General features: G+C 35.3%; 5 protein-coding genes across 6 annotated transcripts; 3 read left to right on the top strand and 2 right to left on the bottom strand.

Annotated features, from left to right (window-relative positions):
- The first annotated feature begins 28,411 nt into the window (after window positions 1-28,411).
- LOC136232618 (protein REDUCED WALL ACETYLATION 3-like) lies at window positions 28,412-35,426 on the top strand. The gene is made up of 17 exons (XM_066021853.1): window positions 28,412-28,689; window positions 28,791-28,840; window positions 30,120-30,211; window positions 30,692-30,829; window positions 30,927-30,983; window positions 31,066-31,138; window positions 31,695-31,853; window positions 32,423-32,572; window positions 32,707-32,962; window positions 33,292-33,407; window positions 33,494-33,580; window positions 33,679-33,767; window positions 33,872-33,934; window positions 34,047-34,103; window positions 34,634-34,730; window positions 34,830-34,985; window positions 35,141-35,426. The coding sequence occupies exons 2-17, from the start codon at window positions 28,808-28,810 to the stop codon at window positions 35,144-35,146; spliced, it is 1,629 nt and encodes a 542-aa protein (XP_065877925.1). The 5' UTR covers window positions 28,412-28,689; window positions 28,791-28,807; the 3' UTR covers window positions 35,147-35,426.
- Window positions 35,427-38,103: 2,677 nt separating this feature from the next.
- LOC136233691 (probable purine permease 10) lies at window positions 38,104-40,563 on the top strand. Its single transcript, XM_066023402.1, has 2 exons — window positions 38,104-38,237; window positions 39,494-40,563. The coding sequence occupies exons 1-2, from the start codon at window positions 38,189-38,191 to the stop codon at window positions 40,561-40,563; spliced, it is 1,119 nt and encodes a 372-aa protein (XP_065879474.1). The 5' UTR covers window positions 38,104-38,188.
- Window positions 40,564-46,309: 5,746 nt separating this feature from the next.
- Window positions 46,310-48,630, top strand: LOC136232620 (probable purine permease 10). The gene is made up of 2 exons (XM_066021854.1): window positions 46,310-46,458; window positions 47,537-48,630. The coding sequence occupies exons 1-2, from the start codon at window positions 46,419-46,421 to the stop codon at window positions 48,628-48,630; spliced, it is 1,134 nt and encodes a 377-aa protein (XP_065877926.1). The 5' UTR covers window positions 46,310-46,418.
- On the bottom strand, window positions 48,573-53,737 carry LOC136232621 (UDP-N-acetylglucosamine transferase subunit ALG14). Of its 2 annotated transcripts, none has more exons than XM_066021855.1 (6): window positions 53,597-53,737; window positions 49,736-49,923; window positions 49,501-49,640; window positions 49,253-49,396; window positions 49,105-49,164; window positions 48,573-49,025 (listed from the first exon to the last, which is right to left on the bottom strand). In XM_066021855.1, exons 2-6 carry the CDS (start codon window positions 49,896-49,898, stop codon window positions 48,849-48,851), a joined length of 684 nt encoding a protein of 227 aa, XP_065877927.1. In that variant the 5' UTR covers window positions 49,899-49,923; window positions 53,597-53,737; the 3' UTR covers window positions 48,573-48,848. The 2 variants fall into 2 exon arrangements, with proteins under 2 accessions (XP_065877927.1, XP_065877928.1); XM_066021856.1 differs by lacking the exon at window positions 53,597-53,737 and adding an exon at window positions 50,435-50,573.
- Window positions 50,541-53,737, bottom strand: LOC136232617 (pentatricopeptide repeat-containing protein At3g14730). The gene is made up of 3 exons (XM_066021852.1): window positions 53,597-53,737; window positions 50,768-52,817; window positions 50,541-50,674 (listed from the first exon to the last, which is right to left on the bottom strand). The coding sequence occupies exon 2, from the start codon at window positions 52,671-52,673 to the stop codon at window positions 50,772-50,774; it is 1,902 nt and encodes a 633-aa protein (XP_065877924.1). The 5' UTR covers window positions 52,674-52,817; window positions 53,597-53,737; the 3' UTR covers window positions 50,541-50,674; window positions 50,768-50,771.
- Window positions 53,738-72,089: the final 18,352 nt, after the last annotated feature.

The following is a 72,089-nucleotide window of genomic DNA, read 5'->3' as shown; positions in this document are numbered from 1 at the left end:
AATGAGAAATATTACAAATGTCATCATTGATAAACCTGTGGCAAAAAGCAGGAGCTGAAGGCCACCAATTGATCACGGAGGAAGAGACTCCAAACTTTGCCAATGCGTCAGCAACTCTATTACCTTCCCTAAAGATGTGAGTAAAAAGAATGTTCATCCTAGAGCAAATGTTAAGACAATGCAACCACTCTTATCGAATACTCCAAGGAACATCCATGGAACGATGTCGAAGCAGATTAACAACGTACATGGAGTCTGACTCAACCCAAAGCTGATGCCAATTTTTCTCCCAAGCAAGTTCGATTGCGAAAATAGCGGCTCTCAATTCAGCCATATAAGCAAAAGAAGGAGGGGTAGAAAAAGCAAAACAACCTTTGGAAAAGCCACGATAGTTGCAAAAAATGCCTCCCGCTCCCGCCTCGCCAGGAGTGCCAAAAGCAGAGCCGTCCATATTGACTTTAACCCAGCCCGGAGGAGGTTTAAGCCAATGGACCGGAATAATGTTGGGAGCAGGAGGCGGCCTAGGAGAAACCAAAAGGCGGGATAAGATAGCAGCATCTCTCCGAGAAGAGCAAAAACCTTTAGAAGTGGCCAAGGACTCTCGAATCATTCGAAAGAGTGTGATCTTCGAGTGCTGAATAGAAGGAGAAACTTCCTTAAAGATTGCTTCATTCCTGCAATAACAGATTAACCAGATGCAAGTGACAGCGGCAACACGCCAGATCATCAACACTTGTGAGCTAAAATGAATGTTGCGAAGAGAGCTGAAGAAGTAGATGAATTGGGAATGACGAAGCAAAGAGCAGTCAAAATGAATCTCAAGGGCCCTCCAAAGAGAATCTGCAAAAGAACAGCTAATGAATAAGTGGTTAATGGACTCAGCATCCCTACCACATAGAGCACAACGAGAGGCAATGGAGAATCCAAGACGCTGCAGGAGATCATGAGTTAGGACCCGTCCATGCAAAACTCGCCAGAAAGTGAAGGAACGAGAAGGGGGAGTGTGAGCATTCCATACAAATTTATACCAGTCCACCGATGAGGAACTAGGACTGAGAACCGAATAGTACTCTTTGGCAGAGAAAATACCCTTCGTAGAAGGCTGCCAAGCGCAAAAGTCAATATCATCTCTACCCTGGTGAATAGAGCGAATACTGTCTTGAACAACTGAAGGAAGAGTGCCTAAGTCAAGCCACTCAGAATTTACCAAAAAATCATCAACAGAATTATAGCGAGAACGCTTATCCTGATTGTCAAAACCCAATCTGTCCGCCACCGAAGGTAGGATCCACCTATCAGTCCAGAAATTAAGCGATGAAGATTGGCCAATCCACCAAAAAGTCTGGTCCCAAATGGAAGAATAAACAAACTTACAAGAAGACCAGATCGAGGAAGGAGCAATGGTAGCTTTAGGCAATCTAGAGACAGCCATAAATCTAGACTTCATCAGAGAAAGAGCAAGATTGGTACCTTGAATCAATTCCCAACACATCTTACCCAAAAGAGCCTAGTTAAAGATCCTAAAGTCCTTAATGCCCAAACCACCCCCTTCCAAACTTTTGCAACAAGTCTTCCAGGGGACCGTGATTAGCTTCCTCTGGTCAATACAACCCGACCAAAGGAAGTTCCTAACACTTCTATTGAGCTTTTTCAACAATCCCACTGGCCACTTATAGATCAAGAATGAGTGAACCAGAGAACCAGTAATAGCAGACTTAATTAGAGTTAAGCGCCCTGCAAAGGAGAGAGAGCTACCTTTCCACTTGCTAAATTGAGAGAGAAATTTATCAGTAAGACTGCTGAGATGACGAGCCTTTGGAGCTCCTTTGAATAGAGGGACGCCTAAGTAACTAAAAGGGAGAGACTCCAAACGGATGCCAAGACAGTGAGCAAGACGAACCCTCCTTGGAGGACTCACCTGAGAACCAAAAAAGATAGCAGATTTGTCCCAACTAACCTACTGACCGGAGATCTGTCCATAGAGCAGGAAGAAATCCTTGAGAGCATGCAAGTTGCTCAGGGATGCCACTCCAAAAATGAGCATGTCATCAGCAAAAAGAAGATGAGAGGGAAAAGCATTTCCTCCAGAATAATACATGGGAGAATAAGTGCCCTCCCTCACCATCTTAGCAAGCCAACGAAAGAAAAAATCCTCAGCAATGTCAAATAAAAGAGGAGAGAGGGGGTCCCCTTGTCTAACCCCTCTAGAGCAAGAAAAGTAACCCTTTAGTTTTGAGATCATTTACGTGTTGTTTGATGAAAAGAGAAAAAACTCCAAAAATAATGATTTTGAAAAATAGAAAAAAATGGTTATATAAAAAAAATGTGATACTAAACAACTTTAATTCTTGAAATTTTTCATTTTGAGACGTTAACGACCTAATTTGGCAATGTCAATCCAAAAGTCCTCGATTTGCAAATGTTGACAAGCACAATCCTCGTTTTGACAAAAAGAAATGTCACAGTCCTCTATCTACAAAATAGTGTAACCACATGGGTTTCTTTTGGAATTAATTCTAATATTTAACACTAAAAATTTAGTACTTAATTTTCAATTTTATCAAATATAGGGTTATAGTCGAGCCGAGCTTTGGCTTGCTCATCCTCGGCTCAATAGAAAATGGACGAGCTCCATATCATGTTCGAACTCCATATACTCGCGATCATCTTTTTTATTTATATACGAGATTTGCTCACGAGCAGCTCGTTAGTTCTGTTCTTGATTTTACTCGTAAATATCTCATTAATTATGTTCACAAGCAAAACTCATAAACAAATAAATGAGTTGGTGGCGAGGATGGTGAGCTCAAACATGTGATATCATCAATGAAGAAGACGGAGGACTCAGAGACAAGGATTTAGAATATGGTCTGAGGAGCGACTCGAGTGAGGACGAGGAAGGTAGGAAGCTCTGTGGTGGCGGCCCCTGAAAATTGATGAATAAAAAATTGAATTTGAAAATAGGTTTTTAATTTTATTTGAAATTTTCTTAATAAAAAATTACGTAGTTTTACATTTTCATTTTTGTGGAAACACTATTATGAAAAAAATAATCCAAAGAGCTTGCTCAAGAGCCTGTTCATGAATATTATGGCCAAGTTTGTTCATGAACCTATAGTCGAACCTGCTCACGAGCTTTCAAACCGACTTTTATTGTACTCAAGCTCAACTCACTTAGGAATCGCACTTCAAAATCATACTCAAACTCATCATTTCGGTAGGTATTCTACTTAATAAGTGTAAATATGCAGTTGAGTTGACTTCAGATAATATATGCATGTTATAATTTGAGTGGTTAAGAACCAATTTTTAAGTATTAATGTACAATTTCTCAAAATTAAGATAGATTTTGTTTAAGATTCCTAACATGTACAAAAAATTGGAGTTAGGGACGGCCGAACAGGTAAAAAAAATTAAAAATTTTGATTTGAGAGGGCTTACCAAGCCAAAAAAAAAATTTGGATTTAAGGAGGGTCTAACAGAAAAAAAAATAGAAATTTGGATTTAGGAACACCTAACATGCAAAAAAAATAAATTAGAAATTTGGATTTAGAGAGGTCTAACAGCCTCAAAAAAATTAGAAATTTGGATTTATGGAGTACCTAATAGGCCCAAAATATTAAAATTTTGAATTTTGGATAAGCCTAACACTTAATGGGCCATCTTCGGAGGCTAATTCAACATCTCGAAAATAAAAAATCGAGACAAATGGGCCGAAACTACCTGGGATCAAGATGATTCCAGCGAACGGAGGGTCCCGAACCCCAGCCCCCTGTCTACGCCCCAGCCAGTATCTGTTCATTTGGATCGTACCACATGGTGTTCAAAGAAACAAGCCCTTTATTACCAGATAAAACTACCTACATCATAGACTAGTTGGTCATTTAATATATCTCACTACTACTTGACAAAGGTAAAGGCTATGCTTACTTTGTTTTTTACAAAGTAAGCCACAACAAAGTAAGCCTTACTTTGTGTGTTTTCATCATTGGATTAATTTTATGCTCCATCATCCAATGACGATAACACACCAAGTAATGGTACTTTGTCAAAAACAAAGTAACCATAGAAGACACCCTTGACAAAACATTAACTTATACAACTAGTTGATATTTTAACCTGTGAATTAATGCAACTAATCTGGCCTTTGCGGTCTAATTGTTTGGAGAAATGGTTAAAATGATTGGACTTCTTGATCTTCACGGTCTAGATTGAAAGTAATTAGAGTTAGTTATATTTTCTTTTATTCACTCATTATGTAACGATACGGTCAGGAGTGGGTGGCGTCGGGGTAGAAGGTCTGAGCAAGGAGTGGCGCTCAAGGATGGTGATGGGGGCAGGAATGAACTGAATCCCACATCGGAAATAGAGAATGAGTGATTGGGGCTTAGTAGTAAAATGAGAATCCAATACATGCAGACGCGTTTTAAAGCCTTGAGGCCCAATGTGTTGGATTTGAGTCAAAGCGGACAATATCTGCATGGTATTGGGACAGAGTGTTACACATTAATTAGGGTATGTTTGTGAATTGAGAAAAGGTAACTAATGTTACCGTTATACTTTGTTCTTATATATAACTTGTATTCTTTTTTTCTTTTTTTTGAAGAAAAAAGAGCTTATATTCTTAATTATGGTTACAAAATGAGTATACTTAATTTTTATGTGGTATCCTAACACAAATAGGCATTAATATATTTGTGAAGTTAGAAATTAATTAGGTAGAATGGTACAAAATAATGATTTATGCAAGTAATTCATTAGGTCATTTCTTGCTTTGCACTCTACATTATTTTTCCTACCCTCTTGAGTCCTCACCAAGCAGCCTAATTTTAGATTAATCAACCAATTATTGTTTATATTTCTACCAATTAATCAACCAATTTTATATTTTCTACCAATTAATCAACTAATTTTATATTAAACAGCCAATTATATATTTCTACCCTCCCGGACTTTTAAAGCTTCTCGTAGGCCTTTTAATTTACTAATATCATGGCTAAGAGCAAATCTAATGGTTAGAGGGTTGTATACCCTCCAACCGTATCACCTCACTCATTTTTTATAACTCCCTTTTCAAAATACGCATCTAACAAAAATCATCTTTAATTATTAGTCACGCCACTATTTAATAAGTCTCGCATGACATATATTTGTTCTTAACTTTTAATCAATTAATCTATTTTGTATTAATAATATAATCAGAACCGGCCTAAGTGATCGTCTATGGCCTCTGATTCAAGGGAGCGTCCAATGTAGAATATATTTCCATTAGTTAGGACATCAAATTTAAAGAGCCTCTACTTCTAAATATATTTCAATTTAGATCTCAATTGTTAAAAATTATGTACATAAATAATCGTTATCCTATATTCGAATTTAGTAATCATATATATATATATATATATATATATATATATATATAATTAGAATGTTTTTTCAAAAAAAAAAAAAGAATGTAGACAATTAAAATGAAATAAAAAAATCAACAACAATCGCGAACATTATCCTTTTTCAATCACTAACTCTCAACAAGAATAATATAATAGGAGCTCTCCTAAATTTATTTAACAACTTCTCTCTTAACGGCAATGTGAAAGTATAAAAAGACTTGGTTTATCCGATTCGCAAACACAATCCCATGATTAAAAAATTGCAAATAGGGATTATGATTTGTGAAGTTTGCAATTATACATGATTTGTAAGTCAACTTCTGTTAAAAAAATACTTTTGGTTTAGTTTATTTTAGAAAATCGAGTCTTATATATGGGGTAATTTACAAAACCACAATTTTTAATTTCTCCAAATCGATCTATTTTGGATAAATAGACAGAATAACAAATTTTGATGGAATGTCTGAATTTGCAAACTGCACAAACCACAGACCTCTGTTTGTAATTTTTTAAACCATGAGGTTTGCAAAAAAAGTCAACACACATGTTTTTTATACTTTAGTCTAACAATAATACTTGTTGTGGAACAAATTAGATCTACTTAAAATATTAAGCTTGTTGTTTGACCTAACAACACCGAAATAACCATGCCATATCCAACTATCTACTAAAGCGACTGCTTCAAGTATGATTGTCGGATAACGATAATCTCCTCGAGAGAATTTCCCTTCCCACGCAATTGGACAATTCTTTCATGCTCAATTCATGCAATCAAGACTTTCAAGCATCCCAGAAAACTCATGGTGCTACTCGTGCATCTGAATAAAACGTTGTACACAACATTAGGCCTCCTCATATACACTACAAGAATTCAAGCTTGTTGCGACAATTTAATTTGTCAAAATAAGTTATATTTTTGTCATAAGAAACTTCTTGTTACAAAGTGTTTTGTCACCATCCTAGTCACAATAAGCCCGTCTTAATAAGTTTTTAGTGACAATATTTTATTACCTCATAATTAGTTTTTAATTATTGTTACAACTATAATTTGTCATTAATCTAGCTATTATGACAAAATTTAAATAACCGTGAAATATGATTTATTGTGACTACATAATGTAGTAAGAAAAATGTTATATACACAAATGCTCATTGGGCTTGCAGCGTGTACAACACATGCCCAACCCGCTAAATCATATAATTTATGAGGTTGCCAGGACTCGAACCCTCGACCGTTTGGTCCAAGCAACTCTAATACCATGTCATGGAACCGTTTGAACTAAAAGCTCAAGATGATTAAGGCTTAATCGCATATCTTATATAAATCTCTAACATATTCTAATCCCCAAATAAATATGAAAATTTATAAATTGATTTTCGAAATAATAGATTAGTCTAATTTGATAAATATTACTGTCATAATTTGGTTTTGTTTTTTTTATTTTTTTACTAATTGTAATTGTGTCATAATAAGTACATTAATTGCGAAAACAGTTATTTTATCGTATGAATGTTTCGTTACATTTTTATATCTTTATGACAAAAATGACGTGGCAATTTGTTTTTATCATAATACGTATTAAGTTCTACTTTCTTGTGATAAATATTTCGACAAAATATTTTTTTCTCACGATTTCTTTTGGTTTTTTTACCTTTTCTTACTAATTATTATTTGATCACAATAAATACATTAGTTGTGATAAAAAAATTATTTTTACGTATGAATTTTTTGTCACAGCCTTATGTATTTATGACAAAAATGTGTGACAATTTTTTTTGTCATAATATTGATTGACTGGTGCTTTATTGTGATAAATATTTGGACGAAACATTATTTTGTCACAATTTTGTTTGGAATTTTCACATTTTTTTACTAATTATTTTTTTGTTACAATAAGTACATTAACTGTGACAAAATTATTTTGTCAGACGAATTTTCGTCACAATATTAGATATTTGTTGTAGTGATAGGCTCATTCATCTCGATAGCAACACGATTTTTTTACACACGTTCTAATGTCGTGCACTCAATAATTTTGATGTACTAATCAAAAGCATTAGTGGGGAGACGTACTGTTTCTCTTTGTAGCATCAACCCTTTGTTGAAAATATGTTGTGTGATTTTCTAAGTCATCCACTATATGTTAGAACAAATTTCTACTCATTCGAAACCATTTGCAAAATATTTCATCTGAATCAAATGGTTTAGCTAAAAGTAGTCATTACATAGACGTTCTGTAAAAACTTCACTATCACATTTTATATATTTTCTTCACTGAGGTTCATAAGTTTGGGATGCTTATTCAAGGAGATAGAGATCCAGTTGTTCATCCTCTTGAATCATTTAGATCATCCTCTGCTTATGTTCCTCGAATTTTGCAATACCATTTGAAGACATTTTGATTTTAGATTGTGAGATTGTGTTGCTTGTGAAAATTGTGAGGTTCTGTTGCTTTGAAGATTGTGAGGTTATTTGAAGAAATTTAAAATACATATATTGTCAACTCATATCAATAATGTTAACTTTTACAGCTTGAAGACAACTCATATTAATAATATTAACTTTTACAATATGAATACAACTTATAGCATGAAAACAACTCATATCAATAATGTTAATTTTTACGACCTATACAGATAACTCGTATCAATAATGTTAATTTTTATATCTTGGATACAACTCTTTATTCGGGGAGGCAATAGTTGGAATTTTAATGTTGATAAGATTGAAATAATGCTATTAATGTTTGCTGGATTTTCAGTAATGTTTTTCAATGCAATAATATTTATGGGATGCCAATAACCGTTGTTGTAGTACATTAGAAGGCTCGAGTCATATGATATATGAGAATCATATTGAAAACTATGTGGATTGGGTCAGATCAAAATATATGAGAATTATATATATTTAAAGTTAGAATTTGGGAATTTAGATTTTATGTGTTTTGAAAATTTGCAATGAATAATGAATATAATATTCTTTTGAAATAAATAAAGCTAGCAAAATTATTGGAAATATAGAAAGTTTTTTATGTGTTAGTTTTTGGTTAAGAAAGAAGTATATATAGAAATTCAATAAAATTAACGGTTGGATTTATTTGTTTTGATTGATGAATACAACGGATAGAATTTTTCAAAAAATAATGTATCAAAATATGTTTTATATTTACATATCTTTTTTATTCTTGACGGAAAACAAATTTCAACAAATAATAATAATAAGGGTAATTAATTTATTAGTCCCTATATTTTGACAAAACACACTGTTTAGTCCTTGTATTTTCAAAAACACATGGTAAAGTCCCTAACATTTTTCTCAGTGAACTGCTTAGTCATTCCGTCTGTTTGTTAGATTTTTTACCATTTATGACTTCGGAAATGACTAAATTACCCTTTACTATTTACCTTCAAACTTCAGAAGAGGAAATCCAATTTAGAAAAAGAAGCTATTTGTATGTAGAACAAGAAAAAGAACAAACCAAATGCTTATGAATTTGAACGATTAAGAAGAAAATCAAGAAGAAGAACACTCAAAGTTGATTTCAGATGCATTAGAGTTTAAAGGAAATGAAAATAAAGGAAAAGAAGAACGCAAATCCAAATTGACTAACAGAATCTTCATGAGAGTCTAACGGCAGAGACTAAACAGTTCACCGAGAAAAATGTTATGAACTTTATCGTGTGTTTTTGAAAATATAAAGACGAAACAGTATGTTTTGTCAAAATATAGAGACTAACAAATTAATTATCTTAATAATAAAGAAGTTACTATTGATGAGTGGATGCCTCATATTGATGAGCGGAGGCAATGCAACAGTAGAAATCTTTTAGGCTTCTCCACACTAAATCTCACCCTTGTATGGCTTCTACCTTCCATTGAAGGATTTTTCCCTCAAATTTTCTTTTGCACCAATAACATACTTCAGATTTTTTTTTTTTTTTTTTTGATAACACTTTCAGATTATTTTCAATAATGGAAAATTCAACCCAATCTCATCTCATCTTATTATAACTGATAATTCCATACCTATATATGTAGAGGCTCGGACAAGGTGGCTTCCGTTGGAACCACTCTTATTATGGATGGTTTTTAGTCTCTCTATTGGAACTATCCTATTATAGACGGTTTCGGCTCCGGTGTTTCCCACAAATTAAAGGTATGAGTGGTTAATTAAATGAATTTGTATTTAGTTATAAAATTCAGTTTGATTAGTATATGATAGGCAGTCAATTTCTCTAAGTTTATTCAAAACGGCTCAATCTTACTTTTGTAGTACAAATCTAACTTAATTTTGAAAAGCTTTAAATGAGTACATAAAAATTACACTCAACTAATAACACGCATATATACGACCAAAATTTAAATTCAATTTAGCAAAAAAAAAAAAAAAAAGTTTAATCACACATGTAAATCCAAATTCTTAAAAAAGTAGCTGCAATCAAATCTTCGTCATTTAGCCTCTTTCGAATATTAAAATCCGAGTCATTTCTTTTACAACCACATAGATCTAGATCTATAGACAAAATTCAATGTTCTCACTGTTACTAAATTCGAAAAATATATAGATAAAAAATTAATAGAGAGTTAGATTGAGTTTAGACAGATAAAAAATCCAATAAAATATATGAACAACAACAACAACAATAAAGCCTTAGTCCCGAAATGATCCGGGGTCGGCTAACATGAACCATCATATGAAATCGTGCAATCAAGTCGTGTCAGCGATACAAATTCTCTCCCTCCACTCTGTCCTATCCACTGCCATATTCTCCACAATCCATAATAAACTCATATCACTCTCGATCACCCTCCTCCAAGTTTGCTTAGGTCTACCCCTACCCCTCACCACTATATCCCTTTGCCACTCTCTAGTCCTCCTAACCGGCGCATCAAGCGCTCTTCGTCTTACATGACCAAACCACCTTAGTCGGTTTTCCCTCATTTTATTCTCAATAGATGTGACCCCTACTTTTGTCCTAATTATTTCATTACTCACCATATCCTTTCTCGTATGACCACACATCCATCTCAACATACGCATCTCCGCCACCGACATCTTATGAATGTGACAGTGTTTCACTGCCCAACACTTCGTACCATATAACAATGCTGGTTTGATTGTCGTACGGTAGAATTTTTCCTTCAATCTATTAGGCATGTTGGGGTCACAAAGGAAACTCGTAACACTCTTGCACTTCGCCCAACCAGATTTAATCCTATGAGCAACATCCCCATCTACTTCTCTATCCGTTTGGATAATAGATCCTAAATACCGGAAGCACTCCGAGGCCTGAACAACTCTCCCATCTAGGGTGATTGTCCATGCCTCCCTACTCCTATCGTTGCTAAACTTAATGATAAGCCCAAAATATACCTAAAATAACATCAATAATTACGTCAGTTTCGTATTAAAATCATGTTAATTATATTTATTTGGAATACTTTTACGTCTATATTTGTTTCTATTGTGCAAGGTACTTAATTATTTGGAAAAATCCAAATAGGAGCTAAAACGGAGCAAAAATGAGAGAGAAATCACATTTACAAGCTAAAAGGCACATACGATTCAGAGGCCGTGACGAAGGAGTTGGGAAAGATCTTGGAACAGAGACAAAAGTAGTTAAGGAGAGAGAGAGAGATAGTTAAGGAGAGAAGAGTAGTTAGAGAGAGAAATGAAAAGTTAAAGAGAGAAACTATTTGCAGAAATTAAAATAAATGAAGAAGAGAGTATATTTTTCTATTCAGGATAAAGGGGTATTTTGGTAATTGCATAAGATGTGTGTTTAATTAAAGTTGAAAATGGTGAGGTGGCACGTTGACTGGCATTGACCGGTCATTTTTACCGGCTATACAGCATAGTGGGAGGTCACCCCTAAGTTCGTACATATTAGTGAGACATATTAAAGGTTGTACACCAAAGTGAGAAATAAGACAAAGGTTGTACAACATAGGTGAAATTTACCTGATCTTCTCATCTCTAATTTTAGGACTTTTCACATCAGAATCATCAAATCGATCTTCTTCCTAACACCAAAATCCATTTCCAATAAGTTATTCCAAACTCGATTTCCAGTTTAGCAAAACCTACTGGAAATCGAATTCTATAATTTCTTTCTAGTCAAAAAGCTTATTTTTTTTATTTGTCCATATGAAAGTAAAAATGTCCACGTCAGCAGGCCGGATCCCTTAACGACGCTTGTCATCCAAAATTGATAGAAAAAAATAACTTTTGCCTTTAAAATATTAAATCAAGTCAAAAAAAATTTTGTACTTTAATGTAGTATAAAGTTTTAAGGGAAAAGTACAAAAATAAACCTTGTGGTTACACCAATTTTCAATAATAAACACTGTGGTTTAAAAATTTACAAATTGGTAATTTGTACTTACAACCGTTAGCAAACACAGGAAAATGAGATAAACGGCGTGAAGTGTGCTGATGTGGCAAAAATAAACCACGTGACTGCCAAGGGTATTTTTGTCTCATTAAATTTATGGAATTTATTTTGGGTGGTAATTGAAAAGTCGGTGTCTCTCCATTTTCCAAGTATATCTCTGCTCTAACCCATTTTCATCTTCAAAACCTTTCATTTCCACCTCCGATCAAACCTTTCTGTCTCTCCTTTTTCGAAATCCGTCCTCTGTAAAAGTTTGGGAACACAACAATACCATTGTTAAGAAGAACGACCGAGAACAACACATGGTTTCTGTGTAACAAATGCGTGAAGGAAACAATTGTATTCCGTGCCTTCCAAGGTATGAAATCGACCTCTTCAATTAGAATCTCTTCTCATTTGCTTTCTTTTTCACTTCTTTTGATTATTCAGAGTTTTGCATGTTCTAAATAATGGGTTGCGATTGAAAGTGTTGAGCAAATGGGTATTGTATAAATGGGTTTTACTGTATATGATTGTTTGAAGTATGAATGTTTCGCAACTAGGAATTGTTGAATGTTGAGTAGAATTTGTTCTTTGAACAAGTAGCAGTTGATTGCATGTTAAGTATAAATGGGTATTACTATTTATTATTGTTTGAGTATAAATGGGTATTTGAACGACCGATTGTTCTTGTTGAGTTTTTTACGTTTCTTCTCTTACTGACGTTTCTTCTCTTACTGACGTTTCTTCTCTTATTGACGTTTCTGATTTAATAGATTGGGTATGAGAATTAATATTGACGTGAAATATTGACGTGAATTTATTTTGATTTCTCATTTGCTGCAAATTGTTCTTTTTGGGTGAAATATTGACGTTTATGCTCCTTTACTATTTAAATTGGTTTAAACTTTGGATGACTTGTGATAATTGTTTACTTATTGTTGCTGATTTGTGATAACCATTTACTTATTGTTGTTGATGTGATCACATGCTGAGTTGCTGCAAATGATTCTTTTTGTTTGAAAGAATGCTCTTGTTTATATTGTTTCTCTGGTTTATTGTTTACTTATGTTGTAACTGTGATCAATGTTGTAGTTGTGATAATTGTTTACTTATTGTTGTTGAGTTATGATAATTAATGTTGTAGTTATGCTGGGTTGCTGCAAATGATTCTTTTTGTTTGAAAGAATGCTCTGGTTTATGATAATCATTTACTTATTGTTGCTCTGGTTTATTGTTGCCCTAGTTTATTGTTGCTGGTTTATTGTTGTTGGTTTATTATTTACTCATGTTTGAAAGAATGAGTTGTGATAATTGTTTAGTTATTGTTGCTGACTTGTGATAATATGCTGAGTTGTGATCAATTTGTACTTATTGTTGCTGAGTTGTGATCATATGATTATTGTTCATTTTCGTGTAGGTTATGAGAATGGCTAACTATGTCAAGTTAATCATTCATCATGGAGGCGATTGGGAAATAACAGGAGAAGATATTGTGTATAATGGTGGTCAGACTAGGATAATAAAGCAGGTGGATGTGGATTATCTATCACTGTTTACATTGCAAGACCTTGGCTTTGAATTAGTATATGAGAATACATGTCAAATATGGTATAAAATATGGGGAGTGCGAGGTTCTTTAGGGTATGAGGAGATATTGGCTAACCAGGATATATTCAACATGATCGATTATAACTGTCCACAGAAGACACATGAATTGTTTTACAAAGAGATTGTTCCTATTGCAATTGGAAATACCTCTGCCACAACTACTTCTTCACAACCATCAAGTAGAAAAACAGCACAACAATAATCAGCACATTCAAATCATCCTACACAACCATCACAAGAGCAAGAGCCAAGTGAACCAACTCATACAGAACAACCACAAGAGACAGAGCCAATTGAACCAACTCATACAGAACAGCCACAAGAGCTAGAGCCAGAATCACCACCATCCCATCAGCCAAATAGTGAATCACACCAAACAACTGTTAGCACTGAGGGAGATGATTCAGATGATGAAGACTATGAGTATATGAGTGGTGAAACTGACATTAGTGATAGTACTGAGGTTGAATTGGAGCTAAGTGATGAGTTTGAGGATTACGAGGGGAGTGAGGATGATATATTCCAAAGTATGAGGGGAAATGTAGACAATGAAGCATTAGGCCGACAAGGTACAAGAGACAAAGGGAAATCAATGCCTGAAGCTGAACCTGAACCTGAACCTGAACTGAATGAAGAAGACCTGAGAGAATTCAATGAGGAACCGTGTGATAATGATGACTTAAACAACTTGAATGGCTCATCTGATGATGGTCAACCTAAGTTTGCAGAATTTAATGAAGTTATAGGGATGGCAAACCCTCAGTTGTGCCTAGGTATGAGGTTCTCAAGTGTCTATGTTTTCAGAAAGGCATTGAAAGAATGGGCAATTAGGCAAGGATTCGATTATAAGTTGACAAAGAATACAACAAGACAAGTCACTACCTTATGCAAGAGCAAGTGTGGATTTAAAGTGCATGCCTCTTTAATGAGAAGGACAAAGACATTCCAAATAAAAACATTCAAGCCAAAGCACGAGTGTCCTAGGGACAATGTCAATAGACTTGTTTGAAGGAAAATAGGCTAACGTATAGCAGCGGAAATATAAAAATTTTAACCTATTTCCATTAACCCCAAGATCCGTTAATCGTTATTTCATATAAAGAGGGATAAAAGAAATACCTTTCAGAAGTTCTATCTACCGTTGCAAACGAAGTGCCCACAACTCTTACTTCGAGTTCCCGAGCACAAAACAAAATAATGGAAGATCAAGTTAGAATCAACCGTTTATAACAACCAAAGTAGATTGTCTCTAATTAATCAACACAATATCAAGGATAAAGAGAAAGAAATGAAAATCAATTGAACGGAAGGAAGCGGTAGAAAATCTCGTCCTCGAGCAAGGGGGTCGAAATTCTCTCTCTTGAATTGCTTAGGGTATTTCGAAAATAGCATGTAGGGGGGTATTTATAATCTCTTGTGTCTAATCCCTAGTTAGATAGAATTAGGTTACTGAATAAGAATTTAATTCGGAATAGAATTCTTAATTATTATCTATTAATATATCTAAATATAAAAGATAATAATAATAACCTTATTGGATAATAATGAGAGTATTTTAATCTAATTAAAACTCCTAACTTATTTATCCTTTAATTAATTTAATTCATAATCCCAATCTAATTAGAATTGATAAAATCAAATTAATTATTTATGTATCTAATATACATAAAAATCGCCCCCCCTAATAATTGGGTCTTATTGGGCTCAGTTGGGCTTCCGTCAATTAATTAACATCTGTCTCTCTTTTGGGTTCCAAGTCTTATGTGTGACCCATTAGGTTCTTATCGCTTCTAGCCGTATGCAACTATTAAATTAATTTTCAAAGAATTATATTTAATCTTTGCATAACGGAATGATGTACAAAGTATGTGATTAGCAAGTCCGTAATCATTCCCCCAGAGCTATAAGAAGACAAGTTGATTCTGTCGTTGACCTTTCCGTATTAGTTACTGTATAATTCGATCCTTTATCAACTACGTCCTTGAACTGAATCTTATGACTATGGATAATGTCAAGTCACATATAGCGAGACGTTCGTTTTACTTGTACAGGCCGAGTCAACTCCAATTAGATAGGTTAAGAGAAATCTGCATTTCAATCTTAAGCTATCACCTTGCAAGGATTTAGAGTCAAGACTTCCACAAGTGATCCATGGACATATCTCCCATTTATCGGGAGTGATAAATGCTCAATCCAATGTATAATTATCCTGCAATCACTTCCTGTGATACCCAACGTCTGCTGTTCACACCCCAGAGTCATCTCTGTTAAGGATCGTGTTACAACATGATCAAAGCGTCACATTCCGTAATCCAGAATACCAATTAACATTCCTTTGAGTCTGAGGATTATTTATACCTATTAATACCAATGAGATGAACAGGTGACAATGATGAATCTACCCATCTTGTTATTTCAAGTCGGGTCCCCAATCCTAATGAACTTCTTTTCATTGGATCCATGTAACTGTCCAGATATCTGTATATATGAAGCTTGTGAGATCAGCTTTCTGTCGGGACAGAAGACATTGTTACATGCAAGTCTCAACAGTGATATGTCAATCCTGAACGTATTACTTGACTTGGGGTGGTTTTAAGTTTATTAGTTTATTACAAAGTTTCGTCTCACTTCATGCTTGTATGAACACTTTATAATCACTTTAAACAAACTTACGGATTTCCTTTTATTAGACTTTATTTAGTTCTTAAAAGGGATTGCCTTTATATAGTTATAAAACATATATCTCATTAAAACAAATGATATAAAGAACACTTCATTTACATTAAGTTTGTATCCCAGAACAATTGTCTTATAGGACACTAAACCCCAACATTGTTGGGTCAGCTTACATTGCAGACATATATATGGCTGACTTGAGGGAAAATAGGGATTGGAATGTTGAGGCAATGCAAATGAAGATACAAATGGAATTAGGGACTGAGGTTAAACCATCTAACTGTTATAGGGCAAAGGAGAAGGGCTGCAAAACACTTTGAAGGGGACATTAAGGAGCAGTATAAGTGGTTGTATGACTATGCACAAACGATAAAGGAAGCAAATCCAGAAAGCATGGTAAAAATACAAACCGAGATGCAATTTTTGGAATAAGAAGGTGAAGCAAGTTTATCAAGTAATGCACCGAGGATACCTAGGGAAATTGTTGTGTTCCAGTACATGTATGTGAGGTTTACAGCTCAAAAATAAGGATATTTTGCTGGAATGAGGCCCCTGATTGGATTAGATGGTTGCTTTCTTAAGTCTCCAATGGGTGGCCAATTATTGTGTGTCGTTGCCAGAGATGGGAATGAAAACATGTTCCTAATAGCCATTGGTTGTGTGGACATAGAGTGTAAAGCCTCTTGGCAATGGTTTTTGGAGTTGTTGGTAGTAGATTTTGGTACACCTGCTGAGACCAAATGGGTCTTCATGTCAGACCAACAGAAGGTACCACTAATGTTATAATTTTATATTCTTGCTATATATTGCTATTGTCTTATAGTCTTTCTTTATGCTATTGTCTTGCTATATATTACTATTATCTTATATGTTGCTTAGTTATGTTTACTTTTGAGTTATGTTACTTTTGAGTTGTCTTGCTATATATTGTTATGCTGCTAAATAAGTTATGTTCCTATTACATTGTTTCTTTTTCATGTTGCTACATACTGCTATATAATGCTTAGTTATGCTTGGTTGTTATATACTGCTATATACTGACTATATACTGCTATAAACTGCTATGTTTACTTTTGAGTTATGTTGCTATATACTGCTTACTTAGGTTATGTTTCTTATGTTGTTATATGTTGCTATATTGATTCTTAGGGCTTGGTTGAAGCAATGAACACAGTTATGCCTGGAGTAGAGCACAGATTCTGTGTGAGGCATATGTGGGATAACATGAAATTATAATTCAAAGGATCTGAGTATACACTACGCCAAAACCCCCCTTCAGACGACGGTTAAAAACCGTCGTCCCGCGAGATATAAATCTGTCATAGGGCTCGTTGTCGTCTATTTCACCTTCAAACGACGATTAGGTTCTGTCATTTGAAGATACTATACATGACATCAACCTAGTTTTGTACTGTCATATGAACATTGTTACGATGCATCTTTTTATTTATTAACGTCACTTTTAATGTCATCACATGACATACTAATAATTAAAAATGTCAAGTCGCTATATGGAAAATTGGCATATTGGTATTCGCGGTGACAGTTTTTATAATAATTTCTGTCGTAGTAACTTGTATCAGATAGCATAGGTCTTAATCAATCATGTCAAGAGATTTGTTTTAGATGACAGATTCTTTTAATTTAATGTCTTTTTATTGTTGTTTAGATGATATTTTTTTAAACGTAAATGTCACTCATTGCCTTCTTCTTCGAATGATTCTGGAAATGAACAATAATTATCAAATGAACAAGAATTTCTGTATATCAATGATTTTAATTTTACTGGAGACTAATGCTCATAATCTGTTTACATTTGAACTACACAAATAACTGAATGAATATAGGGTAAAAAAAATAAGCAATTAATGTACATCTCCAAATCTGTATATATAGTCAGAGGCGTGGTGGTGTTGATTGGAAAGCCAAATCCAACTTGAACTGAAGCATATCTAAGTCATCATCTCCTAGAATCCCCAAAGTCTTGATATCTGCAAAACCAATTGATGATGCTTATTAATTACATACCGTATACAGATAGACCTAATTAATCTCCTTTTACCCTTTCTCCATTCTGAGACCCTTCACTTACCCACCCACATTATAAATAGGAAGTGTTTACCAATTCTCAATAGTCACCCAGGACAACCTAACACTATACTTACAGTTTGTTATTTCGAGCATGGATAGAAGGAACCTCTATCGTAATGTTGAGTTTCAGATTGACCAACTCTGATATGAGGCACCTAGGTGGCTTGTCAATATACATGGTCCTGACCGGCAGCAATGGACTGCCATGATGAATGGCCCTCCAAACACCCCTTATGAAGGAGGTGTATTCATAGTCCAAATGGACTTCCCTGTCGATTTCCCCTCCATACCTCCAGTTGTAAGAACATGCATAAACTTGTTAACACACATAAATCAGTTCATGTCTTTGTAAATACACTCATGATATTACTATTGTTCGCAAGTCATATTCAGGACCAAAATTTACCATCCTAATATCGGTCCCTTGGGGCATGTTTCTATACCCCAGCTACTTGATCGCCCTACCCATAGTATTGCCACGGTAAGATGTAAACTATGTATTTTTTACCTGTAAATTTATCTATTCATGTTTGGGGTCTAGTTTATCTACTCATGTTTGGGGTCTAATTTAATTTATCTATGCATTTTATAGCTGCTGTGGAATATTTATGGACTGCTGGTAGAGCCCTTCATTGAGGGGCCATTTCCTGGCCGAGAGCGAATTGCTGAACGATACATCAGCAACAGGGCAGATTACGTAGCAACTGCCAGGAGATGGACTGAAGAGCATGCAGTGGATATATGATGTGCAAATAGCAAGCAAGGGGGCATTATGATGTGACGTGTGAATAGCGTACAAGGGGGGCGTGATGTGCGAATAGCAAGGAAATTTGGATGTTGGGCAACCATTGAGTTAGATGGTGTGGACTACTAGATGGGCATAGAGCCAATCTTGAAGAATAGAATGATTACTGATTACAAATGTACTTGGTAATCAATCTGATCTTCAATGTTGGCTCCATGCCCCTCCAGTATTCGACGCCATTTAACTCTAATGGTTCCCCACCATCCCAATATCCTTGTTTACCATCTGCACATTCTTGAAGAAATGAGATTTGGATGCCAAAGAAACACTGAGCTGGATGGTGTGGACTACTGGATGGGCATATAGCCATTCTTGAAGAACAGAATGATTACTGATTACAAATGTACTTCAATGTTGGCTCCATGCCCCTCCAGTACTCCACTCCATCCATCCAGCTCCAGTGTTTCTTTAGCATCAAAATCTCCTTTCTAATCGCGCATCACGCCCCCCTCCCCTTGTACGCTATTCGCACGTCACATCATAATGCCCCCCTTGCACGCTATCCTTTTTTGATAGGCAATACAAAGTAGACAACTTATTCAAGTAGACATATATATGTATATTCAAGTGGATCATAACATGCTATAACAAAGTAGTCAACTTATTCGTTTATGTCTATTAAATTGAATCAGTTCTACTTCCTAACGCATAACATGCTAAATTGATATGAAACATATGTCTATTCCTGAATCAGTTACTTCATAAACAGAACATAAAACAAGCCAACATGCTTCATACATAGACACATAACACATAACATGCTAAATTGACATGAAACATATGTCTCATCAGCATAACTCATGTTAAAATAGAAAAGAATCAGGCAAGTTCATCATTTTCAGCTTTAAGAGTATGCATGATCAACTACCTTCCTAAACATAATATCAAGTTCATAACTTATGCTGATAGCATCGAAAACCCATCAATATCCTCAATGGTTTCAATCAGATAACAAGCCAAGTGGAAGGTATATTGTAAACTTATCTCATCACCATCCTGAATGGTTTCATAACATTTTCAGCTTTAAGAGAATGCCTAACATGTTATAACAAATAGACAACTTATTCGTGCATGTCTAAAACTTGTTCTCATAGCATCATAAAGCCACCACTATGTACCTGCCACTTGGATTGTACAGTTCATGATGAAGTTAGCATGGTGATGAAGTGTATGATACTGTCACCACAAGCTTAGTCATAAACTTGTGTTGTTAGAATCATACAACTTCATCACCATGTTAAACACTTTTCCATAAGCATAACAAGACAAGTGACATGATACATAGTAATGGAGATTTAGGAGTATGCCTAACATGCTATAACAAGTAGACAACTTATTCAAGCAGACATGTATATTCAAGTGAACATGATATAACAAGCATACAACTTATTCCTTACTTATCATCATAGGTCATGTTCAAATAAAAAAGAGAATGGTGATATCTTATCATTTGCAAGCCATATCAGTACATGCAATTAGCCTAATTTACCCTTTAATACATGCTTCATAAACGAGCCAGTTGAGTTCATAACATTTTCAGCTTTAAGAGTATGCCTAACATGCTATAACAAGTAGACAATTTATTCAAGTAGACATGTATATTCAAGTGAACATGCTATAACAAGTAGACAACTTATTCAAGTAGACATGTATATTCAAGTGAACATGCTATAACAAATAGACAACTTATTCATGCATGTCTATTCCTTACTTATTCAAGACAACTTATTCCTTACTTATCATCATAGGTCATGTTCAAATAAAAAAGAGTATGGTGATATCTTATCATTTGCAAGCCATATCAGTACATGCAATTAGCCTAAATTTACCTTTTACTACATGCTTCATACATGCTCAATGACCCTTTTACAATGTTCCTCTAATACTTGATGCATGATTAATAAGCTACATACCTAAATGAACAATCGTACACATACTCATACAGAACCTCAAACATAAACATCAACAGAACATCATACATAAATATGTTTCATACACATACACATACTCAATAACTTCTAGCAGTATAACTCATAGGTGTAAGAGTAGTGCCAATCTCAATGAACATTCAAAGCTTTAGAGTATGCCTAATCAGCCACATGCTTAATGACCCTTTTACAATGTTCCTCTAATACTTGATGTATGATTAATAAGCTACATGCCCAAATGAACAATCGTACACATACTCATACAGAACCTCAAATATAAACATCAACAGAACATCATACATAAACATGTTTCATACACATACACATACTTAATCACTTCTAGCAGTATAACTCATAGGTGTAAGAGTAGTGCCAACCTCAATGAACATTCAAAGCTTTAGAGTATGCCTAATCAGCCACATGCTTAATGATCATTCATACATAAAACTCTATGAGTCTTAGCTTCCTAAACAGTTATATCTAACCAATCAGTTCATACCAATCATTTCATCATCACCCAAAACATCATACATATATGTAATCGTTTAGTTCAAACCCACATAACTATATATATACTAAATCAGGCTAGTTTCCTAAATCAATGAGTTCTAGGTTCCAAAACAGTACATCAAACATACACAAGCACTTCTAAAGGCATGACCAATCAGTTCAAACCAACTTAACATTAATATATATTCAGTAAGTTAAAGAAATCTTTCCATATGCTAAAGGTATGAACCGATTGACAATCTCTTCAGTCAGCCTTCGCATGTAGCATTCTTACTATCCCTGCAAATATTATGTTCAAATAAAAAGAAATCAGAACATCTTCAGCAACCGGCAATGTATTGCCCTAGGTTAAAAAATATAATGACCCAAGAATTTCAGCGGTGAATCTAACAATGAATACAATAAAATCAGTATCTAAGCGAGAGATCTAACCCTTTAAATCATAGCTCTGAAAATCAATAGATCCTTATTCCAACTGCTAAAATCGACATACACAAAAGTAAATCGGATGAGGAAAAGAGAGAGTAAGGAACAATGAAAATCAATAGATACTTACCAGTACCGTGTTTATAGCTCACCCAGTGATTGCATGTTCAAATCAGCCATGTCGATAGAGAGGGATGAGAGGGATGAAGCTCTTACGTAACTTAAACTGGGGTTTGGGATTAGAGAGAGGGTTTATATATCAGCTGATATTTCAGTCAAACAAGAGCGCCTAAAATTTAGGGATTGACCGCGTAAGTGAAATTTCATTTGCCGCTTTTCTGTTTTTCGGCAAACAATGACATTCATTTATTAGAAGTGTCATATGTTGAGTAAGTGAAATTTAACGAAAACGCGCGTTTTCTTTGGATGACAGGATTATGTAATCGTAATGTCATCTGAGAATCGAGCGCATTTTTTATTTTGCTTTCAGATGACATACAGTTAAAATACTGTCACGAAAAATATTCAGACGACACGAAAACAAATGTCTGTCATGTATCTTGTGTCATGTGAAAGGGAAAATGGCATAGTGATAAGAATTTGTTATGGAGGGCAGCAGGAGCTGGTACAGAACGGCCATGGGAATTTCATATGCAAGTGATGAAGAACCTTGACGAGGCAGCCTACAATTGGGTTATGAAGCATGATCCAAAAACATGGGCACTCTGTTATTTTTCTACTCACACGAAGTCAGACGCATTGCAAAATAACATATGTGAGTCATTCAATTCGTACATTAAGTTAACTAGAAACTTGCATGTTCTTGGTATGTTTGAGTGGGTGAGGAAACGGATGATGAAGAGATGCCATATTAAATCAGAAGGAATGAAAAAGTACAAAGGGGACATTTGCCCTGCATACCAAGATAAGTTAGAAGTGCTGAAAATTGATGCTAGGAACTGGTTCTGTATTGCTGCTGGTCAAAAGAAATATTCTGTTGATTGTTTTGATACAACATCTGTTGTTGATTTAGGAGATAGGACATGCACTTGTAGGTTATGGCAGATTACTGGGGTGCCTTGTAAACATGCAATGTCTGCCATATACTCCAACAGAGAGAAGCCTGAGGATTACGTTGATAATTACTTTTCCAAATCCGTTTATTTAGGAGTCTATAGTTATGTAATTAATCCTATTCCTAGTCCTGAAGAGTGGGTAAGGACTACCTTACCAGACATACATCCATGGGTTGTTAAGAAACCATCAGGCCGACCCAAAAAGAGAAGGAACAGGCAAGCAGACGAGCCACACAACCCATTTAAAGTTACAAGGGCTGGAGGTAAAATTATATGTGGTAGATGCAAAAAAGAAGGCCATAATTCAAAAGGGTGCAAGGCAGCCATTACTGGTGAGACAGCTTGGCAGAGACGACGGCGAAAGGAGAGGAATAAGCGTTTGGGTAATACCGGAGAGGTATGTGTACTGGAAATTCAATCTTAAAGTTTTTATGTGTCTTTTCTATGTTGATTGACATGTGATATACATGTATTTGGCAAGGTATCTCCACCAAGGAAGCGAGTGAGACTTAAGAAGAACCGTAATACTGAAGTTGGACAATCTTCACAAGCTGAACCTGCAACTTCTTCACAACCACCACCTGCAACTGGAGCTTCTTCACAGCCATCACCTGTAACTGGAGCTTCTTCACAGCCACCACCTGCAACCGGAGCTTCTTCACAGCCACCACCAGTAACCGGAGCTTCTTCACAGCCAACAACTATTTATAGTAACTTTAGGAGGGCATCTGAATTACTAGGAATTGCAAATGCGAGAGTGCAGAAGAAAAAGAAAGCCAAGAAAAAATAGATTGTTATGTGATGTTTTGTTCGATTTTGTATCTTTTTTGGAGCCGTTTTTGGACAGCTTTTTGGTATGTAAAGTAGCTGCATATTTTGGTATATTAAGCACTTTAAATTTCAGACAAATTAGTAACTCATGTAATGTGTATGCCTATTTTGGTATGTAAAACAGTTGGAGAAATGAAATTTGCTTCTTTATGTTAGCCAATTTTAGTATTTTGTAAGGTTTATGTGAGGATTGTGTAAGGATGGTAACTGATACCCTAACCCCTGAACTTGTCATCATAATATGCCCTGCTGTACACATCGTATGATCATTGATATATCAGTAAGGTAAATGATCACTTTCCAATACATGAGGAAAGAAATCATATAATATCAAACCAATAAAGTCTCTAACTCTCCCAGCTCAAATCCACCTTCAACCGAGTGTGGAGGAAGAAAAAATGAAGTCCATCAAACTCATTTTCATAATGGATGACGAAGTCTCCATTAGCGTTACTCATTTTATCTGTTCAACTAAGAACTCATTAAAGGTAGAGAAAATGGTAGTGAATCTTTGAGTAGTAAAAGATGAGAAAGAAGATTCCTAGTGGTAGTTGGTGATTTTGGGCATTAGCGTGGGTCTTACTGAGCAGGATGAGTGGGCGACACACTTTCAGTAGTGGCCATTAGCAGTAGACAAGAGCTTACAGTATTATTTTCTATCTTCCCTTCAACTTCCATTCAATTAGCCGCACACTACTTTCTTTAAGTTGCTTGGCATTAATTGTCATTTCATAAAGGAAACTTGCAACCAATTATATACCTTTAATTAGTAATTATGTTATTAACATTTTTACATCTGTTTGCACATATATATTTGTTAACAAAATGAACCATCATAACCATTGACACAAAATGAACCTCTATACCCATTGACACAAAATGAACATTGCCATTAACACCAAATGCACTATTACCATTTACATAAAACAAACTTTGCCATTACCATTGACAGACATTGACACAAATGAACATTGACACAAATGCACATTGCCATTAACAGAAAAGGAAACAAAATGAACATTGCCATTAACACCAAATGAACTATTACCATTTACATAAAACAAACATTGCCATTACAATTGACATAAAGCAAACATTGACATTAACAGAAAAAAGAAACAGTTTGTGGATAGCAACAACAAAGAGAACTTAAACTATTGCTATTACAATTAATAATGTTCCATTGTAATTTATTCTCTAGGCTGGCAATTTCTTCATCACCTCTACCCTTTGAAGCTTAACATCTAACACAATCCCTATTACAATAATTGATAAAAAAGACATATCCAAGATACTTCACCAATTTCTTTGCATCAAATTTCCTTTTCCTATTGAACTCCAACTTCAGTGCTTCAGTTTCCTTACTCTTCTTCTGTAACTCTTTCTCCATTTTAACATTACGAACATTACATCTATTGAGTTCCACTTTCTACCACCCTTGCATTTGCTCCTTCAATCAGTTCCTCACATTCCTTAATTCTTTGCTTCATCTGTTGAATAACCTCCCTCCCCCTGTTACATATTGGAGGATCCAACCATAGGAAATAATTACATTTCAACAGTTTTGATCACATGCACCTTAATGAGCATGTAGAATTTGCTCATTCACCGTTAGATTTAGGCTTATTAGAATCCCAAGGTGGAGATTCAAAACATCCTGAGGCTTAGATTTGATAAGCCTATATCTAACGGTGAATGAGCAAATTCACTTGCTCATTAAGGTGCATGTGAAAATTCCTGTACATTTCAATTGGTCTCTGTATCTTCCACAACCATAAAACCTCCTACCAATGTTTGCATTTGTCGAAGCTGTGCGAAGTGGAGAAATCAAACCACATCTGCAAGTCATCCAATTCTCAGATTCTATTCTGCTATCTACAGACGACTCAACACTTGAAGCCATCCCGATTTACAGACTACACTCGAAGCTGTCAGAATTGGAGAAATTATCGAATGTAACCCAAAAGAAGTTGAGAAGAATTCAGAAACGTAACCCAGAAATTATCGAGCGTAACCCAGAACAAATGAGCAAACGTGCCTGTTGTTTCGACCAAATTCTTCCAATTTCAGGAATGAAATCAGCTTCATAAGATTTCATGATTGATTGATTGCTTTTGATTTTAGGGATTTTAGGGAATGAAATTGGGGATTATATTAACGTTTACTTGAGAGATTCATACTAAATTTAATGAGAACAAAATACTCTTGGCAGTCACGTGGTTTATTTTTGCCACATCAGCACACTTCACGTCGTTTATCTCATTTTCCTGTGTTTGCTAATGGTTGTAAGTACAAGGTACCAATTTGCAAATTTTTAAATCACGGGGTTTATTATTGAAAATGGGTGTAACCACAAGATTTATTTTTATACTTTTCCCAAGTTTTAAAATATTCTAAACTTTTATTTAGAAAATGTTTAATATACTTTCCAAATATATTTACCTTATATGTGCCTTATCTCAAACAAATAATTTTTATATATTAACTAATTAATATGCTTAAATTCATTACTTCATCTTTATTATTTATCAAATAACTCTATCATTTAACAGTATTTTTTTGTTACAATGGAGAGGCTAACCCCATGAAAACACAAAAAAACAGACCGATCCTTAAAGACGGATCATTCTGGAAAAACCCAGAACCACAAAAATTAGGAAAAAGAATGTTCTGGATGCCTGCAAGAGGCGTATCACACTCATGAAGACCTAAACTCAAACTCCATGCATAGTTTGCTATCCAATCAGCTGCCTTTTTCCTTTCTCTTAGGATATGAACGAGTCGCACCTCCCAATCTCTGTCATATAGATCACGACACGACATAATAAGCCAATAAAAACGATGTTGTTGAACCACCTCATGACTAACAAGCTGAATTACTACCAAAGTGTCCATTTCGAATACTACCTTAAGGCAATGCCTAGCCCATGCGTACTTGAGGCCAAAATGCAAACCCCATAGTTCTGCCAGTACTGCAGTGTAAAAACCAAGATTCTCCACCACACCTCCTAACCACTGACCATGCTCATCACGTAGGATCCCTCCAGCCGAAGTGAACCCCTGGTTCCCCTTGCTTGTGCCATCACTATTAAATTTAACCCATCATGTATCCGGGAGAACCGACCTAACCAATACCTCTCTAATAAGCTGATCACAGTACCTCTGTTATATACGGAACGCTTTGGTAATTTCTCTCGCATTGGCCAAAATAAAATCCAGCTTATTGAGGATAATCGGGATGATAGGCTCAAAGATCAACGAACAACGCCAGCACCAAATCCACCAAACTGTGGCCGCAAAAAGGACCGACCACTCAGTCCCGAGCCAAGTCCCCCTCCTACTCAATCTATCGTGAATCCAATCCACAAACTCCAAGCTATTAAAAACCAACCAATCTGCTGCTGGAATTAAATTTCTCCAAATATCAGTAGCTTTACTGCAGTCGCGAAGAATATGGATAACAGATTCCAGATAGCCACATACTGCACAAGAGGCATCGTCGCTCAAGTGAAGCACCACCCTTTTAACATTAGACAAAATACCATCTGAAACGTTCAGGAATACGTAAGCTCTAACCCGCCTTCCAAACTACAGTAGGAAGAGTGCTAGTCGCCTCAACATGGGTAAGAGCATATGCAATAGCAACACTAAAATTTCCCGAATTCTTCAGCCGCCAATGCCAAGAATCAGTATCATCTGCGAGTGGGAACAACACCATAGACGCAAGCTGGAGGATAACCGAGTGCGAGAGAATAGCACTGAAAACATTCCATTTCCAACCACCGTTCGACAACTAGTATGAGCTCACCGTTCGAAGCCTGTCCGCAATCGGAATACTGCCCACACTCAACTCTGCCAGCGGCTTCACCCCGACCCAGCAATCCGACCAAAAAAGAGTAAACTGACCATTGCAAACGTGACGCTCCAGACCCCTAGCTAAATCTTTAGTTTTAACGATACACTTCCAGACATGACTATGATTATTCTTAGGACGAATCTGATGAAGCTCTGAAGTCCCTCTCATATATTTCTGACGCAGAACACGCACCCAAAGAGTTGAATTCTCCAACAAAATCCGACAACCCAACTTCACAGCCATTGCTATATTAAAATCCCGAGTTTTCCTAATCCCCAAACCACCTATGAGTCGTGGCCTGCAAACCAAATCCCACCGAACAAGGCATAAGCGTTTTTGCCCAGGTGAGCCTCCCCAAAGGAAACGCCTATTCAGTGCATCGAGTTTCTGACTCGGAAACAATGATGTCTGCATATTGTACGAGGGGATATCTTAACAGTTTAAAATTTGTAATATTTTTTTTTTTTGGTAGAAACAGGAAAGAAAACAAACCAACACCGAGACAAAAGCTAACCTGGGATCAGCCTAGGAAAGCTAACCCCAACTATGTCCTTTAAAAGGAGAGAAGAAAGATAGATAGGAGGATCAGAAAGGGTGGAAACACCTAACATCCCCTCGTGCCCAGCCATCGCCAAGCGATCCGCAATTCGATTTTGTTCTCTGTAGATGTGGCTGAACTCAATTTGTAATATTTAATATTTATTTATAATTTTATTTTTATTTTTGTGAATTTTCAATTTTATTAAAAATACCGTAAATGAAGAAATCATTATTATTAGTTAGCATAATAAAAATGGCAAACAAAGATGTTAAATGTTGCTTGAGAAATTTAAAATCAGAAAATTCTGTTGGAGTATTGATTAGCGAAAGCAATAGCGCAACCAAACCCCCTCCACCAGCAACAACAGCAACACTCAATCAACCGTTCGGATTTGTCAAGCAGGAGAAACTGAGGAGTGAGAGGGACTTCTCCTCCGCCATTTTTCTCAATTCTTCAAGCAAACTCTTCTTTCTCATTAGATCTCTTTATGACTGCTTTTTGGTCTTCTTACTAATATTTATGACCATACGCCTTTCGATCGCTACTCTCTGTCTGTCTTCCTTCACTTCTTGGGTACTTTCTTCTCTCTATTTCTTACATTCATTGCCGATTTTCATGGATCTTTTGTTATCAGTTCTTCTCATATTACTCTGTTCCATTTCTGATTTTGGCAGCTTTCTGGATCCCAAATATGGTCATATCCGCCCCAATTACGCCTGGACAGGTTCGCTTTTCTTCAGCATTACTTTGCAATTCTTGTTGCTGTTATATCTTGATGCTCCTGTTGAATGGCGGTTATTGAATTTGAAATGTTGATCATTTTCGGCAATTTTTTTACAACTGGAACGAATTTCTCAATATTCGTTTAGATATTTTGTGTTTATTATAAGCTTAATAAACAAAAACGATTCTCAACTCAAGACATTTTTGAACTGATATCTTTATCTTGCTGTAATTTGAATAAAATGTGATGATTCAATAAGCGTGCAACATGCTTTGCTTGGTGAATTTCCCGGTGATATTATTCTTTTAGTTCAAGGAACTAGTTTAAATGAACTGTTCCAGATAATTTTACACTCCATATCCCAGGCTTGGAAAGTACCCTCTGGTTTGCAATTTAGAGTACAGACACAAAGGACTTTTGGTGGAAATAGTGTCTGAGGAAGGAAAATGATAGAAATGAATTTGACAATTTGTATTCCTTTGTTTGGCCCTTTACTTTAGAAAATGGAAGTGCAGAGATACTTTGAACTGTTATATCTTCGGAAGGAAGATCCTTATTGGCATTGATAAGATGTTATGTGGGGAAATTTAAATATTACAGCTAAGATTGTTCTACTTGGATGAGGAAATGCTGAGCGGGGTTTTACATATATAATCTTTGATCTTTTTTCCATTTTGATCTTAGCACCTGAAAAAAAGATGTGCTATTTATTGAGTTTTTTCTTAAATATGCATCACTTGATGCTACTAGGAATTTACATCTATGAATAGAATTTCAAGAAGTTCTAAATCCTGTAATAAGGATTGTCATTTATGTTGAGTATGTGGATTTCTTTTTAAGAACCTATTGTTTTGCTGTCAGAGAATTTTCCTAGTACCCTGAGGAGACATTATTAGTTCTAACGAATATTTTTGCAATAACAGAATTATAATTACTAGTAGCTTTATCTGTTCCATTTCCTTCTAGTTTTTTTTTTTTTTAATATCAAAATCAAGGAGAAATTCATGAACTTTTGGTTGCTTCTTCTTTGTCATTTTTCTCCTGTTGTTGCAATTAATGGTTCAGTTTGTCATAGATTTGTTAACTATAACTGTTGCAAGCTTTTGGTTTAACCTGGATGACTTTATCTTCACACAGTGTGCTACTGATATGATCTAACACTTGCAACATGACTATGCTTATATTGCTTACATTTTTAACGCCCTCTGCATTTTTTGCTTGTTTTATTTTCTTTTATTGTTACTGATATCTCTTATTTTGCCTTCTTATTATGTACCAGGTGTCCTTTTTGCTTGGAGTTATCCCAGTTTTTGTTGCATGGGTATATTCAGAATTCTTAGAGTACAAGAAACCTACATCTCCTACCAAAGTGTAAGTTTACATCCTCTTCCATTGGAAGCCATAATATGGATGGATTGGGCTTAATCTAATGGTACCAATACGTGCAATGCAGTGCAAAGGTGTAATATATTATATAGAGCTTTTTTTCCTAGGCTTTTTCTTCTCCTGTTTGCTTTGAAGCATATTAGTTATAAATGACCCATGATAATCAGAGTATATCAAGAATCAGAGTATATCAAGAATTAACACCTTTGAAGTAATTGATAAGATAGGTGATTCTTTAGAAAATCAGTAAGAAAGAGTTGTGTCAAATTTCTTTCTTCTTGTATTCCCACAATTCCTTAATGCATCCAGTGGTCTATATGGAGAGGTGGTAATGTAAATTGTCAATGGGAAGGAGAGGGTTAAGGAAGAGTTCAAGTTTCTTCCATATAAAAACTCACAATGGCAAGTGATATTCATTTTACACTGTTATTTTTTATTTTGATGATTGGACTATCTGGATAACAGCCATTCCGACAATAATCTGGTTGAGTTGGAAAAAGAGACAATCAAGGAAGATGATCGGGCTGTTTTGTTGGAAGGAGGCCTTACTAGAGCATCATCTATGAAATTCCATGGTGCAACTATCAAAATGAACTTAATCAGGTCAATTATGTTTTGCAGTTTGCAGTATTTCTTGCTGGAGTTTTATCTTGTTTATCCTAAAGTGCTTTCTTACTTTCCTTATACTTTTATCTGCTAGGTTTATGACAATGGATGATGCCTTCTTGCTAGAAAACCGAGCAACTTTGAGAGCCATGTAATATACTATGTTGTAAATAGCGATTCACATCAATGCTAATATTTAATGCCCTAATATTTTTCTATATAAACTCATGCAGGTCTGAATTTGGGGCAATTCTGATATATTTCTATATAAGTGACCGAACAAGCATGCTCGGATACTCAACCAAGGTTCTTCTTGCTGTTCCTTGATTTATGATTTTATCCTTTTCTAATGGTATTATTTCAGACGGTCTTCAAATGATTTGCTTTGCAAAGTGTAATAACATATTGTAGTTCCATGATTTACTTCAGTTCTATCATTCTTTTAAATGTTATATATATCTATATGCATGGTGCTTTCTTCCATTTTCCATCTGTGCACATAATTCATGTCTAAGTAGCGTTTGTTATTAAGAAGAGCTATATTTCCCTTGGCCAGTGGTTGTTTATGTGTAGTTTAGGCATTTACACAACTGATAAGAGAACCTTTGCTTTACACAATTCGTTGCATATTGGTCGTAAAGTACCATTTGTTGTTTGAGGCAACAATGGATTATCCATAACATTTACAAATAAAAATGACAGGCACCTTTCTTGACTGTAATATACTACCTTGTCCAAACTGCAAATTAAACAAAATTAGAAAAAGAAAAAGCATCATATTTTTATTAATTTGAAATGCAAGCTGTTTGATATGGAGTTTCTGAAAATGCTCCTTTGTTTGCTCTTGGTGTTCCTTGGACAGAACTACAATAGAGACCTTTTCCTCTTCCTCTACATTCTTCTTATCATAGTATCAGCAATGACTTCATTCAAGAAACACAATGACAAATCAGCATTCTCTGGCAAGTCCATACTTTACCTTAACCGGCATCAGACTGAAGAGTGGAAAGGGTGGATGCAGGCAAGTGCTTTTTTTCTTCTTTTTTTCTTCTTTTAAATTAAGCCTTAAAGAAATTAAACATGGTTCATGCATCATTTTACTCTTTTGCACTTTCACATTGGCCTTTTCTTTTGGAGTAATCACCAAAACCTGTGTTTGTTTTGAGAATCAACACTATGTGTGGCTATCTTTCTTTGGTTGGGTAATGTTATTATCCCTGGACTTATTTTTCCCTGTAGCATTTTAGAAAGAAAAAATGTAATTTTGATTTTTGTATAATGACTTTTAATCTTCTGACTTCTCCAGAATATCCAATTCTAATAACATTTTTCCACCAATTATAACACTTTTAGTTGGAGATCATTATGATTCTAATATTCAAACATTGAATTGAAATAAGTATGCTGTCTGGAGAACCTTCTTATCTATTTTTCCATATTTTAGTTGGAATCGGAGTTTTTAGACTGCTTGGTCTATTTTTGAATGACGTGAGACACTTTTTTGTGTGAAAAATAGCGTGGCATAGCTTCGATGCTCTTTGCATCCCTCTTTTGTACTTATTTTGCTCTTTTTTGGCTTTTATTTAACAGGTCCTATTCTTAATGTACCATTACTTTGCTGCGTCAGAGATATACAACGCAATACGTGTCTTTATAGCTGCATATGTTTGGATGACTGGATTTGGCAACTTCTCCTATTATTACATTAGAAAGGATTTCAGCATTGCCCGCTTTGCGCAGGTAATAATACTAGATGGCTCCTTTCCTTGTATCATTATACAAACAAACCACAATAGCAAGATATATTATCCCAACCTTCCCCTCTTTATTGTTTGCATATATAAATTTGTTTTAATATCTATTATTTGGTGCAGATGATGTGGCGGCTCAATTTCTTTGTGGCATTTTGCTGTTTTGTTCTTAACAACGACTATATGCTGTATTACATCTGTCCAATGCACACTCTATTCACTATAATGGTATATGGGACTCTTGGCATTTTCAACAAGTACAATGAAAATAGATCTGTGATGACTCTGAAGATCCTTTCATGCTTTCTTGTGGTTATCTTGATTTGGGAGATACCGGGAGTTTTTGAAATTCTCTGGAGTCCTTTAACATTCTTACTCTGTAAGTACTTGAGATATATGTTGTTTTTTATTCATAACCTAATTGGCAAGCTTGCATTGGAAATGCTAAGCTCTCTAATCAGCTTGTTGTAATCTGAATGGAAAAATGAACTTTATGAGGTGGCTTCTGCAGTTCTTTCTTCTTATTTGTTTCATTAATTATTTTATTATGGAAAGCTATTTCTGGGTTTAAGTTTTCTATCTTATCTTCAATATTCATATTCACTCATATAAAGAAAAAATTTGAATTCTGTCATTTCTTTCAAAATTTGAAATACCATGTTTGCCTTTTCACTTATGGATATGAATAATAGTTGTTTCTTCTGGCAGCGTATACTGATCCTGCAAAGCCAGATCTCTCGAAACTTCATGAGTGGCATTTCAGATCTGGACTTGATCGCTATATATGGATCATTGGAATGATTTATGCATATTATCATCCCAATGTAAGTACTTGAACCCTGGTCATCTCGGGGATTTCGTTTTTGCTGCCCCAACTTTTGTAAACCTTTTGAAATGTCTTAAACTTCAGGTAGAGAAATGGATGGAAAAATTGGAGGAATCTGAATCCAAGAGGAGACTCACAATTAAAACAGGAATAGTGTCAATATCCTCATTGGTGAGCTGCATATTATTTTGAACTTTTTCGTACATTACTTGGTTATTGATTCTTCATCAGCTGTTTTGCATTTCTGATTGTGTTTTCATCTTCCCAAGGTTGGTTATTTATGGTATGAATATATTTACAAGATGGACAAAGTCACATACAACATGTACCACCCATACACATCTTGGATCCCCATCACGTATGTTCCAAAATTCATAATTATGTGTGTGTGTTCGAGGCAATGGGGTTTGTTAAGCGTTAGTATTCTTGTATCTTATTGGATCTGCTTATTGTGAATTCCAGTGTTTATATCTGCTTGCGGAATTTTTCTCAGCAGCTTCGGAATGTCTCTTTGACCCTCTTTGCGTATGTTATTTCAGCCAAACAACTTTCCCTCTTTTTATGGAATGATTTTTTTTTTTTTTAAATTATTTTATTTTATTTGGTGCTTGCTCTGATTCTATCACTATCTTCTCAGCTGGCTTGGCAAGATAACTTTGGAGACCTATATTTCGCAGTTCCACATCTGGCTGAGGTTTGAAAATTGAAGCATTTGGTCCCACCCTTATTTATGCGCTTTTTCTTGTCATTTTCACCATCATTCAATTGTTATCAAAGTTCAAATTATAAATGGGTGATTTATAGAAGAGTCGTTTTCTTCACTCAACTAGAAAGCATGAAACCTGACAAATGTTTAAATATGATATCTTCAAACGCAAATTAGTGTGGTTTGGTAATTACTTTTTCTTAATAGGGTGATCTTGAAGTAATTTCTTTTTTAATCAATGATTATGTTCAGTTAGATAATTGCATATGCTTTATATTCGCCAAATCTCTTCTTGGATTTGAATCAGGTGCTTTTGATGAGGAGTGGGGACTTTTGAGTTGGAAAAAAATAAACAAAAATAAATGTGCATATGTTCATAGAAAGTTATATATTAATACATTAGCAAGGCGATATTATAAGAAAACAGTGAAAAGTGAAAGAGCTGAGCTAGATTACATTACATATCCATTTTCCAAGCCAGGACATAGCATTCATAACATTTATATATGAACATGCAGATCAAACGTTTCCAACGGACAACCTAAGTGGCTTCTTTCTATTATACCAGAGTATCCGATGTTGAACTTCATGCTCACAACTGCCATCTATGTCTTAGTAAGCCCATATTCTTTTCTTGTTGACCATATAATGTTTTGAGAGCTATTTCTAACAAACTTCTTTATGTTGCCCTTTTATCTTCACTTGGTTCTTCAGGTATCTCATCGGCTTTTTGAATTAACCAATACGCTAAAGTCAGTTTTCATTCCCACAAAAGACAATCGGCGTCTTTTCTACAATTTTGTTGCAGGGGCAGCTATCTCCCTATCTTTATATTTGGTCTCACTCATTCTTCTTCAGATCCCTAATTCTGTAAGCTTCTTACTCACCATTAAGCTTTAATTAATCATAAAAACACATAATTGTTGATGCGGGAGAAGTTTTCTTCATGTATGCCCTTAGGTTAGGGATTATTGCTCAATTTTCTTGATATATTTGGTGTTTATATTGTCAACTTGTTGACGTAGGCCTGAAATGAAGAGTAAAAAGAGCATATACGTAGAGATTTTTCCATTGAACATACAAGGAAAAGTATAGAGGAAGGAAAATAAGGAAAATTGGAAGATGTCTCTTGCAGTTATAGATTAAGACTGAGTGTTTTCAGCGAAACTAAGTGGGGTAAAATGCTCTCTGATGCCATGCCAGATCTGATCAATGCTGGATTTGCTTTTCGAGAATTAAGTTGCAGACAGGTGAAGATACAGAAGGGATTCTTTTTTGTAAAGTTGCATATCATCTTTATATTCTTTTTGTTGTTGTTTCTCCTCACACACGCAGAAGAAGGTGTAGGTCATGTCACATAGTTTGTTGTCTGTCATCAATAGAATTCAAAATTCATACAAATGCAATTTTATTGTAATCTGTATTCTTTCTTGTCTTAGAGCGTTCTGAAACTATATAGTAAAATGTGATTCAGTTTATTCCAAATTTTGCGACTTTAATGATTAAGGCTAAGATGTTAACCATTTGCACATTTAAGAAAAAAAAAATCAGTTAGATTTTTTTTCCCCAAATGGTAAACCAGCTTACAATAACAATGGAAACTTTGACTGAGGTGATAAAAGTACGCATGATCCGATTACGCGACACAAAAACATGTAATTTTAGTGTTTTGGTTTAGTTTAGTATGTAATGTATTATTTTCAGGTTGATACGAAACTAACACATAAATTTTTGAGTTGGGTTGGGTTAATATGCTAACTCGAAAACGACATGAATATTTAAAATTACTGTTATATTCTATCGCGTTTTTATATGTCACTTTACTTATAAAGATAATATAATTATAATTATTACTTGCAAATATGATTTAAAAATAGTATCATATTTTATATTTTTAAAGGTTATCATTAATATGTAATGCATCACAAAGTTACATGTAACCTGAAAATACGACATAAAATCAACACTAACTCGAATAGGTTAAAACAATTGTGACACAAAAGTTTTTGGATTAGGTTTGGGTTTATTCTTTTTAACACGGATCCGACACGAATATGATTTGAACATGATAATTGTCGGGTCTAATTCGACTCAAGTACCTAGAAAAAGTGCAACCGATTAACTTTGTATATTACATATGTTTTGAGAATCTCCATGAAAGGAATTACTTTTGGAATTCCAGAAATATGGCTTCATAAAATATTGGAATTCTAGTATACTTTGGAATTTCAGAAATCTGTAATTCTAGATTCTGGAATTCCAAAAAGTACTATAATTCTAGAATTTCAAAATTCTAGTTTTTGAAATTTCAAAAAATACTGAAATTTCAGAAATTTATAATTTTCGATCCTGAAATTCTAAAAACTTTTAGAATTCCAGAAAATATTGGAATTTTAGTATTTTCTGTAATTCCAGATTCTGGAAAATATTGAAAGTCCACAATTTTAGAATTTCAGATTCTAGAAGAAAAAAATTAAAAGTAGAAGAAGGGGAGGAAAATATGTACCCTGCATTTTAACTGGGCAAAAGAGTTTAAGAGGGTGTTTGTTCCGCTTTTCGGAAGAGCGTTTAGCGTTTCACTCCAAACCGCAGGAAATAAAGCGTTTGGTTAGGTTTATATAACATCAGCGTTTAGCATTTTCTCTGGAAACTGCAGCGTTTTGGAGCGTTTCACGAAAAGCTCCTATTTAGAGCTTTTCATAAACAGTTGTTTGTAGTTATTTGTTATTCACAAAATTATCCTTCTTATTTCCATAAAATATGTTTATTTTTTAACATTATTTATATTTCTACAACATAATTACCGGAGAAGATATTTTTGTTGCGTTCAATAATTTTTTTATATAGATTATTTTTATTATTTTGTGTAACACATTTTTTATTTTATAATAGGATAAGATGCAAAAATACCCCTAACATTTATAGCTAGGAGCAATTTTACCCTTAACATCTAAAATGGTGCAATTATACCCATAATATTGACAGTCAAAAGCAATTTTACTCCTAACATTGATAAGTTGGGTCAATTTGAGAAATAATTTATCAAACTGTCTTTTTGGTCATGAATATTGTCATCTACATTTCACATGTGCACCATTTTATCATCGTTAGTAACAGATCACAAACATATGATTAGACGTGAATTTTTTTTAAGAAAATAAAAAAATATATATTATCTTTTGTACGAGTTAGACAAAAAAAAATTTAAATATTTCGCCGAATTTATAAATATTAATTTTCAATTGGTGTAGAATAAGAAATAAAAATACCTATGTTTTATAATAATATCTGAAATCGACCTAACTTGCCAATGTTAGGGGTAAAATTATTTTTAACTACCAGCGTAATGGGTAAAATTGCACCATTTTAGACGTTAAGAGTAAAATTATTCCTAGTTGTAAACGTTATAGGTATTTTTTTTACATTTTTCCTTTTATAATTTCATCGTTAATTAATTTAAAATATGTCAATTTTAGACAATTTAAATCCGAACAGCAACAGTTCAATATAATTTTACCAAACACCAATAATTAAACAGCTAATAACAAACAGTTAACAGCTTACTGCAACTGCAAACAGCTAACAGCAACCGCAACAGCTATTAGCTAACAGTTCATCTTTGGACAATGAATTCTCCTATCCAATTTTATTTTATTCCATAAATCAAACTGTAGTTTAATATTAAAAAATAAATATATGCAAATGGCAATAATTAATTAATGAAATATATTGTAGATGAGAAGTGGAAATGGATATGTAGGTAGTTTAAGCAACGCATAATAATGTGGTAGAAAAAGACAAAGAAAAACAGAAGGATTAGAATTTAGAAATAAACACCCAAATAAGTTATTGAGCATATTCGTTGTCATTATTGAAAAGGACATCCTTAATTATGATTATTACAACTTACTTTTTTAACATATTTGAATCAATTAAAATCATAGACTTACTTGATGATGTTATTACATGTCACTCAACTTCACCAATAATTTAATTGCTCCATCTCTCGTTTATGGCCTCCAAGTCTGTCTGACTGACTGTTATTTCAGTCTCTCTCTGGGCCAAATTTAGAGATGAATTTTGATATGGGAGAATCTAAAGATGTGCAAGTGGAAATCATGGGTAACCTTTTTTTTTTTTTTAATTCCTTTTTTTTCATATGGATATATTCGTCATTCTTTCTTATTTAAAATCTCTACTTACTAATTAATTCCAGTTCTGCGACCATCTCATAAACTCTCTCATTGTTAATTCTTAATTTCACCGAATACAGAAACCAACACATATTTCTTTGTTTTTGTTTTTCTATAACCGCTTTTTATTCATTTGGTAAAAAAGAACATTCGAATAGACTTAACCATTTCAATTTTAGTGATGCAATATTAAACCGAAATTAAAAAATTCAGTTTTAAACATATAACTTGATCCTGTTAATCGGATTCATTTCATTTACATCTTTGAAATTTGCATTTTTAACTTTTAAGAAATCAATTTATTTTATTTCTATATGCATCATATATTTATGTGGCTAAAGAAACTGTATTAACGTTATTTCAAACCGTATAAAACATAATTTCACACAGTGATGGAATAAATAATATTTTTTTAACTAAATTAGATGGCTACAACTAGTTAATTTGGTAAATAAAAGCTTAACGTAACAAAAGAATCAAAATCCAAAATTTTACATATTGAATTTTTTTTAATTGGAAGATTGAAAACCATTTTTAATTATATGTTAGAAATAAAAGATCAAGGCCTTAATAAAAAAAAAAATGGAATGATCAACGATCACAATATGCTTTTTCCCTAATTATTTTGAGAAGAATGTACGATAATTTATGTGTACATATTCAATAGAAAAACACTAAAAAACCAAAATTACACAACAAATCCACCAAAGAATAATTTGCATTTTTAAAGCTCAAATGAATGGATTTGGTCGAAAAAGCACATGACAAAGCGGCGAGTTTCACTCTTTGTCCCATTTCGAGTCTAAAAACACACACACACACAAAAAAACGGAAACTTCAAAATTTGATAAAAATTACAAAACCGCAACTACATCAAAACTCATCAAATTTTACTATGAATTGCAAATTCTTGAACCCCATCAATATGCATATTTCTTCAAAACTTAATGAACTAATTCACTAGCTTTTAGTTAGTCCAATTTAGCTTTGAATTTGTTAATTCTGAACAACTTGTTTGCTAAATTCATTTTTCTTTTCATCAAATCAGCATCATTACAATTTACAAGTATCATTCTACACTTGGGGAAATTTTGTTGTTTTAGGCCAAATTGAATGATCATTCTGATTTTCTACTTCCTGCTCTTATAATTAAACATCTTTAATTCTATTTTGTGATATTAACAGACCAGGAAACAGAGCAGCTAACAACATCTCCTCCTCCTCCTACACAAAAGAATTACAAATGGTGGCTACAAATAATGATCTACATATTCTTCCTTCTTACAGGCCAAACATCAGCTACTATTTTAGGCAGATTATACTTTGACAAAGGTGGAAACAGCAAATGGATGGCAACATTTGTGCAAACTTCTGGTTTCCCTCTTATCCTTCTCTTTTATTTCCTACACAATCCCACATCGGAAAACACTCAACCCAACCCCCCTTCTAACTTGTCCCTTCTCTTTATTTACACTGTTTTTGGCATCTTTTTAGCAGCCAACAGTTTCCTATATTCACTTGGTCTTTTATACCTCCCAGTCTCTACTTATACCCTAATTTCTGCTTCTCAATTGGGATTCAATGCTTTCTTTTCCTTCTTCCTAAATTCACAAAAGTTTACTCCTTTCATTATCAATTCTGTTGTTCTTCTCACCATTTCTTCAACCCTCCTTATGTTCCAAACTGACTCAACAGAATCACAAGAAATCCCCAAAGGGAAGTATGTAATTGGGTTTATATGCACTCTTTCTGCTTCTGCTGGGTATGGTTTAATGCTTTCCATGACTCAGTTTTGCTTCATCAAAGTGTTTAAAGATGAAAGCTTTAAGGTGGTTTTGGATATGATATTCTACCCATCAATTCCTGCAACTCTTGCTGTTGTTGTAGGGCTTTTTGCCAGTGGAGAATGGAAGGGATTGAAGAGAGAAATGGAGGTGTTTGAATTGGGAAATGTAGCTTATCTGATGACTTTGATCTGGATAGCTATTTGTTGGCAGGTATTTAACATTGGATGTGTTGGATTGATCTTTCAAGTTTCTTCACTTTTCTCTAATGTGATTAGTACTTTGGGTTTGCCTATAGTTCCTGTTCTTGCTGTGTTTGTATTCCATGATAAGATGGATGGATTGAAGGTGATATCAATGCTGTTAGCTATTTGGGGATTTGTTTCATATGCATATCAGCATTATCTTGATGATTATTACAACTCCAAATCTGATGTTGATGAAATGATTCCTCATACTTTACCTGAATGACACCAATTTGGAACTTATTTTTGCAAGAATTGGAAAAGTTCACTTTAGAGATGTATTACTATAGTGGATAATTACAAGTATAAGATTCATGTTGTGTGTGTTTTTAAGTACTCAAGGAATGACTATTCACCAAATATGAAATTATTGGGGTAAATAAATTATACAATTTAACTCTAAACTTGGAGAGAAAAATCAACTTTTTTCTAGCCAAAAACTTGAATTTGGAGTAAAAGACCAAGCTTGATAACACCCCTTATGAAATGAATGGGCTTCAATGGGGAAAGTATGTTATGCATTTCATATAATAAATTATTATTCTTATCTCTTTCATGTGTATTAGTAAATAAATATATAATAGGGTATTCAAGAATATATGAAGTCCCATAGTTGTGAAAGGCGATCACCTGGGTCGCCTGAGGCGAGAGGTGGCCCAGGCGTTCCTTCCCCCGCCTTCTCAACCGGAAGGCGGACGTTATGCATAAGGCGACCGCCTGGCCACCACAGGCGAGAGACGGTCGCCTTTTGCACTTTAGGCTATAAGCTGCAGTTTTACTTGAAAAAAAATTAGAAACAAGTATAAAAGGGATTTTTAGGTTAAAAAATCAGAAACTTCCGATTGAAAGAAGAAGAAAAAAGCAAAATAACCACAATCGATCGAGACAAAAAATTCCTCTCCACCCAACAACACTGATAGACAAAAGGCCGCAACCACCCACCACCGATTACATGTACTGTCTGTTTTCCTTTCTTTCTTTTTTCTTTCTATACTATTCTCTCTTGTCTGTTCTCCTCTGTTTTAGTTTTCTTTTCATACTCTCTACTTTCTTCCATTTTTCCTTCATCTTCATCCTGCTATTATGCTGCCCAAATTTTTACTCTTTATCATGACTTAAGCTAAGTTATGAAAGTTTACCTGAAGTTTATAAAAGTGCGTGAAGTGAAAGTGTGAAATTTTATGCTAATGATACTATTATGCAAGTTTATGAACGTGCGTGAAGTGAAAATGTGTGAAAGCGCTGGAAACTGTATGAAAGTTTGTGAAAATGTATGAATGTATGTGAAGTGAAAATGTGTGAAAGTGTTTGAAACTGTATGAAAGTTTGTGAAAATGTATGAAATAGTGGCTTACAAGTGTAATTTTCCACATTTTGCAGGCTTTTGGACATGAGTATTAGTAATTCTAATACATCGAAAGCGACAAATCCGTGTTAGAAGTATGTGCAAGAGATCAGCAAGGAATTCAAATGATTCAGAAGTTAAATTAGTCAATTTGAGTTATGGTTTTTTTGTTGTGCTTTTCTAATTTGTTTGTCGCCTCAGGTACGAGAGGCTGTCGCCTCGCCTCGAGCCGACGGCTCGCCGTTCGCCTTTCACAACTATGTGAATTCCTCAATAAATCGATCGTCGAGAGTTGGTCACGGGACAACCAAAGGTTATATGGTGATAGTTCAACAACGCGATGAGGGTCTTTCTTAGCAGATCCCTTTGAAGTTAGTTGTGTCCTGAATGATCTAACAGAGTTGAATATCGTCATAGCAGGGATGTCAGCAGTCCAGAGATTCTCAGTTCAGTTTGGGTGGCTCACATCCTTACCGCTCGTTCTGACACACCCAACACGAATTAGAGCTCTAGTTGACTTCTAAGATCCGAGCTACAAATGTTTCACCTTCGGAACCTATGATTTAACTCCAGCCCTTTGATAGGAATATCATCAATTCCTCAATATTCCATTGAAAGAAGAAAATAGACTATACGAGCACACTAAAACTGATTAGACAAGACTTCAATGCACCCAAAATATGGGAATTCATACAGGGAAATCTCAACCATGATCGTGGCCTGAAAATGGTGGAATTAATTGATATTTGGCCTTGTACTTTTCCCAAAGCAATATAGAAGAATCAATCGTAGGTAGTTGTTTTCTTCTCAAAGGTCATTAAAGATACTGTCACTGGCGGAGCCGGTGGACAAAAAAATTAAATGCTACTTCAATATATTTATAAAAATAAAATAAATAATATAAAACACAAATTATATTGAGAGAAAAAAATATTTGTGTATCTCTAGTAAGAAAATTAATGCATAACGGATGTCAATTTACCCCACCGAGATGTCATGTTCTGAAAATTTTGCATAATTATCTAAATTATAGCCTAAATTAGATATCTCTAAATTATAAATCTTAAATTAGACCCTAAATTAGAAATCCCTAAATTAATTAAAATTACTACAGAATCTCTAAGCAAACAACATATTAATAATCTCATGTAAACTAGCAATCCCTAATTTAAAAATCATAACTAAACCTAGAAATAAAATAAACAATAAAAAATAATAATAATAATAATAAACTTACTTGAAAGTTGGAAGTTGAATGAAAAATAGAAAATGATTGAAATTTCAAAAAAAAAAATTATGAGAAAAGCTACGATCTCCTTAAGAATCACATTGCTTATTACAATAATACGGTGCTTCATGAGAATCTAAGAGAGCGACATCAAGTGACACTTATTTATGGATACCACTCTTGGAATTGTGGAGAGGGGCCACTTACGAATGGGATAGACAATTCATAGGTTCACATATGGAGGAATTCATACTCAAAGCAATGTGAAATCTACTAACGACATCAATTGGGCTTCCAATTTAAGTGTCAGTTATCCACTCAATTTAAGTATTCCATAGAAAAGCTTCCTATTATATTTGAATTTTAGTGAATGTTAGTGAATACGAACTCTTTGACCACTCTAATAAAATAACTAAATTGAATTATTATTACTAATAATAATATTCTGTACAAAACTAATAATAATATTTATTCTATACGCTTATTTTTTTTCAACTTATGGTTTTATTTTAATTAATTATTAAATTATTAGTTATTACAAAGATAATATAAAATAATTATTATTTTTACATATTTATTTGACTAAAAGTTAACAAAACATTTTTTCTTTTCTTACTTTATATTTCTGTTAATAGGACTAATGGTAAGAGAAGACTTTATATAAGAGTAAAAAAAAAAATTGAAGCATTAAATCCTTCTTGATTTCTTATTCTATGCATAATAAAGCCCTTCTGTAGTTTCGGTTTTGGCTCCATCACTAAGTACTCATAACCTAACCCCTCATATTTTATATATTATTGTTGCTTTTTCTTTTAACATATTAGTTTTATTTAACCATTATCGAAATAATTTTATTTTGCTTTTTTTTGCGTGAATCATATGTATTGTCACTGTATTTAGTTAAAATTAAACATGGAATCTCTTCTCTCAAACTCAATTTGTATTGTAAATTAAGCTGCAATCCGTAATATAATTATTTGATCAAAATATTTCAAAGTTATAACTAAGAATTTGTGAAAAAAATGGGGACTAGTTAATAAAGTATGTAACGTCTATATTATGGACGGGTCCAAAGAGGTTAGGAAGGCATGAGCATCTATTATCACTCGAAATATAAAACTTTATAGAAATTATATAAGGAGTTTTAATTTTTTTTTATACAAAAACATTTAAAAATATCAATTGAGTACTCATAAATAACCAGAGAGCATCTCAAACACCCTTATCAATGAATCTCAGATCCGGATTGGTCACTACATAGAATAAAAAAAATACACATGTCTTATCCTATATTCTAGAAAGCAATCCATGGTGAAAATCTCGACCATAAATTAAATTATGTATATGATATTGGTTGATAAGGAGATGATAGAAAAAAATAATAATAAGAAACAAAAAGATGGTCTAATGCCGTGTAGAAAATGAAGTTGCAACTTGCAAAGTAAGACATGTATCCTGTTGCAATCATCATAAGACTGCCCATAGTTTCATTAATAAAAGTCTCTTTTTAATTTGTTTTTTAGGGAATCATATTGAAATATGTAATTCAATCATAAATAATGATCAACCTCTAAATCCTTAAATGCTAAATTATAAACCCTATGAACATCTATAAGAAACTTTTAGTGAGCTCTCTAAATATAAATAATTGACTCTTAGTGATTTAAGAGTGGGTAAAATATATCATCTCCAACAATGTTCCTTATATTCACTCATTATTTATTATTTTATTATTAAGATTATTCTTTATTGTTACATTACCAATAGTATGAGGAGAGAGACACATCAATAATAAATTATTAATAAAAAATTAAGTTAGGAGACACTAAGAGGTGGAGAGAGGCTCTCTATTAATAGAGATGATGAAGAGGCTCTTAGTGATTTGAGGAGCCACTAAGAGGCTGTTGGAGATGAATTTTCATTCTCCCTCCTCAAATTTTAACTTAAGAGCCAACTTAAAAGGCTGATGGAGATGCTCTAAACTCTAAAATTTAACGTTAAATGTTAAACCCGAAATGCCAAATATATCCTAAATTTTAAACCATAAACCCTATATATTAAAAGCTAAACAATAAATTCCAAGAATAAAAATTTATATCTTAAATTTTCCCAAAAAGTTAGTATAATTAGTAATTGGAACAAAATATTTCAACCAAAAAGTAATTGGAGTAAAGTAATAATAAAAAAATTAAAATAATGAAGGACCGTTTCGAAATTTGACAGTGAAAAGTGTAGCGATACATACAAACAGCATTTTTCTCTTATTATTATACATGTAGTTCACCACGTTTTTGCCAATTAAAAAAGGTTAAAATGCATATATGGTTCAGACTTTCTGTTGTCTTGTTTTTTAATTTGTTTGTTTTAAAATATATGCTTCACATGTAATGTTGATATTGCATATTATTATATATATATATTAGTGAGATGTCCAATATTTCCTTGACTAATCGTAATCTCAGAGATTACACAATATATATATATATATATATATTAGTGGGTGTCCATCTTACGCAATTACTGATAACCAGTAATTGCATTATGAAAATATTTATTTATTGTGACGAGAAGAGATGAATTTATAAAAAAATATCGGATCTCTATTTTAAAATTCTATGAGATCCTAACCTCTGCTCCCGTTAGGGGTGAGATGCATCATTGATCACTAACTTATATGGTTATTTTAAAATAATCATTCAATTTGTAAGATCAAAAAAATTCAATTTTCAATTTATTATAATAAATTAACCCAATTTTGAGTTTTATCTCAATTAGATCACTCTGATAATTTCAGTGATTAAAAAAATCGAAATGATAACGTACGTGATACGTCAGCACGAGTCAACTCAACATGTGTCTTTTCGGTTAGAGATTTGAATTGACTCATGTAGACGTATCATGTATGTCATCATTCCGATGCTTTTTAATCACTAAAATCGCCAGAGTGATCTAATTGAGACAAAATTCAAAGTTAAGTGATTTTATTGAGACAAATTAAAATTGAGTGACCATTTTAAAACAATCATATAAATTTGGTGCCCAATGATGCATTTTAACCCCAATTATTAGTAATGCTCTTAGCAGGTTCATGTATATATGCAACCGTTATGAAAAGATTATTTATATTCATCAATAGAAAATCACATTATAAAAATTAAATTTATTCAGATAAGTATTTCGTTATTTTTTTAATGGAATTTTATTAATTTGAGCTATAATGTTGTAATATATTTTTTTTTAAGATGATAGATTCCAACCCACAACTTCTTGGCTCTGAATTCATGATGTAATAACTGGCTAAGTAACGAAATAGATTTATTTAAGAGTAAATGTAATTTATCCAAAAGAAAACAAGAAATATAAATACGCATATGGCCTACAAAAACTATATGATTGGACCACTACCATTTATAAGATTGATGCATCAAATTAATTTTTCTTTAGAAGATTTGTACATGAAATTTAATATATCAGATATCTCCTCTTCATCTCTTTCCTCTTCTTTAACATGGGAGATGCTCCACAACCAGTTCAACTTCTAATTATGGGTTAGTTACCTCTTTCTATATATATATATATATGTTCCCTTTTGTTTTGAATATATATCTATATATATCTGGAAACAAGAGCTAATTATTTCTAATTTCATACATATTAGTGAATGAAATTCAAAATTTTCTGGTTGTAGACCAAAGTTTAATTCTTTCTATTCCTTACTTATGTAGCTGAGTTTTTTTCAGTCCTCAATGTCCAAATTACATATTTTAATGAGTATTCTATTCAAATTCTATTATGATTCAAGATTTGGATTAGAAAAAATGCCACCAATATCAGATCTGTGATTAATAGTCTGTTAGTTATATACTAATTAAAGTTTTTTTTTCCTACTTAAGTTTTGTTACTTTGAGATTTAGTTAAGATTCATTTTTAGTGAAAGTACTGGTTAATCATTTATAATCTGAAACTAGGCCGTTTTAAATGGTTTTTCTTTTATTTGGACTTTAATATTAGTATAGTATAAAATTTAAAGACTTTATGTCACAGAATGAAATTTAAAAACCATGATATTAATAGTGTTATAGTTTACGTCATAGATGTATTTTACCATCATTTATGTGTTAATTCATAGAGTTTCCAAAATGATATTATGTTAGGAACGAAAAACATGGTTGAAAATTTTATCAACGTTGAACAATTTTGGATTCAAACCGCAATGGAGTTAGCTTGTGACTATTTAAATTGCAAAAGACAAATCTATCCCATATAGGTCGGGCTTAAAATATATTAGCCCCTACCCAGATCAAAACAATTTCGTTTTGGCAATAAGCACCTCACGGATAAAGTGGAGGGATATGCAACGGTGGAACAACCCCCATAAGTGGTGGTTGCCAACAATGGGGGTGTGTCATCACTCCTTCTGTCCCCTGTCTCCACCTTTAGGTTTAGGTAAAAGTCTCGTGTTATGAATTTTGGTACGTAGTCCCAAAAATTGCTAGATGTACCATTATTTCGATCCAAATTTGTACCAAGTTGGAAACGTTAAAGATGAAATTTTATGTAAAAGTTGGAAACTTTAAAGAATTGTTTGAATTTGAAAGAAATTAACTATTGATTCAATGTTCTCAGATGAGGAATACAAAGAACCAAAACCAAGAGAAGTGAGTTCAACAATTCCACAAAGAAGAAACTACAACTGGTGGCTGAAAATATCTCTATACATCATTTCCCTGCTCTGTGGGCAGTCAATAGCTCTTATCTTAGGCAGACTGTATTTTGTTAAAGGTGGAAACAGCAAATGGCTGGCAACATTAGTTCAAATCATAGGCTTCCCAGTTCTCATCCCATACTACTTCATTATCAAAGTGAAAAAACCAGACCCTAACACTAAATCTCCATCTCTTTTAACCCTTTCAGCAATTTATCTAACCTTTGGAATGCTCATAGCAGCAGATTGTTACCTCTATACAATTGGATTACAATACCTTCCCGTATCAACTTACACACTCATTTGTGCATCTCAGTTGAGCTTCAATTCGTTCTTCTCCTATTTCCTAAATTCCCAGAAGTTCACCCCATTTATAATCAACTCCCTAGTTCTTCTAACAATCTCCTCTGTGTTACTGGTATTCAATAACGAATCGTCAGACCCGAACGGAGTCTCTAGAGTCAAGTATATAATTGGTTTCGTATGCACAGTTGCTGCTTCAGCTGGTTATGGATTGGTGATGTCTCTAACACAGCTTTGTTTCACTAAGGTATTGAAAAGTCGGACATTTAACATAGTGATGGGTTTGATAATCTATCAGCAAGTAGTTGCAAGTGGTGCTGTAATGGTGGGACTTTTTGCCAGTGGAGAATGGAGGGGTTTAGGAAAAGAGATGGAAGGTTATCAACTAGGGAAGGTTTCTTATGTGATGAATTTGGTTTGGACTGCTATAACTTGGCAGGTATTTACAATTGGATGTGTTGGGTTGATTTTTGAGGTCACTTCTTTGTTCTCAAATGCTATAAGTGTATTGGGTTTGCCTATTGTTCCAGTTATGGCTGTGTTTGTTTTCCATGATAAAATGGATGGTGTAAAAGTTATTTCTATGGTGTTGGCTGTGTGGGGATTTGTGTCCTATGTCTATCAGCACTACTTGGATGATTATAAATCCAAGGAAGAAGAAAATGCCATTCAAATTTCTGTAAGTAGGAGAGAGATGAATGAAAGATTGTAAGTGATCAGTATTACAAGACAATGTTTGATTCAGAAGAAAAAAATAATATCATGCTTTCTTTTAACTGGTAGTAATTCTCCAATAAGTTCTCTCTTTTCGTTACCGACTTTCATCTCTATAAACTATGATGCTTGAGAAATGAAAGTCCAGCACCACACCAGAAACTAGAAGAAAAATCAAAACTATAACTTCAAAATTGCACGAAATATGGAGACAAATTACATGAGACAACCAACATACTGAACTCGAGGATATTCTGTCTGTAATTGTGGCCACTGCACGTAAAACTGATCTGCGATACGCAACTTATATAGAAGCAAACCACTTAAAGAGAGCCTTCTAACTCTTGCTATGCTCTCAACGTAAAAAACAGTTGACCATCTTATCCCTAACACCTGCAGGCAAAGCTCAAATTGTAAAATCCATAGGGAAAAATAGTCCATAGATCAGAGGCATTGTGAAAAGATATCTGACCTTGAATAGGAATGCAATTACACAAAGAGGGACACAAGTTCCTGGACCATTGCAAAGAATCTATGGTTTCAAAATTAGGAATGTCAGTACTAGCCAATTTAAGCTTTTTATTTCAGATAATAACTGGAACGTTACAAATTAATCGTACCACTTGGGGTCTGATTTTAATCATCAGTGACAATGCATGAGCCGTGGCAATTAAAGTTGTGCCAATTGATGTTATATATGACTGGCCAACTTCCCTGCTTCGATAGATCTGAAAGAACTTTGCAGAAACCCCATGGCTCCCAGTCTGCAGCAAAAAGCAACTCAAAATTCTAAGGCATGAAACAAAATAAAAGATTACACCAAAAAGATTTACATAAGTGAAAACATAACACATAGTAACTTGTCTACCTCATCAATCAATGAGTCTTCTAAGACACGAGCTTTTTGTAGACTCATATTATCTGTTGCGGCTGCAATATAAAATCTAGGCATAAACTTATCCTTCTGCAGCGCAGACAAGACATTAATCATCTCTGCAGTGTGCCCCCCTACAAAAAGAACATAAATACCCAATGTCTCATAGATGGGAGATGTGGCGTCATGAAATTAATTAACTAATCCAACACGAACCTAATGAGATTACCTGAACCCAAAACAACTAAAGTGCTCATAGGCTTCAGGGACTTAGGGCGCAATGGTTTACCAGTTTGATAAACCACATAGATAAAGCGAACAATTGCAATGAATACAAAGCTGATGATAATAACAAGAGAAACCGACAAACAGCAACCACCTTTTCCTTCCATAAGCTAAAATGTACAGCAGTCCCAACTGCCACAAGTAGTTGAGGATTAAAATTAAAGAAGCTAAACTGATAATACATGATAATAGCTGTAATATTGTCTCTTGTAATTACAATGCATCTTTCAAAATAAATCCAAATAACAAGAAAAGCAAGTAAATGACAGATTATCGAAGTTTTAATTTAAGCTCTTGTTTGTGAAAATTGTCTACAGCTTGGTCGAGTGACTGAGACGTGAAAATCTTATGGGATCAGTGACAGAGAGATCATATTCATGCCAATCTCAACCAACTAGCCCCAATTTCATTTTCAACCCACCACGTAAATGCACCCACTCATCGAACCCACTTTCCCAATTCAACACAAAGGCTAAGAAAGAGAGACCATAGAAGAATAAACCACATCAAACCCCTTGTGAAATATTTCTCTCAGCATAAGTATGCTGCGGTAATGAATTTGAGCCAAAACTATATCGAAATTCCAGCAACCCACTTGTAAAATAAATGAATAAATAGAACAGTATGACTTATTGGAGCTCACCCGTTCATGGTATACGATCACGGCTCAGGATCAGGTGCAGCAAATTCAGTTGTATAGGCTCTAGCTACTAAGCTGCCAGAAACTTACTTTGACTTCACTTTTGACATTCATATCTCAAACCTCTTTATACGTTGCACTGGAAGCATGTCAGGATGAGTGCAGTCATCCATTGGACTGGAAACTGAAAATGCATTTGGTGCTCCAACATTCTCATCAAGCATGCTTGTTTTATTTTCTTCCCTACCAATTTTGAGGAGGAAAAATCTTGAGATTTATTTGGCATAGTGACACAGTAATCATTTAGCAGATATAGGGTGTATTGGATGTGGATACCGCACTAGAGATTTGGCATATGGCCTTGCTCATGCAGACAGGATGTCAATATATACAACGTCGAATAAATACGATTAGCTTCAGGATGTGTCTGATCCCCTGCAATAAAAGTATGCCTCCCGTTTTTTAGTTCAATCCAACTGCATCCTGGTGCTTTGTTCACATTTTGTTGCCGCATTTGGTGCCTAACATCCAATACTTCTCCATATTGACCAACAGCTGTATAAACATTTGACATTAAAACATAATTACCACAACAACCAGGCTCCAGCTCAAATACTTGTTCTGCTGCAAGCTCAGCAAGATCCACATTACCATGGAGTTGACACGCTGCCAACAATGTTCTCCATACAACAGACTCGGCCTTAACTGGCATTGTGCATGCCAACTTGTAAGCATCCTCAAGCTGTCCAGCCCGACCAAGCATGTCAATGATGCAAGCATAATGCTCTATGGTCGGATCCATGCCATATTTCAATTTCATTAGCCTGATAAACTCCTGGCCCTCACTCACAAAACCTGCATGGCTGCAAGCTGACAAGACACCCAGAAATGTAACTTCACTAGGCTTATGCCCTGCATCACACATACTCGAAAACATATGTAATGCCTGAGTAACAAAACCATGCATACCATAGCCCATAATCATTATATTCCATGATGCAACATCCTTACAGTTTATTTCATTAAAAACTGATTGAGCATCTCTCAAACTCCCACATTTTGCATACATGTCTATGATGGCATTATTCAGAAGTACATTATTGATATATTCGCTATTTCCAGCCTTATCCAATCCGTTAACAATAACATAGCGATGGATCTCTCTCCCATGCATCAATGCAGCCAATCGAGAACATGCAGGAAGAACTTTCGTAATTGTAACCAAATCAGGGTGAAAACCATCACTTAACATCCTATTAAAAAGCCTCAAAGTTTCATTAGGATCATTGGACTGTTCATTTACAGATATAATCGAATTCCATGAAAAAATATCCCTCCCATCCATCACTTCAAAAATCTCCAATGCAGAAGCAAAAAAATTGCACTTCCCATACACATCAATCAGCGCATTGCAAACTGGAACACACGAACCAAACCCAGTTTTTATCACCAATCCATGAACCACCCTCCCTTTATTAAAATCCCTCGCCAAAGCAAAGACTGATAAGACGCCAGTATACGTAAATCCACCCAGTGGAATCCCCTCTTTCCTCATTCTCCTAAAAACCTCCCATGTTTCATTGATCTTACCAATCTGCGCACACCCATTAACCATGGAATTCCACAAGATAACATCCCTATCCGCCATTTCATTGAACAGCTTATGTGCCTCATCTGTGAATTCAAATTTCAAATAACAACTAACTAAAGCACTACCCACAAACACATCCGACTCTGCTCCAAGTTTAAACACCAAGCCATGAATCTTTTTTACCTCGCAAACTTCCATAACCTCGCAAAACCCCTTAATCAAACATGGAAATGTAACTTTATCTGGCAAAACGCCCACCTTTCTCATTTCCCTATAAACTTCCAACCCATCTCGAGCAAGGCCATTTGAAACAAACCCAAAAATAATAGTATTGTACATAAAAACATTACGATCACAATCTGGAGAGCTATTAAAGACCAGAAGGGCTTGGTTCATTTGGTTGCATTTAGCATACAGACTTATGAGGGCAGTGGTGAACGTAGGAGAACAAGCTGAAAGACCAGTAGTGAGCATCTGGGCATGTAGCTGTTGACCTTTTCTTAAGCTCTTCTCAAGCCCAAATTGTCGAAGAGACTCTGAGCAGGAGGTAAGACAATAAGGTGGGTATGTTGGTGATGAGGTAGAAAAGTGAAAGGAAGATGCAGATCGTTTGCTGATTGAGATCTTGAAGAAAAGACCAATTTTCTTCATTTAAGGAGATTTCCATGTATGTCTAACTTAAGATCAAGCTGAACTCTGTGGCTAAAGCTGGCGAGTAATCCTCAACAAATGCATACACCAAAAGGAGGGGAAAGAAAGGTATTCCATAATCCTCAATGTTTAAGAAGTTACCCACTAAACAAGATAGATAAAGCAAACAATGCAATAAATACTAGGCTGATGATGGTAACTACAGAAATCGAGAAACAGCATTCATCTCTTCCTTACATTAGCTAAAATGTACGGCAATATGAACTGCCACAAGTTGTGAACGAAAATTAGAGAAGATTGACTCGTAATATATTTATAATAAGTACAATGCATCATTTTCAATATAAGTTCTACTATAACAAGAAAAGCAAAGTGAAGGACATTTTAATAAAAAAAAATCAAAAAAAGTTTCTTAAATTATGAAAGTCCCTTATTTTCTGAAAATTGGCTGCAGCTAGATTGAGCTACTCAGATGCAAGACCCATATGGGATCAATGACTGACATTATATTCATGCCAAACTCAACCAATTCAACCCAATTTTATTTGAAGTCGCCAGGTAAATGCACCAAACTTCGGTTCACAAACTGTACCTAACCAAAGATTACCATTTTTTTCACATTTTAAGCACCGAACTGAACTTAACCAAACCGAAATTATCAGTTTGATTTGGTTCAAAACTGAATTAACCTAATTTTATCCAACCCTAGAAAATTTAGCCAATGTTTTGGAACTAAAGCAAGAGTTTTGCAAGAGTTTCATCAAAAACAATAATAACCCCAAGTTGTATCCATATACCTAAATCTCAGACCAAATTGTATTCATATACATTAACAAAATGATAAGTTTAATGTATAATATCAATACCCATAAGGCTATTTCACAAATTAGAAAAAATAATTAAATAATTAAATAACAAATTACCTAAAAATGCCTTCAAATTCTGCGGCCTTAGGGTACTGCCAGACCCCGCTGTGGACAGAAGAAGAAGGAACCAGAATCGCCGACGCCAACTGAAGGAGAAGAAACTAGTCCCACCGCCACCGTTGGAAACTCTGATTGTAGCTACTGCCACTGCCTCAATCCAAGAAGAGAGAAAAAATTTTAAAAAAAAAAAATTACAGGGGAAAAGAAAAATGAGCGTGCATGGTGGTGTGCGGTGGTTCTTGGTGGCCAGAGTATTGATGGTGAGTAGTGGTGATGGAAAGTTTGAAGTAGGAAAAGAAAGAAATAAGGGAGGAGGAAAAAAGGATCAGGGTTTGACAGGAAATAAGGGTAGTTTGTGATATATTCTTAAATCAGCCGTACGACAAATCACAAATGCACACTAACAAATGAATCAATCCAAACAAAAGCACACTTTCCTTTTAGATTCTTTTGTTTAATCCGGAAGTGTACAATTGCCAGGTATAAACAATCATATGAATTGTCCAGCCCATCTGAATGAAATCCAGGAATATACCCTAGACAACGGAAGAAAGAAGCAGCACATCCAGTCTGGACGTAATAGCAACCATATATTACCTATTAAAATATTTTGGCTACTAAGCAGCAAGCACCAAAAATATAACTCCAACTCAGAAAAGTTTTTCCAAAGAGCTATACATAGGATCAATGGGGAATTTACAAAAAAAATTGTGTACAAACAATCCACTAAATCATGTAAATGCAGGCCTCTAAACATTGCACACAACTCCATAAACATATTAAGCAATTACTTCTTATGGCCTCCATAAGTCAAAAAAGGTTTTACTATATGAACAATGTGTTAATCTGCATCTAAATAATGTCATACAGTTTCAAAGAACAGTTGATACAAAAATTAAATCTAATAAGGCGGTAAAGACAGTGTATGAACCATGATAAATCACAAACTACTGATAAGTAATCTACTTATGATAGCAAATGAAACAACATTTTATTTCAATTAACACAAGAATTTCAATCAACACACCTAAATCAATTAACAAAAAAATCACAATTAACAATTCATTTTATTTCCATTACAAAAAGAAAGAATGAAATCAAAGAAAATCAGGTGAGTTAAGAGAAATTACCTGCTGGGGAAGAAAAGCAGACTTCGAATTTCAAAGGATGGAAGACGGACACTGGACACCGGACACGGACGGAGGTGAGTGATGAAATGATGATCGGTTGTTTTATTTTAGGGATTTCAGTTTGGGAATTAGGGATTTGGTTTGAGGGGTTGAAGAAGTCGAAGACTGTGTTGTTGAATCGAAGAAGGACTTCATATTTGTTTTAGGCCTAATACACAAATAACCCCTAAACTTGTCCAAATGTTGCAACTGCTCCCTCCAACTTTCAATTGTAACAACTTACCCCTCAAACTTATCTAATTGTAAAACATAACCCCTCAAACTTGTCAAATTGTAAAACATAACCCCAAATTGCTAACATGAACTGCAATTGAAGAAACATGTGAAATACAAAACCTGCAATGTTCGTGGAGTGTGATAATCAAATATTTGGCGTGATACGAATCCGTGGAAATATTTTTAGGGTTGCTTCAAGTACGGGGTAAAAAAATTTCTAATTTTGGGTTATGTTTTACAATTGGACAAGTTTAAGGGGTAAATTGTTACAATTGAAAGTTGAGGGGGCAGTTGCAACATTTGGACAAGTTAGGGGTTATTTGTGTATTAGGCCTTTGTTTTATACCTAGTTTTTTTTCCTTGAATAAAACGACATCGTTCCACTTAAGTGTAGCGACGTCGTTTTGTTCAAAAGAAAATAAAAATAAAACAGATATCTCAAAAGGTTCATCTTCAACCTTCGACAAGAACCAGCAGCAGCAGCACCGACAATGGTGAGATGAGGCAAACCTTAAAATTTCATAAAATTAAATCTGGGTTTTTATAAATTTCTAGATCTCAGTGGGAGCAAGTGTCCCTATTGCCCCCACTGTAGATCCGTCCCTGCATCCAGATACCTGATTGCAGAATGAGAAGGCGCGAGATCTTCAACCTTCTGAGTGATAGGAGACATCAATTACTTATTGGATTACTCACAAAATACTATAATGGACTATCTATAATATGTAGGATGGGTGGAACCGAACCCAAATAACAGAATACGAATAAGATTTAAAATTAAAATGGAACCTAATCGAATAATATTATAACCGAATCTAACTGAACCGAGTATTTTAGTTCAGTTTTTGGTTTCAACAAATAATTGGGCTAAACGAATCTAGGGCCCATTTTACTGTTTGTTGTTTGCATTTTGAAAATGATGCTTTTCCAGAAAGCAGAGATTCCCTGCTTTTGTAAAAAGCTCAATTTTAAAAAACAAACATGATGTGTCTAACCAAACACCTAAAACTCTTGCTTTTAAAATGAAGACGCAAACAAGAGGTGAAAAGTAGGTAACTAAACACCCCTTAATCTAGCTTTGAACTTGGACAACTAAACACAAAGAAACCACTCACAGCTCAAGATAAATGCATTCATTTAAAAGTTTTCAAATTTTTTGTATCACTTTCGCTTATTCTATAGAGACATGAAAGTTATTCTATGAATGTTATTTGCAAAAGTTATAATTGGAAGGCTCCATATTTATACTCTTCTTCCTAATTCTGCAACACAAGATTCAAGATCGGACTGAAGAAGATTGCCACGATAACTTAGATCTCCCGAGGTGGGTGCGGATGCTAAATTAGATCTACTCAAATCTTAATGTTATTTATAAAACGATTTAACAGCAAATAGATGGAATTCTTTCCTCTTTTGTTCTTTTTTCAGTTGTCCATGTTTATCTCCAACATTCTCTTCTTTTAACTCTTAAATTAAAATATAATGAGGGAGGGTTAAAAATCAGCTCCAACAGTTTTTTGTGGCTCTTCAAACACTAAAAACATCTTCATCCTCTCTATTAATAGAGTCTTTTTCTACCTCATAGTTTCTCCTTATTTCTTTTTTTATTAATAATTTATTATTGAGGAATCTCTCTCCTCCTACTATCTATGTCATTTTCCCTTTCACATGACACAAGATATATGAAATTTGTTTTCGTATCATCTGAATGTTTTTTTGTGACACTATAATAAATTTATGTTATCTGAAAGTTTAAGTGCAAACAACCTCAATTCACATGTGTCGTTACGATGACATACGTCTGTCATCCAAAAAAACTAATTGAAAAGGTATTTAATCATCAGATGAAATTTGTTATATATGATTGTCATGGTTGTCTGAAAACAAAAAAGCGTCAAATGAATTAAGTTACGCGACCAACCAAAACGTATCTCAAATTTAAGGCGCTCAACTGCTTATTAGATTGTTGGTTAAAAGGGCGACCCATTAACTGCAATTCTTGCTTATTATATATCTCTAATGAAAAATCCTTTAGCATCTGAGCTTTTCCTCCGCCGCTAGAACTCGCACTTGTAGTCGGCATTGCAGCAGTTTGCGGTATAATCCACAAAGAATTCACAGGTAACATCTTACCTACATCACCACTGACAGTCCAAAGCGGTACTAATCCTTGCGGGTTGCGGTTGGCGCAACCACTGTCACCGGAGCCAAGTGAAATGGGAGCTGCTACTTCGTTTATATGGCAGAACTCTGAGTTGGAACGGTGTCTCCAGTGATAATTTATAAAATATATGTGGTTTGAAGGAATCAAATAAGAGAAGACGTCGGGGAAAGAAGGAATCACAAAAGACACTAAAGTGGTTGTAGGATGGAAGATGAAGACTAAATTGGGTTGGGATGTAAAATATCGTTTTGGGTTCAAGAAGGTTTTGTAATTTTTACTAATGTCACAATAGATTATCTATATGGTAGCAAAATCAACCTCGGTTAACTTTCCATCCATTTTGGGTATGATTTTACTAATTTGGATAGGTGAGGGGCCAAATGTAACTAAATAATAGATCAGGGGCCAAACATATAAATTTTAAATAGATCAGGGGTCAAATGGTGCATTTTGCCTATATTAATCTAATAACAGACTGATATATGTCAAAAAACCCTATCTTTGGGTACGGTTTTAGGACGGTTTTTAGTTTAGTTTTGCTAATAAGCGAGCAATTCTCGCATTTATATGCTTTTGTGTGAGTTAGTTAAAATTTGTTATATGTTCTATTTACTTTTGTGGTTTAGGCTCGTTTTCTGATCATTTTAGGCAAATACGGCCAAATTAGCATGTACGTTAAGTTTCGATTATCTTTTATGGCTAATTGATCCACCAAAAGTTGCACCAAACGGAGTATTTACTCAAAACAAGCGATTGGTGGATCAATTTAGTCTCGGAACTAATATCGTTTGAAGTTTACGTGCGTATGCAGGTCAAACCAGGAACGAGTTCAGGCAAAAAATCACGTCGCAGGAACACTCGACAGTCACGCAGGGCGTCTGGGCATTGCGCTCGTCGAAACTGGCCTTTTTGGGGCCAGATCGGCGAGCTGGCACTGCCAGCTCGATGAGTTGGCCCTCAGGGGCCTGCTCGGGCGAGCTGACGTGCGGGAATCAGTCTTTTGACTGATTCCCGGCCCCATGATGCCACGATCGACCCCACGTCTTCCCACTTGTAAAAGGAAACGAATTAGGTCAGAACGAGGGCCCAGACCGCGACTATAAATAGAACTCTTAGTTTTATTTTGTAGATATCTTTCATTCTTGTAAATTACTTTAGCCTACACCCTTGAAGAATCCTCTCCACCTCCTCTATCTCCTTCAACCTCCATTGAAGAACTTCCGAAGCTCCGCCCACCGAGGATTGTTCAAGGTCCGTCCTTAAGTCCTAGGAAGCCGGTTGCAGGGTAGACAAGTTCCCTAAAAGGGATTTTCTCATCTCTTTCATATACTTTGTTTTTATCCCTTGATACAGTCTATGAATCCTAGGCTAATTGTATCCCCGTAACAATGTTCTTCATCTTTAATAATATTTTAGCTCTTGTTCTGTTCAATGATTTATTTGTTTAATTTTTGTCTTACGCTTTATTCGATTGGTTTAACTCATTCAAAAGTCCAAAAATTTAGTTGGCACATATTATGATCTGAATCTGACCTAGTCAGAGCCTAGGAGATTGACGACCTCTTAGTTGATTAAGCCCAAATTGCTGAGCCTTAGACCTAGTTTCAGCCTTATAAGTGAATCACGCGCTAGGGACTTCAAAAGGATAAGTAGGGTTAATCGCCTCGAATACAAGTGACTTAGATTAGGTTTTTAATCAACTGGCCTAATAATTTATCCTCATTATTATCGTTTCACACCATGTTTCTTCAGGTAATTGCATTAGTGATGTAGATACCCATTTTTGTCCGGACCAATTTTTAAGCTTTTAATAAATTTCACTCAAAATTTGAACAATACATTAACTATCCAGAATATATGGTATTATCTCGAAAATAATTTATTAGCGAAAAATTGTGCTATTAAGGCTAATTTGCCACATTTCGGTATAAGTCGGTAAAAATATCGAATTATATTCAAATGTGACTTAATAGAATTAAAGTACAATTTAACCTATTATAAATTTTATTCGAGATATATTCCTTGTAGCTTGGATAAAAATGAATTTGTTTAAATTTGAGTTATGAGTCAGTAGTTTAAGTTCAAAGTGTCTCTTTATTAAATAAGTCGGTGATTGTTATATTCTCCTTTTTTTTAGATTAGTCGAGCTCAAATTATTTTGTTGAAAATTTCACGGTCACGGGTTATTGTAACTCGAATCATACTTATTCGTTATTTTAACTCGTCATGTACTGCTTGGCTGATTACGTCAAATAAAATTGGAGATACTAGTATAAAAAAAAGAGAAACCGATCGAATTTTATTAATAAAAATAAATATCACACGAGTACAATTACATTGGGGTACAAATGTCTAACTTCTAATTACATCGTTTGCAGTGAAAAGATGGAATAAAAATAAAGCGGAAAAAATGTAGTGGACCCGGGGGCCCGCCTCATAATGTCGGGGATTTATGTACCCCACTTTGAATACCGAGGCAACTTGGCGCCCTCGAGAGGCAGGGTCAAAGCCCACATTCGATCCGAGGACGCCTAATCTCGTTTAGGGTATCTTCATCCGAGGCAACCAAAATTCATCCGAGGCAACCAAAATTCATCCGAGGCAACTAGAATATCCGAGGCAACCAGAATATCCGAGGCAACCAAATTCATACGGGACAGTCCAGAATCATCGGATTTAACCCGCGGCTACCAAATTAAACCGCGGTAAATCAAACAAAAATTAAACCGGAGCAGCAACAGTCAAATAGGGACCCGGAATTCAAATAGGCGATTCAATTCGGAACTAATTCTGTCAATTCACAACAAACTCACCGACTCGGATCAAATACAGCGTCCGTCTGTAAAGATCACAATTACAGGGACCAAATGGTATTTTTGCCAAAGAAAATCAATGATTCAACACAGAGAGATGACATAATTCAGCAAGTATCGAGAAACTTCACTCTGTAAAATGGGGCAAGCAGATTGACAAAATAACCCTCAAGGGTACAGTAGGAAATAGATAAAAATGATGATCAATAATTCACAGTCGATTTCTTGCTATAAATAGAAAGGGTCCATGGCTGTAAAAGGGGGGAGAGGGAATGGAGAGCCAAAAACACAATATAAGGGGAGTAATGAGGGAGAAACATCTGTAATCTCAATGTAACAGGGGGGAGGAAAAACACAATGTAAGGGGATAGCAATTTTGTAAAAAAACTTCATCACTGTAATAGGAAAAGCTTCACTGTAACAGGAGTGAAGGAGTAAGAACAACATTGTAATAAGCATTCAATCAATCAAAAGGAGCAAGGTTAATCCGTTTTCCAATTTATTCATAATATTTGTATCCATATAAACTACCTCCTTATCATTGTTCATCATCATTTCTATCACTTCTTCGTCCTATAATAGCATTATATCAAGAATAGAGAGTTACGTTTTGTGCCGAGCAAATCGGTTTGAAGGTTCAGAACACCCTCCAGAGTCGATAATGGCTCTGGTTGCGTTTCTGAAGCCGGTTTGAGAGCCCTAAAAGGCTCTCCCATACAAATAAATCAAACTTGGGCAGGCAATACGAAAATTAGAACCAGAGAGTAAATTATTGCAAACATCAAACCCACACAGTAGATAAAAATTATTGCAAACATCAAACCCACACAGTAGATAAACCCATAAGCATCATAGATCAAATATTCACAGCAAACAACCCATCACCAACTAAGAAAACCCAAATAGCATCTCAAATCTAAGAAATATAACAGAGACCCGCAAAAACCCGAGAAGAACCGAGGTTGAGGAAGAGAGAGAGAAGGGCTACAAACCTCACCAATTTACCTTTGCATGTAGAATTCCGGCCGATTAGAACCTCCTCAGGGATTAAAACTCATCATCGGAGGTCGGAACGGCCACCATCAGGGGCGGATCCAGCCCAGAGCCCGTGGGGGCCGAAGCCCCCACGGCCATCGGCTCCGCCCTTGAGTGTCATTATTTTTGTCCCGTGTAGCCACCCCAAATATTAGTATATATTTAACCTATGTAGTATTATCTCAAAATTTAAAGTAGATGAGTTGGTTAAGAGCCTTATTTTTAAGGTGAGAGGTCATGAGTTCAAATCATACCAAACTCATTTTTTGTTTTTATATGAAGTTATTTTTATTATATCTCTTTTTTTTAAGAATTTATTATCTCTTTTCTATAAAACAAATCAATTTCTTATTTTCAGATTCAATTTAACTTAATTTCTAAATTAAATTTTATGAAAATTATAAAAAAAAAAATTATAGCTAAAAATAAGAATTTTTTTGAAAATGTTATAATTTTTAGCTAACATACCAAAACCATAAAGTTTAAGTGTACTAAAAGCTTAAGCCCTTGTTTGGGAGGAGGAAGTAAATGAGAGTAATGGAAGGTTAAGTATTGAGTTAACCTTATTTGGGAGTTATGTTTTGAGAGTAAATGGAGGTTAATGGGGTTAAATGTTTACTAACGTAAACTTTTTTTAAAATTTCTTGTCTCTGCGGAATAAATTTAACTTTCCTTCCCCTCCATATTTAAACTCCCAAACAAGGTTAAACATTTAACCTCATTTACATCCTATAAACTCCCAAACAAGGTTAATTGTTAACTTTCCATTCCATCACTTCCCTTCCCTTTCCATTACCTCCTTTAACTCTCCCCTCCATTAACCTCCAAACTCCCAAACAAAGGCTAAAAAAAATTTCCACCCCCAACAGACTGGACTTCGAAAAATTACTCCCAATAATCGGACTAAAATCAGCCCCCTTGGACGTCGATTCCTGGATCCGCCACTGGCCACCATTCTCGGAATCGACCGAGAGGATCCAAAGGGTCTATAACGAGTAAGGAACCATGGGAGACGGTTATGAGAGATCAAAGGAGAGTGAATGAGAGCGAAATCGACGGGAAAGATAGCCGGAATCCATGAGAACCGAAGAGAGAGAATCGATGGGAGTGAGGGGTGAGAAGATAAATAATCGAGAATGTGAGAGGTGGGGAAGAAGAAATGAAGGAGAATAGGTAGAATGGGTTTATGAAAACCCAAATCATATATAGATATAATAGGCAGAAATGCCATTTAACTCCCCAATCCTAATCAGTTCAACTTAAGTCCCTGTTAATCCAAAGTTATTTTGATTTAATCCTCTCTTTTTTTTAATTAGTTCAATAAAACTTTTTGTGTTTCGATTAGGTCCTTGCTTGCTTAGATTAAGCTCGATTAAACCCGCCTATTTGAGCCTTTTATTGTTAAACATTCGTTCTTCCAAAAACTGCCAATAAGTGATTAGATGTGCATATACCGGTAATTCTAGTCTGCGCAGGTAAAGATAAATCAATTCGAAATGTTATTTCGGATCAATAAAATTAACCAAATTAATTCGAATTGATGTGAAAACGTCAATCGAATTCATAACTAAATTAACTCGAACCGATGTGAAAACGTCGTTCGAATTCGTAACCATATCAATTCGGATCGATGTGAAAACGTCATCCGAATCTATAACCAAATTAGTTCGGATCGATGTGAAAACGTCATTCGAACTCATAACTAAATTAATTTGGATTGATGTGCAAACGTCGTCCGAATTCATAACTAAATTAATTCGGATTGATGTGAAAACGTCATTCGGATTCATAACCAAATTAATTCTCATCGATGTGAAAACGTCATTAGAATTCAAACCTAAACCTAATAACCCCAAAACACGCGCGAGTGCCTGATTTATATCGACAATTCAAAGCAAAGCAAATAGCAAATACATAATATCACAATAGTACCGATACGTCGGGCGGGGTAGGGTGAGATCATATCTCTTCCCTACACGTAACCGGAAAAACGAACCCTAAATCTCTCCGACGACCATCCTTATCAAAACCAAATCGTACAGAGTCAATCCAAACAGATAGGGCGACCAATCACGCCCGCACACGTATTTCCAAGTGATGATTGGTGGCGACTCGAAACCTTAAACGCGAAAAGGCAGATCGAGCCGGCCACACACCCCGACCTGCGTAAAAACCGAAAGCCAGGGTGCGATAAGTGAAAGATCACTTAGGAGTAGTTTAACTTAATTAGGAGTAGTTTAACTTAATTAGGAATAGAATAACTTAATTAGGAGTAGAATAACTTAACTAGGATTAGAGTAATTCAACTAGGAGTGGATTAATTTAAACAAACAAACCAAAACCCCCCAAAGCCTAGATAACATCACCCGACCGAGTAGATTGGTACTTGCAGCAGTAAATTCTGTGGATTCGATACCTGGACTTGTCCAGATTATTACTTGATAACGACGGGGTACACTTATCCCTTAGCGAGCATTGTGGTACGACGCCGTGAGGCGCATCAAGTTTTTGGCGCCATTGTCAGGGATTTACTTTTCCAACAATATCGAACCAAAGGTCGAATTGTTAGTTTATGCATTCTTTTGTGAATATCCTTTGTTTATATCATTTATACTTGTTTATATACAATTCTTATAGACTTGTTTATTCACGATTCTTTCATACATAATACAACTTGTAATATTGTAAAAATCTGAACTTCTTATACATTTGTAAATTCTATTTTCTTTTCAGCACTTATGGATAACAGAGCTCCAGAACCATCCATAGCTGACCTGGATAAAAAAATGGATTTCCTTGTGGCCTCTCTTGGCCGTAACAACCAAACAAAGACACCATTTTGTGCACGATGTGGCCAGAATCACCCCAGTGAGGTATGCCATATCGACCACCATATACCTAGAGGTGAGAATGTAAGTTACTCGGGTAATCATCAAAGGTATAACTCTGAACCCTCAACTTACAACCTCTATGATTAGGAACACACACGATATCCGCCAGGACCATACACGGCACCCACGGATAATCCCCCTTACTTTCCATCTAGCTTTGACTCTTATGGCAGGAAAACGGAGCACTCAGAGGAAATAATGGTTCTCTTAAAGGACGTGTCCATCCGACTTGCAGCCAACGAGGAGGCATGCAGAGCCCTGAGCGAATAACTCGCCGCAATCAGACGGGAGGAAAGGGAGTACCAAGAGGCTACCTCCTCACAAGAGGAATCGGTTCAAGCCATCGCCTTGAGAAGTGGCAAGGAAGTAGACACACCCGTCCCACCCCAATCGCAAGCACAACCGCCGCCTCAGGTAAGTAAGGAACCGAAAGTGGTAAGCAACCTCGGTCTTGTGTCTGAAAACTCAGCTCCTGGAGTAGCTGTAGAAAAATTAGTTAGGTCTTATGCATCAAAATTTCCATTCCCTCAGAAGCAGAAAAAGGCCAACTTAGATAAGAAATTTGCTAGATTTTCAAAAATCCTTAGTAGGCTAGAAATTAATATTCCATTAATGGAAGCACTAGAGGAGATGCTAAATTATGCAAAATTTCTTAAAGACATGTTGTCGAAGAAGAAGAAGTTTGGGGAGAATGAAATAGTGGCCCTAACAGAACAATGTTCGGCCATAATCACTCATAAACTACCCCCGAAACTCAAAGATCAAGGGAGCTTTACCATCCCGTGTAGGATAGGCAACATGCATATAGATAGGGCACTATGTGACTTAGGAGCAAGTATTAATTTGATGCCTTTATCTATTTTCAGGAAATTGGGACTCGGAGAACCCAAGCCAACAAACATGACATTACAGCTGGCAGATAGGTCAATTGCGCGGCCTAGAGGTATAGTTGAGGACGTGTTGATAAAGGTGGACAAACTGATCTTCCCGGTCGACTATATGATCCTTGACATGGAAGAGGATGATTCCATCCCTATTCTCCTTAGGAGACCATTCCTTGCAATCGGTAGGACACTAATAGACGTGCATGGAGGTAAATTGGTCCTAAGGGTGCAAGACGAAGAGGTAACATTTAATGTTTATGATTCAATAAAATTTCCTCAAGAGCGTTCCAAAAGCTGTAATTTTGTAGATGCGTTAATAGATGAATGCGTTGAGGAAGTTAACTGTAGCATAAAAGATGCCTCTTTAGAGTTAGACTTAGGTGGTGAGGAAGATGAAAATGTAAACAAACCATTCGAAGACCTCCCACCTGAAATATGTTACTGGGTAAAAGGCAGAAAAGAGGACCTTGATCGTGAGATCAAACCTAAACCTAAAACCTCACTGGAGGAACCTCTAGAATTAGAGCTTAAGCCCTTACCCAGTAATTTTAAAATATGTTTTTCTTTAGCCTCCCACAGATTTACCCATTATTATTTCTTCTTTGTTGATAGTTGAACATGAGGAAAAACTGATAGAGGTGCTGAAAAAACATAAAGGAGCCTTTGGGTGGTCAATCCATGACATCAAAGGTATCGACCCTAAGATATGCACACATAGGATTTTTCTTGAGGAAGAAATCAAGCCATCTGCTCAACCTCAACGCCGGCTCAACCCTAACATAAAAGAGGTGGTAAAAGCCGAGGTCATAAAACTCCTCGATGCAGGTATCATCTTTCCAATTTCTGACAGCCAATGGGTAAGTCCGGTGCAATGTGTGCCCAAAAGGGGGGGAACAACGGTAATGGAAAATGAAAAGGGGGAATTAATCCCAACTAGAAAGGTTACAGGTTGGCGTGTATGTATTAACTATAGGAAATTGAATGAGGTCACCCGTAAAGACCATTTTCCTTTACCGTTTATTGATCAAATGTTGGAACGTTTGGCAGGGCATGGATTTTTTTGCACTCTAGATGGGCTGTCCGGTTATATGAAAATCCCTGTGGATCCTTTGGACCAAAAGAAAACCACATTCACTTGTCCTTACAGAACTTTTGCATATAGACAGATGCCTTTCGGGCTTTGCAATGCCCCTGCCACATTCCAACGTTGCATGATGGCTATGTTTTCTGACATGGTTGAAGAGTTCCTAGAAATTTTTATGGATGATTTTAATTTTGTAGGATCTACTTTTGACCAATGTCTTAAAAATCTGACCGTGTCTTAGAACATTCTGAAGACAAAAACTTAGCACTTAATTGGGGAAAATGCCACTTTATGGTCCAGAATTGCATAGTGTTAGGACACAAGGTGTCGGAAAAAGGGATTGAGGTCGATCCGGCAAAAATTGAGGTGATCGAAAAACCGCCTCCTACCAATGTAAAGTTGGTTAGGAGCTTTATAGGACATGAGGGGTTTTATAGGCGATTCATAAAGGATTTTTCAAAAATCACTAAACCCCTTACTCAATTATTACTTAAGGATGTTGATTTTAATTTTAACGATGAGTGTATGTTTTCTTTTAAATTGTTGAAAAAGAAATTAATTAAAGCACCTGTTATGGTAAGCCCGGATTGGTCCCTTCCCTTTGAATTGATGTGTGATGCCAGCGACTTAGCTGTAGGACTATGTCTTGGGCAGAGGGTGGATAAACTTTTTCGCCCAATCTTTTACGCTAGCAAAACCTTAAATGATGCACAACAAAATTATTCTATAACTGAAAAGGAATTGCTAGCTGTAGTTTTCGCCTTTGACAAGTTTAGATCGTATTTGGTGTTATCTAAAGTAATTGTTTTTACTGACCATGTAGCTTTGAGATACTTGATGAGTAAGCAAGATGCAAAACCCAGGATGATCTGCTGGATTCTGCTGCTCCAGGAATTTGACATTGAGATGAAAGATAAAAAGGGAGTGGAGAACGTGATAGCAGATCATCTGTCCCGGTTAGAGTTAGATCAGCAATCTTTAGAACAAGAAGAGATCAAGGAGGTATTTCCGGACGAGACATTATATTCGGTAAAAACTCTCCCCTGGTTTGCAAACATCATGAACTACAAAGTCGGTAACATTATTCCTCTTAATTTAGATGTAAGCAAAAAACGTAAGTTTATGTTTGAGAACAAATAATATTTTTGGGAAGAGCCATATTTATTTCGATTCTGCACTGATGACATGATTAGGAGATGTATACCTAAAGAGGAGGTAGAGTCAATGATTAATATGTGTCATTCTAGAGAACCAGGTGGCCACTTCGGGCCAGATAGGACAGTGGCGAAAATCCTTCAAAGTGGATTTTGGTGGCCATAAATGCATAATGATGTCAATAACTATATTAAATATTGTGATGCATGTCAGAGAGTAGGAAATATCTCTAGGAGAAATGAGATGCTTCAACAAGGCATACTCGTATGTGAGCTTTTTGATGTTTGGGGCATAGACTTTATAGGACCCTTCCCTATGTTGCATAACAACCAATACATTCTTGTAGCGGTTGATTATGTCTCCAAATGGGTGGAAGCTGAAGCTCTAGCCACAAATGATGCTCGAGTAGTGATGAAATTCTTGAAAAAGAATATTTTTACTAGATTTGGCACCCCCCGAACCATCATCAGTGATGGGGGATCCCATTTCTGCAATAAGCAATTTGACATGTTGCTCTAAAAGTATGGCGTAGCTCATAGGGTTGCAACACCTTACCACCCTCAAACGAGTGGTCAGGTAGAAGTGTCAAATAGAGAGCTGAAACGTATTCTTGAGAAAACAATAGGGAATGCTAGAAAAGATTAGAGTCTTAAGCTGGATGATGCTCTTTGGGCATACCGGACAGCTTTCAAAACTCTCATAGGAATGTCTCCGTATCATTTAGTTTTCGGGAAATCTTGTCATTTGCCTGTTGAATTAGAACATAAAGCCTACTGGGCACTAAAATATCTAAATTTTGATCCAAAACTTTCAGGTGACATACGGTTAACACAGCTGCACGAACTGGATGAGCTCCGATACAATTCTTATGAGAATGCCAAGTTATACAAAGAACGAACCAAAAGGGTGCATGACAAGAAAGTACAAAATAAAACCTTCCAGAAAGGCGACTAAGTACTGCTGTAGAACTCCCGATGAATCAGCCTCATTAGAATTAACCTTTTTCTTTACCTTATTTTCTCTTTTTTATCTACTCTATGAAGCCCCTTTGAGCCTGTATTTTGTAGTTTTTAGTTTTTCTTTCGTTCTAACCCAATTTTTGCAAACTATCACTTAGTTTATTACCTAACCCGAGTTTTTGCAAAGCTCACATTGAGTCTTTGTTTTCTTCTAGCGCTTTCTCTTTGTTTATGGTGTTATAGTACCAAGACAATAGGCTAAGAAGTGAATGAGCATCACTATTCAAAAGAAAAAGAAAAAAGAAAAAGAGACAAACAAAAAGGGGAGAACTTCATTCCCCATTTCTTAAAATTAGAACGTCTCAGAAAAAAATATATATAAAGAAATAAAAAGCTCAATCACTTCATATTTGCTAAAACCATTTTTAAAACTTTGTTTTTTAGCGCTAGAACTCCTAAACCTTTGTTGTGCCTTTACAACCCCAATTCGAGGCTGTTTTTAATATCATCGGAGTCATGTAGCATAGTAGAGGAACTCGGATGAACGTGCAAAGTCAACGTAATCCTAAACAAGAACATAAGCCGAGAGTAAACACTTCAACCAGTAAAATTGAGTGAATTACCTATGGTGAGGTGTTTTACTTAGCTATCCCCTTAAGCTCGTTTAATTGAACATGTATCCTTTTCTTAAGAATATGACCTATGATAATTGAAATGCGGCTTTTGGATATCGTGTCTCTACTTTGTACTTCCGAATGCATGTAACTACAGATGCTCGAAATTGTGTCAAGCACCTAGTAAAACCAGGAGGTTTCCTAGCTTGCTTGTGATTGCAACTTTAGTTTTTTAGTTTACTTGGGGACAAGTAAAGTTTTAAGTGCGAGGAGGTTTGATATGGGTCAAAAAACCCTATCTTTGGGTATGGTTTTAGGACCGTTTTTAGTTTAGTTTTGCTAATAAGCGAGCAATTTTTGCATTTATATGTTTTTGTGTGAGTTAGTTAGAATTTGTATATGTTCTCTTTACTTTTGTGGTTTAGGCTCGTTTTCTTATCATTTTAGGAAAATACGGCCAAATTAGCATGTACGTTAAGTTTTGATTATCTTTTATGGCTAATTGATCCACCAAAAGTCGCACCAAACGGAGTATTTACTCAAAACAAGCGATTGGTGGGTCAATTTAGCCCCGGAACTAATGTCATTTGAAGTTTACATCATGTGCAGGTCAAAATAGGAATGAGTTTGGGCAAAACATTATGTCGCGGGAATACCCGGCAGTCACGCAGGGCGTCTCGGCATTGCGCTCGTCGAAACTGGCCTTTTTGGGCCAGATCGGCGAGCTGGCCCTCAAGGACCAGCTCGGGTGAGCCGGAGGCCAGCTCGCAGCGAGCTGGCTCGCCCAGCTTGCTGCGCTGACCTGCGGGAATCAGTTTGACTGATTCCCGGCCCCACGATGCCACGATCGACCCCACGTCTTTCCACCTGTAAAAGGAAATGAATTAGGTCAGAACGAGGGCCCAGACCGCAACTATAAATAGAACTCTTAGTTTTATTTTGTAGATATCTTTCATTCTTGTAAATTACTTTAGCCTACACCCTTGAAGAATCCTCTCCACCTCCTCCATCTCCTTCAACCTCCATTGAAGAACTTCTGAAGCTCCGCCCTCCGAGGATTGTTCAAGGTCCGTCCTTAAGTCCTAGGAAGCCGGCTGCAGGGTAGACAGGTTCCCTAAAAGGGATTTTCTCATCTCTTTCATATACTTTGTTTTTATCCCTTGATACATTCTATGAATCCTAGGCTAATTGTATCCCCGTAACAATGTTCTTCATTTTTAATAATATTTTAGCTCTTGTTCTGTTCAATTATTTATTTTTTTAATCTTTGTCTTACGCTTTATTCGATTGGTTTAACTCATTCAAAAGTCCAACACTTTAGTTGGCACATATTGTGAGCTGAATCTGACCTAGTAAGAGCCTAGGAGATTGACGACCTCTTAGTTGATTAAGCCCAAATTGCTAAGCCTTAGACCTAGTTTCGGCCTTATAAGGGAATCACGCGCTAGGGACTTCATAAGAATAAGTAGGGTTAATCGCCTCGAATACAAGTGACATAGATTAGGTTTTTAATCAATTGACCTAATAATCTATCCTCATTATTATCATTTCACACCATGTTTCTTCAAGTAATTGCATTAGTGAAAGATCACTTAGGAGTAGTTTAACTTAATTAGGAGTAGAATAACTTAATTAGGAGTAGAATAACCTAGCTAGGATTAGAGTAATTCAATTAGGAGTAGATTAATTTAAACAAACAAACCAAAACCCCCCAAAGCCTAGATAACATCACCCGACCGAGTAGATTGGTACTTGTAGCAGTAAGTCTTATGGATTCGATTACCTGGACTTGTCCAGATTATTACTTGATAAGGACGAGTACACTTATACCTTAGTGAGCCTTGCGATACGACACCGTGAGCCGCATCACAGACCAAGTATTGAGCAGAATTAAAACAGACAGTAATTTGTGTTAATTCCTAAATGTGAAAAACCTCCCAACATGAAGGACATGTGACCCATCTCATTATGTAATGTTTTGTACAAATTGCGAAGGTTCTTGCAAATATGCTGAAGAAGGTCCTTCTGAGCATCATCTCAGTTAACCAGTTTGCATTCGTCTAGGTTAGGTCTATTTCTGATAATATTCTTAATTGCATTTTATGAAAAGACGGAACATGGGAAGGAATGGTGATGTCACTCTTAAAGTTGATATCAGCAAAGCGTATGATAGGGTGGACTGGGGTTTCTTGAAAGCCGTTATGATCATAATGGGTTTTCATGATACATGGATTCAATTAATTATGTTATGTGTTACATCGTTATCATATACGGTTTTAGTCAATGGTTTTTTGAAGGTCCTATTGATCCTAGGAGGGGGCTTCGGCAAGGCGACCCTCTCTCACCATACATATTTATCCTCTATGTGGAAGTTTTCTCTCAACTTATGACACAAGCACAAAGGAGTGGCCTGGTGCATGGTTATTGTATTTGTAGGGGTGCCCCGTCAGTATCACACCTGCTGTTTGCTTATAATAGTTTTATGTTCTTTGATGCTACGATGAATGAGAGCATGGTGATATATGATATCCTGCTTAGATACGAGCGGACATCTGGTCAAGCAATAAACTTCCAGAAATCATGAATCTTCTTTAGCCCGAATGTTTCATTGGACCTTCAGACTGCTATCTGTTCGATCTTACATGTTACTGCAACTTTGGACATGGGTAGGTATCTCAGGTTACCTCTCTGATTGGTAGATCGGAGAAGGCTATATTTCCTTTTCTAAAAGACATGCTCTGAAAGCGGTTTAGTTGTTGGGGCATGAAGTTTCTGTCATCAGCAGGAAAGGAGGTCGTTCTAAAATCAATAGCTCGGGCAATCCCGACCATCTATTTGAGTGTATTTTTGTTGCCTAAATCATTATGTGCTGAGCTACAATGTATGATGAACTCTTTCTGGCGGGGTACGAAAGCAGATGAACTTTTTATTATAAAGAAAAGCAAGATAATAATAATAATAAGTGTGAGTAAGCAATAAATCAAAGAAGTACATTTTGTAAGCTCTTTAGATTAAGGTTTTGTGGCCTCTTTAGATGAAGGTGGATGTGTAGGAGGAGGTCGATGCATAATAAGGCTATTAATGCCCATCATTCGCTTAAGCTGCTCGAAAATAACTAGGGATTGATGCTTTCATTCTCTTCAGACAAAGTTAGGCCAACCTCTATCAATTTGAGATCCAAACACCAATTCATTATCTCCTCTATGCTCATAGTACCTATAGGGAAGGAAAGATAGAGAAAGCTAAAAGATGAAATGGATTAAAAAATGAAGAGACATTGTGCCAAAACCCTCTTTAGACGACGGTTAAAAACCATCGTCCTGCGAGATATAAATCTATCACGGGGCTCGCTGCCGTCTATTGCACCTTCAGACGACGGTCAGGTTCTGTCATGTTTCGTCATCACACATAACATTAGCCTATTTGCTTAATGTCATCTTACCCTTGTTACGATGCAACTTATTTATTATTATCGTCACCTCTAA

This window comes from Euphorbia lathyris, chromosome 6, assembly GCF_963576675.1.
Source record: "Euphorbia lathyris chromosome 6, ddEupLath1.1, whole genome shotgun sequence".
In the NCBI taxonomy this organism is placed as follows: Eukaryota; Viridiplantae; Streptophyta; class Magnoliopsida; order Malpighiales; family Euphorbiaceae; genus Euphorbia; species Euphorbia lathyris.
Note: the sequence above shows the minus strand (reverse complement) of the source record. Positions and strands in the feature narration are given on the sequence as shown.

Bases quoted from the DNA above. Each gene is read 5' to 3' on its own strand.
- LOC136232618 (XM_066021853.1), top strand. From the start codon at position 28,808: ATGGTCATATCCGCCCCAATTACGCCTGGACAG. The intron at 30,984-31,065 runs GTAATATACTAT...AAACTCATGCAG, and splicing joins CGAGCAACTTTGAGAGCCAT to GTCTGAATTTGGGGCAATTC. The intron at 33,935-34,046 runs GTATGTTATTTC...CTATCTTCTCAG, and splicing joins GTCTCTTTGACCCTCTTTGC to CTGGCTTGGCAAGATAACTT.
- LOC136233691 (XM_066023402.1), top strand. From the start codon at position 38,189: ATGAATTTTGATATGGGAGAATCTAAAGATGTGCAAGTGGAAATCATG. The intron at 38,238-39,493 runs GTAACCTTTTTT...TGATATTAACAG, and splicing joins TGTGCAAGTGGAAATCATGG to ACCAGGAAACAGAGCAGCTA.
- LOC136232620 (XM_066021854.1), top strand. From the start codon at position 46,419: ATGGGAGATGCTCCACAACCAGTTCAACTTCTAATTATGG. The intron at 46,459-47,536 runs GTTAGTTACCTC...CAATGTTCTCAG, and splicing joins AGTTCAACTTCTAATTATGG to ATGAGGAATACAAAGAACCA.
- LOC136232621 (XM_066021855.1), bottom strand. From the start codon at position 49,898: ATGGAAGGAAAAGGTGGTTGCTGTTTGTCGGTTTCTCTTGTTATTATC. The intron at 49,397-49,500 runs GTAGACAAGTTA...TTTTTGCTGCAG, and splicing joins AAGACTCATTGATTGATGAG to ACTGGGAGCCATGGGGTTTC. The intron at 49,026-49,104 runs GTCAGATATCTT...CTTTGCCTGCAG, and splicing joins TAATTGCATTCCTATTCAAG to GTGTTAGGGATAAGATGGTC.
- LOC136232617 (XM_066021852.1), bottom strand. From the start codon at position 52,673: ATGAAGAAAATTGGTCTTTTCTTCAAGATCTCAATCAGCAAACGATCT.